Genomic DNA, 72,089 nt, shown 5'->3' with positions numbered 1-72,089 from the left:
ACGCTAATGCCTTAGCTGCTATAATGCCAGTGTCTGAAACCACTTCACCCATGTTATAATGCCCATACACTTACGAGATAATCGGTGCTATCCTTCGATTTCAACCACATCTGTGAGAGAAATCAAAGAATTGTATGCACATTTTAGCTACCTTGAGACGCGATGCGCAGGGATGCCGCTCGAATATCGCGTCTCAAGATATTATGTGCTGCACTTAATATTTCTTGCATCGCAGTGCGATTGCATGTGGTTTTTAAACTACATGAGATATCGCACTGCGATAGGCACCCGCCAGGAGCGGCACTCGGCTGTGACGTGCCCATCACGTGATTACCATGCGATATATCGCACGGTAATCACTTTGGCAGCAGAACTGTATGGTTAGCATAAGGGTTTGGACTTTAGACATGTTCCAAGTACAATTTGCACCGGTCAGAAATCCCAACAGGTAATTTTCCTCAATTGCCTGCAACCAAGCTTCCATGGCTTTTGTCACCTAAGAAACAGCAATAGTAGGTTTATTTATTGCACCTGTGAGACAAAAATATATTTTAAACTATTCTCTTAGAAATATGTTCTTTTGATGAAGATACTGATGTGACGGGCAAAAGTGGATGTCTTCAAAATGTGTGTGACATGTGAATCCGCAGGTGGAGTATTCTCCCATTTAATACAATCCTCTGAAAGGTTAGGATAACACCTTCTTGGATACAATAAGGTTTTTATCCGGCAAATTATAGAACATTTTGCTTTTTGAACACCTCTGTATTCTTAGCAACAGCAGTGGAATCATCTGAGACACAATACAAACAGTGGTCCTCATTCAGAGTTGTTCGCTCGCAAGCTGCTTTTAGCAGCATTGCACACGCTAAGCCGCCGCCTACTGGGAGTGAATCTTAGTATAGCAAAATTACGAACGAAAGATTAGCACAATTGCGAATAGACACTTCTTAGCAATTTCTGAGTAGCTCCAGACTTACTCGCCAACTGCGATCAGTTCAGTCAGTTTCGTTCCTGGTTTGACGTCACAAACACACCCAGCGTTCATCCAGACACTCCTCCGTTTCTCCAGCCACTCCCGCGTTTTTCCCAGAAACGGTAGGTTTTTCACACACACCCATAAAACGGCCCGTTTCCACCCAGAAACACCCACTTCCTGTCAATCACATTACGATCACCAGAACGAAGAAAAAAACCTTGTAATGCCGTGAGTAAAAAAACCAAAACTTCATAGCAAATTTACTTGGCACAGTGCGAACATTGCGCATGCGCAATTAGCGGAAAATCGCTGCGATGCGAAGAAAATTACAGAGCGAACAACTCGGAATGACCACCAGTGTTAGGGTAGAGACCGAGAGGAAAATAGAGAGGGCAGAGTAGGAAGATAATCACACTGTTTTCCCTATAAAAGCACTGTTCGCAATCCTAAACACACTAGGCATGATCCTACTGTAACTCGTTAGATTACAGAGGTTACATGTGCACAATTACTCTCCTGAAACTGCTATACAACACTGACTCACAATCCAGTGTTAGCCCCAGTCTCCGCGTTGCAGCGTCAGCACAGTCCCCAGCCACCGCTGCTTCTGGAAGGGATGTGGGTAGAAACACGCTCCCAGTACTGTCTGTAGCCCAGACTTCCTGTGCTGGGCAACGGAAGATAGCTCCGCCCCCACCCATTCTGTCACCTATATAGAAAAAAAAATAAGATTTTAAACTTACCGGTAAATCTTTTTCTCCTAGTCCATAGAGGATGCTGGGGACTCCGTAAGGACCATGGGGTATAGATGCCAGGGTATCAAACTTGTAGAATTTTGCAAAGGTGTTTGAACCCGACCAAGTAGCTGCTCGGCACAGCTTAACGCCGTGACGCCTCAGGCAGCCGCCCAAAAAGAGCCCACCTTCCTAGTGGAATGGGCCTTTACCGAATTTGGTAACGGCAATCCAGCCGTAGAATGAGCCTGCTGAATCGTGTTACAGATCCAGCGAGCAATAGTCTGCTTAGAAGCAGGAGCGCCAACCTTGTTGGCCGCATACAGGACAAACAGTGCCTCTGTTTTCCTAATCCGAGCCGTCCTGGCTACGTAAATTTTTAAGGCCCTGACTACATCCAGGGACTTGGAATCCTCCAAGTCTCCCGTAGCAGCCGGTACCACAATAGGTTGGTTCATATGAAACGATGAAACCACCTTAGGCAAAAATTGAGGACGCGTCCTCAACTCTGCTCTATCCACATGGAAAATCAGATAGGGGCTTTTGTGAGAAAAAGCCACCAATTCGGACACCAGCATTGCAGATGCCAAGGCCAACAACATGACCACCTTCCACGTGAGAAATTTTAATTCAACTGTTTGAAGAGGCTCAAACCAGTGAGATTTTAGGAACTGTAACACCACATTAAGGTCCCAAGGTGCCACTGGGGGCACAAAAGGAGGCTGGATGTGCAGCACTCCCTTTACAAAAGTCTGGACTTCTGGGAGAGAAGCCAATTCCTTCTGAAAGAATATAGATAGGCTCCATTAAGGTACAGATTTCGGCCCTAACTTCAGGCCCATATCCACTCCTGTCTGAAGAAAGTGGAGAAAGTGGCCCAAGTGGAAATCTTCCGTAAGAGCATTCTTGGCTTCACACCAAGATACATACTTCCTCCAGATACGGTGATAATGTTTCGCCATCACCTCCTTCCTAGCCTTTATCAGAGTAGGGATGACTTCCTCCGGAATACCTTTCCCAGCTAGGATTCGGCGATCAACCGACATGCCGTCAAACGTAACCGCGGTAAGTCTTTGAATACGCAGGGCCCCTGCTGCAACAGGTCTTCCCTGAGAGGAAGAGGCCATGGATCTTCTGTGAGCATCTCCTGAAGATCTGAATACCAGGCCCTTCGAGGCCAATCTGGAACAATGAGTATTGTCCGAACTCTTTTTCGTCTTATGATTCTCAATATTTTTGAGATGAGAGGAAGAGGAGGGAACACAGACCGATTGAAACAACCAGGGTGTCTACCGCTACTGCCTGAGGGTCCCTTGACCTGGCACAATACCTCCGAATCTTCTTGTTGAGGCGTGACGCCATCATGCATATTTGAGGAAATCCCCAGAGACTCGCGATCTCTGCAAAAACTTCTTGATGAAGTCCCCACTCTCCCGGATGCAGAGTGTGTCTGCTGAGGAAGTCTGCTTCCCAGTTGTCCATTCCCGGAATGAACACTGCTGACAGTGCGCTTACATGATTCTCCGCCCAGCGAAGAACTCTGGTGGCTTCCGCCATTGCCACTCTGCTCCTTGTGCCTACTGCAGTGATGTTGTCTGACTGGATCAGAACTGGTCGATTGCGAAGTAAGATCTCCACTTGACGTAGGGCGTTGTATACGGCCCTTAGTTCCAGGATGTTGATGTGAAGACAAGTCTCTTGACTTGACCAAAGTCCTTGGAAATTTCTTCCCTGTGCGACCGCTCCCCAACCTCGGAGGCTCGCGTCCGTTGTCACCAGGATCCAGTCCTGAATGCCAAACCTGCGGCCCTCTAGAAGGTGAGCACTGTTTAGCCACCACAGGAAAGATACTCTGGCCCTGGGGGACAGGGTGATCCGCTGATGCAATTGCAGATACAACCCGGACCATTTGTCCAATAGGTCCTATTGGAAGGTCCTTGCATGGAATCTGCCGTATGGAATGGCTTTGTATGTTGCCACCATCTTTCCTAGAACTTGAGTGCAATGATGTACTGACACTTGTTTTGGTTTAAACAAGTTCATGACTAGAGTCATGAGTTCCTGCGCTTTTCCCTTCGGAAGAAAACCCCTTTTCTGGTCTGTGTCCAGAATCATGCCCAAGAAGGGCAGACGAGTTGTAGGATTCAGCTGCGACTTTGGAATATTGAGAATCCAGCCGTGTCGCTGTAACACATTCAGTAAAAGTGATACGCTGCTCAGCTACTTCTCCCGTGATCTCGCTTTTATGAGATCGTCCAAGTACGGGATAATTGTGACACCCTGCTTGCGCAGGAGCACCATCATTTCCGCCATTACCTTGGTGAAAATTCTCAGGGCCGTGGAAAGCCCAAACGGCAACGTCTGAAATTGGTAATGACAATCCTGTACCGCAAATCTCAGGTACGCCTGATGAGGAGGATATATGAGGACATGCAGGTATACATCCTTTATGTCCAGAAATACCATAAAATCTCCCCCTTCTAGGCTGGCGATGACCGTCCTGAGTGATTCCATCTTGAACTTGAACCGTTTTAAGTAAAGGTTCAGGGATTTAAATTTAAAGTGGGTCTGACCGAACCGTCCGGTTTCGGAACCACAAACAGAGTTGAGTAGTACCCCTGCCCTCTTTGAAGCAGGGGAACCTCTACCACCACTTGTTGCAGACACAATTTGTGAATCGCATGTAACACTCTCTCTCTTTCCAGGGGTTGTTTCGGTAGGGCCGATTTGAAAAGCCGGCGAGGAGGCACTCTTCGAATTCCAGCTTGTAATCCTGGGAAACAATTTCTATTGCCCATGGATCCACCTGTGAGTGAACCCAGACGTGGCTGAACAGTCAAAGACGTGCCCCCACAGGAGCCGACTCCCTCAGGGGAGCCCCAGCGTCATGCGGTGGATTTAGCAGAGGCCAGGGAGGACTTCTGTTCCTGGGAACTAGCAGTGTTGTGAAGCTTTTTCCCTCTGCCCTTACCTCTGGCAAGAAAGGACGAGCCACGTGCTCTCTTGTTTTTATTGGAACGAAAGGACTGCATTTGATAATGAGGCGCTTTCTAAGATTGTAAGAGAATATATGGCAAAAAAAAATAAGATTTTACTTACCGGTAAATCTATTCCTCGTAGTCCGTAGTGGATGCTGGGGACTCCGTAAGGACCATGGGGAATAGACGGGCTCCGCAGGAGACAGGGCACTTTAAGAAAGAATTTGGATTCTGGTGTGTTCTGGCTCCTCCCACTATGTCCCTCCTCCAGACCTCAGTTAGAGAAACTGTGCCCGGAAGAGCTGACAGTACAAGGAAAGGATTTTGGAATCCAGGGCAAGACTCATACCAGTCACACCGTATAACTTGTGATAAACATACCCACTTAACAGTATGAACAACAAAGCATCAGATCAACCCTGATGCAACCATAACATAACCCTTATTTAAGCAATAACTATATACAAGTATTGCAGAAGAAGTCCGCACTTGGGACGGGCGCCCAGCATCCACTACGGACTACGAGAAATAGATTTACCGGTAAGTAAAATCTTATTTTCTCTAACGTCCTAGTGGATGCTGGGGACTCCGTAAGGACCATGGGGATTATACCAAAGCTCCCAAACGGGCGGGAGAGTGCGGATGACTCTGCAGCACCGAATGAGCAAACACAATGTCCTCCCCAGCCAGGGTATCAAACGTGTAGAACTTTGCAAAAGTGTTCGAACCTGACCAAGTAGCTGCTCGGCAAAGCTGTAATGCAGAGACCCCTCGGGCAGCCGCCCAAGAAGAGCCCACCTTCCTTGTGGAGTGGGCTTTTACGGATTTTGGAAGCGACAATCCAGCCGCAGAATGAGCCTGCTGAATCGTGTTACGAGCAATAGTTTGGTTTGAAGCAGAAGCACCCAGCTTGTTGGATGCATACAGGATAAACAGCGACTCAGTTTTCCTGACTCTAGCCGTTCTGGCTACATAAACCTTCAAAGCCCTGACCACATCTAGTAACTCTGAATCCTCCAAATCACGAGTAGCCACAGGCACCACAATAGGTTGGTTCATATGAAAGGATGACACCACCTTTGGCAGAAATTGTGGACGAGTCCGCAATTCTGCCCTGTCCATATGGAAAACCAAATAGGGGCTTTTATGTGACAAAGCCGCTAATTCTGATACACGCCTAGCTGACGCCAAGGCTAATAGCATGACCACCTTCCACGTGAGAAATTTTTAACTCCACGGTTTTGAGTGGCTCAAACCAGTGTGACTTCAGGAAACTCAACACCACGTTAAGGTGCCAATGGAGGCACAAAAGGGGGCTGAATATGCAGCACTCCCTTTACAAACGTCTGGACTTCAGGAAGAGAAGCCAGTTCTTTTTGAAAGAAAATGGATAGAGCCGAAATCTGGACCTTAATGGAACCCAATTTCAGGCCCAAGTGTAGGAAGTGAAGGAAACGGCCCAGCTGGAATTCCTTCGTAGGGGCATTCCTAGCCTCACACCAAGCAACATATTTTCACCATATACGGTGATAATGTTTAGCAGTCACGTCCTTCCTAGCCTTAATCAGCGTAGGAATAACCTCATCCGGAATGCCTTTTTCTGCTAAGATCCGGCGTTCAACCGCCATGCCGTCAAACGCAGCCGCGGTAAGTCTTGGAACAGACAGGGCCCCTGTTGCAGCAAGTCCCGTCTTAGAGGTAGAGGCCATGGGTCCTCTGTGAGCATTTCTTGCAGATCCGGATACCAAGTCCTTCTTGGCCAATCCGGAACAATGAGTATTGTTCTCACTCCTCTTTTTCTTACGATTCTCAGCACCTTTGGTATGAGAGGAAGAGGAGGAAACACATAGACCGACTGGAACACCCACGGTGTTACTAGAGCGTCCACAGCTATCGCCCGAGGGTCTCTTGACCTGGCGCAATACCTTTGTAGCTTTTTGTTGAGGCGGGATGCCATCATGTCCACCTGTGGCAGTTCCCATCGATTTGTAATCTGAGTGAAGACTTCCTGATGAAGTCCCCACTCTCCCGGGTGGAGGTCGTGCCTGCTGAGGAAGTCTGCTTCCCAGTTGTCCACTCCCGGAATGAACACTGCTGACAGTGCTTGCACGTGATTCTCCGCCCAACGAAGAATTCTGGTGGCTTCCGCCATCGCCACCCTGCTTCTTGTGCCGCCCTGGCGGTTTACATGAGCCACTGCGGTGATGTTGTCTGACTGAATCAGCACCGGTTGGTTGCGAAGCAGAGGCTCCGCTTGACTCAGGGCGTTGTATATGGCCCTTAGTTCCAGGATATTTATATGCAGACAAGTCTCCTGACTTGACCACAGCCCTTGGAAGTTTCTTCCCTGAGTGACTACCCCCCATCCTCGGAGGCTTGCATCAGTGGTCACCAGGACCCAGTCCTGTATGCCGAACCTGCGGCCCTCGAGAAGGTGAGCACTCTGCAGCCACCACAGAAGAGACACCCTGGCCCTGCGGGATAGGGTGAGCAGCCGATGCATTTGAAGATGCGATCCAGACCACTTGTCCAACAGATCCCATTGAAAGATCCTCGCATGGAACCTGCCGAAGGGAATGGCCTCGTACGATGCCACCATCTTTTCCAGGACTCTCGTGCAGTGATGCACCGACACCTGTTTTGGTTTTAAGAGGTCTCTGACCAGAGTCACGAGCTCCTGAGCCTTCTCCACCGGGAGAAACACCTTCTTCTGGTCCGTGTCCAGAATCATGCCCAGGAAGGGCAGACGCGTCGTAGGAATCAGCTGCGACTTTGGAATATTCAGAATCCAGCCGTGCTGTTGCAACACTTCCTGAGAGTGTGCTACGCTGACCAGCAACTGCTCCCTGGACCCCGCCTTTATGAGGAGATCGTCCAAGTATGGGATAATTGTGACTCCTTGCTTTCGTAGGAGCACCATCATTTCCGCCATTACCTTGGTAAATATTCTCGGAGCCGTGGACAGACCAAACGGAAACGTCTGGAATTGGTAATGACAGTCCTGTACCACAAATCTGAGGTACTCCTGATGAGGTGGATAAATGGGGACATGCAGGTAAGCATCCTTTATGTCCAGAGACACCATAAAATCCCCCTCTTCCAGGCTTGCAATGACTGCTCTGAGCGATTCCATCTTGAACTTGAACCTTTTCAGGTAAATGTTCAGGGATTTTAAATTCAATATGGGTCTGACCGAACCGTCCTGTTTCGGTACCACAAACATTGTGGAATAGTAACCCCTTCCCCACTGAAGGAGGGGAACCTTTACCACCACCTGCTGGAGATATAATTTGTGAATTGCCGCTAACACTACTTCCCTTTCCATGGGGGAAGCTGGCAGGGCCGATTTGAGGTAACGGTGAGGGGGCATCACTTCGAATTCCAGCTTGTATCCCTGAGACACAATCTGTATAGCCCAGGGATCCACCTGTGAGCGAACCCACTGGTGGCTGAAATGACGGAGACGCGCCCCCACCGCTCCTGGCTCCACACGTGGAGCCCCAGCGTCATGCGGTGGATTTAGTGGAAGCCGGGGAGGACTTTTGTTCCTGGGAACTAGCTGTATTGTGCAGCTTCTTTCCTCTACCCCTGCCTCTGGCAAGAAAGGACGCACCTCTAACTTTCTTGCTTCTTTGTGATCGAAAGGACTGCATTTGGTAATACGGTGCTTTCTTAGGTTGTGAGGGAATATATGACAAAAAAACTTGACTTCCCAGCTGTAGCTGTGGAAACTAGGTCCGAGACACCCCAAACAATTCCTCACCCTTATAAGGTAAAACCTCCATGTGCTTTTTTGAGTCTGCATCACCTGTCCATTGCCGAGTCCACAGGACCCTTCTGGCAGAAACGGACATTGCATTTATTCTAGAGCCCAGTAGGCAAATGTCTCTCTGGGCATCCCTCATATATAGGACAGCGTCTTTTATATGCCCCAGGGTCAGTAAAAATAGGATTTTGGTACTTACCAAGTAAATCCTTTTCTTTGAATCCATAGGGGGCACTGGAGTACTCTTGGGATATGGACAGTGCGTAGCAGGGAAGGCACATTTAAATATTTAAATGAGTAACCCTCCTTTTCCCTCCTCCATACTCCGAGGATCCTCAGTGTTTTTTACTGAGCCGAATAGGAGCGACAGAGAAGTGAACAATGGAGAATTACATACAACATTATAAAATAACAGACAACCATAAAGTTGACACATAACGTTACTGACAACTAAACAGTTGACATAATAACCGATAGAACTTGAAAGTTTAAACCAGTCGGTGAGAATGTGTTACCATAAGATCCCCTGAACTTACCACAAACCAGGTAAAACTGCTCTGGGTGGGCGTCCAGTGCCCCCTATGGATTCAAAGAAAAGGATTTACCTGGTAAGTACCAAAATCCTATTTTCTTTTTCATCCACTAGGGGTCACTGGAGTACTCTAGGGACGTACCAAAGCTTCCCCCGTGGGCGGGAGAGCTGTTTGGCACCTGCAACACTAGGCGGCCAAAGCTAGAAGCTGATGCCGCAAACATATCAAACTTGTAAAAGCGCACAAACGTGTGCACTGCTGACCATGTAGCCGCACGGCAAAACTGCGTTGTAGAAGCCCCACGACCAGCTGCCCATGAAGTTCCCACAGAACGTGTGGAATGAGTTGTTACTAATGTAGGCGGCTGTAACCTAGCATGAAGGTAAGCCTGACGTATGGTCAGTTTAATCCATCTGGATAAGGTCTGCTTAGAAGCTGGCCAACCCATCTTGGCAGCATCATAGTGAACAAACAACCTATCCGTCTTACGAACTGTAGACGTTCGGGATACATAAACGCGTAATGCGCGTACCACAACCAAAGTTCCAGAATTTCCTGTTAACACAGGAACTACTATTGGTTGATTGATGTGAAAAGATGACACTACCTTTGGCAAGAAAGCGGGATTCGTCCGAAGTTCCGCTCTATCATCATTAAACATGGTGGCTTGCATGACAATGCACCCAAATCTGAAACACGCCTTGCCGAAGCGAAGGCTAGAAGAAAAATAGTTTTCCAAGTGAGAAACTTAATATCCACTTGATGTAAGGGTTCAAAGTATGAAGACTGTACAAAATCTAAAACCAGATTCAAGTCCCATGGCACTGTAAATGGAATGAATGGAAGCTGTACTCTGAGGACACCTTGCAGAAAAGTGTGTACAGACGGCAATAGAGCCAAACGTCTTTGAAAGTAAATTGACAAAGCAGATACCTGCACCTTTAGTGTAGATAAACGCAGTCCTCCATCTAACCCCGTCTGCAGAAATAACAAAAGACTGAATAACTTGAAAGATGATGTCGGAAACTTCCGAGCTTCACACCAACCTATATAGGCACGCCAAATTCTGTAATAATGAGCTGCCGTAACTGGCTTCCTAGCTCGTAACATGGTTGGTATAACAGGTTTTTCTGGAATGCCCTCTCTTCTTAAGAGTGCGGTCTCAATAGCCACCCCGTCAAACGCAGCAGCGCTAACTCGGGGTAAAGGAACGGACCCTGTTGTAACAGGTCCGGACGTAGTAGGAGCGGACAAGGATGGTCTGCGAGTAGTCCGGAGAACCAAGCTCTCCGAGACCAATGAGGCGCTACTAGTATAACTGTGGCGGACTTTCTTGTGATCCGTTTTAGCAACAAAGGGAGGAGCGGAAACGGTGGAAATAGATACACGAGGCTGTACGGCCACGCGATTGTGAGAGCATCCGCCGCCACTGCCGTTGGATCTCGCGTTCTGGACACATACTGGGGCGTTTGGTGATTGTGGCGAGATGCCATCAGGTCCACTTGAGGGCAACCCCACCTGTGGACCAGCATGTGAAACACTTCTGGATTTAATGCCCCTTCCTCTGCATGAAAATCCCGACGGCTGAGATAATCCGCCTCCCAGTTGTCCACTCCCGGAATGAACACTGCCGACAATATCACTTGGTGATGCTCGGGCCAAATGAGGATTCGAGCTACTTCCCGCATTGCCATGCGGCTTCTCGTTCCTCCTTGTTTGTTGATGTACGCGACCACCATCGCGTTGTCTGACTGTACCTGGACAGTCTGAGACCGAAGCATGTGCACTGCTTGCCGTAGCGCACTGTAAATTGCCCGAAGTTCCAGGACATTTATAGACAGCAATCTTTCGTGATCCGCCCAGAGACCCTGGAGCTGATAATTTTGAACTACAGCTCCCCAACCTCTGAGGCTCGCATCCGTCATTAGAATTATCCAATTCCAGGCGCCGAATCGTTTTCCTGCGGTTAGATTGTGTATTTTGAGCCACCAGAGTAGAGATACTCTGGCCCGTGGCGACAACCTCACCCTGTGGTGAATCTGCAGATGCGAGCCCGACCACTGAGCGAGCACATCCAGTTGAAAAGGACGTGAGTGAAATCTTACGAACTGAAGCGCTTCGAAAGCCGTCACCATTGTGCCTAACAGACGAATGCACATATGTACCGAGACTGTGCGTGGCTTCAGCACTAATTGTACCAGATGACGAATACTCTGTACTTTCTGTTCTGGTAGGTAATTTCTTTGATCTACCGTATCGAGAATCATTTCTAGGAATTGAAGTCGTTGAGACGAATTCAGATGTGATTTCTTGAAGTTGACAATCCCACCGTGCTGAAGTAGTACATTGTACGTTAGTAATGTATTTTGAAGGAGTATTTGTTGAACTAGAGCTGTGATGAGAAGGTTATCTAAGCACAGAACCATCACCAGCCGGGATCTGAGAATAACTTATCACAGACATCACCCTTGTGACAACCCGAGGCGCTGATGAGAAACCAAACAGGAGAGCTTGAATGATGGACTGCCAACGTCTAAGTATGCCAGATGTAGTGGCAAAATGTTGAACGCGTAAGAACGCATCCTTGAGCTTCTAGGGAGAATATGATTTCAGTGGTTGTAAACCTGCAATCACTGACCGCATGAATTCCACTTGAGCCTCTTTCGGTATATAACAGTCGGCAGGCTGCGGTACTACAAAAAAAATTGTAATAACCTTGAATCTAGGAGACACTGAATTGATGTCTACAGAACTGCCTTTGAGTCTTCTGACACAGGCTGGCTAGTTTTGGATCTAGCCTTGACAAACCACAGCAAAGGTGGTAGACAATGGAACTCTGTGTGATTGAACACTAATTATATAACCGCATATCTGTGGATTTCAGTAATAATGTCGAATGAGACATCAGAAGAATTGCTTGCACAAAAGAAGAAACAAGACAATTAAAAACTTGCCATGCCATTGGCTTGTCAGCAGCCGTTGTGTCCGAACGACGGTTAAACCACCTTCTCGACCACGTGTAGTCGTGTCGTAGGACAACTGGAAAAGACTGAGGTTTAAAAGATTTGAACCCTGGTGCAGTTTTCCTTGTAAGAACTGGTGTGGAAATGGCTGTAAATAGATTCACACGCCGGAGCGTGAGAACTTAAACTTCCTAATTTAGGAGTAAATAACACATTTCTGTGTAAGGCCACGCAAAGCGTCTGTCAACCACAAAGATTGATGGTGAACTACGAGAACTAACATGGTTGACAGCTATAGCAGACATGCGTAAATTCTCAGGCAATATACCAATGTGAGTAACAAGCCATCGAAACTGTTCTGAGACCAGAACTGGCTATTAACTACGTTATTTATGAGACTATAATGTCGGTAACCCAAACCCCAACTACAGCATAGACATTGCCTTTAGCATAGCTTGAATGTCCACTCTTACTAGTCATTAAGTGTAGTTGCAGGTGGGACCTGAAAAGTTTTAACACCAAGAAATGCTGTCATAGACTCTGGTATAGTGAATGCTTAATAATAGAATTAGAACAATGAACACACACACCCGCACAGGCGCTCGCTGCGTTCTATCCTATAGGAACGCTTGCATTTGAAATAGGTTCCTTAGTGGCATTAAAAACTCAGAACCTTGCGTCTGGCATTGAATCCTTTTGTACCACACAGCCGATGTTAGCATACGCCCTCTGATGGGTACTGTTTATTTATTATTTATTATCAGTCATTTATATAGTGCACACATATTCCGCAGCGCTCTCACAGAGAATACATGACCCTCCAGATGAGCATGCCCAAATAGGATTAGCATACATGTCCGGATGCGGACTGGTATTCCCACTGTGCACGTGGATTCCCTTAGATATCTTAAGTAACGTGTACATAAACTAGAAAAGTATTGCTGCACACTTTCTTGTGACAGAAAACTCCTAACACCACCCCTGCTCCTCTAGTGGGGAAGTGTTGTAGGACCGCAGAAAAATGTCCTGGACAAAGAAACAGGAAATCAAGTTAAAATTGTGTCCAGCCATGTGCGTAGTGCCATGTGCTTTCACCATATGTTAAGCACAAGCAAAAAAATAAGAATGTACTCACCGGTAATTCTATTTCTCGTAGTCCGTAGTGGATGCTGGGGACTCCGTAAGGACCATGGGGAATAGACGGGCTCCGCAGGAGACTGGGCACTCTGGAAGAAATATTTGGTACTATCTGGTGTGCACTGGCTCCTCCCTCTATGCCCCTCCTCCAGACCTCAGTTAGGATACTGTGCCCGGAAGAGCTGACACAATAAGGAAGGATTTTGAATCCCGGGTAAGACTCATACCAGCCACACCAATCACACCGTATAACTCGTGATATTATACTCAGTTAACAGTATGAAATATAACTGAGCCTCTCAACAGATGGCTCAACAATAACCCTTTAGTTAGGCAATAACTATAAACAAGTATTGCAGACAATCCGCACTTGGGATGGGCGCCCAGCATCCACTACGGACTACGAGAAATAGAATTACCGGTGAGTAAATTCTTATTTTCTCTGACGTCCTAGTGGATGCTGGGGACTCCGTAAGGACCATGGGGATTATACCAAAGCTCCAAAACGGGCGGGAGAGTGCGGATGACTCTGCAGCACCGAATGAGAGAACTCAAGGTCCTCCTCAGCCAGGGTATCAAATTTGTAGAATTTAGCAAACGTGTTTGCCCCTGACCAAGTTGCAGCTCGGCAAAGTTGTAAAGCCGAGACCCCTCGGGCAGCCGCCCAAGATGAGCCCACCTTCCTCGTGGAATGGGCTTTCACTGATTTAGGATGCGGCAATGCAGCCGCAGAATGCGCCAGCTGAATTGTACTACAAATCCAGCGAGCAATAGTCTGCTTAGAAGCAGGAGCACCTATTTTGTTGGGTGCATACAGGATAAAAAGCGAGTCAGTTTTCCTGACTCCAGCCGTCCTGGAAACATAAATTTTCAAGGCCCTGACTACGTCCAGTAACTTGGAATCCTCCAAGTCCCTAGTAGCCGCAGGCACCACAATAGGTTGGTTCAAGTGAAAAGCTGATACCACCTTAGGGAGAAACTGGGGACGAGTCCTCAATTCTGCCCTATCCATATGGAAAATCAGATAAGGGCTTTTACATGACAAAGCCGCCAATTCTGACACACGCCTGGCCGAAGCCAAGGCCAATAACATGACCACTTTCCACGTGAGATATTTCAGATCCACAGTTTTAAGTGGTTCAAACCAATGTGATTTTAGGAAACTCAACACCACATTGAGATCCCAAGGTGCCACAGGAGGCACAAAAGGGGGCTGAATATGAAGCACTCCCTTTACAAAAGTCTGAACTTCAGGCAGTGAAGCCAGTTCTTTCTGGAAGAAAATCGACAGAGCCGAAATCTGGACCTTAATGGAACCCAATTTTAGGCCCATAGTCACTCCCGACTGTAGGAAGTGCAGAAAACGACCCAGCTGAAATTCCTCTGTAGGGGCCTTCCTGGCCTCACACCACGCACCATATTTTCGCCAAATGCGGTGATAATGGTTTGCGGTTACTTCTTTCCTGGCTTTTATCAGCGTAGGAATGACTTCCTCCGGAATGCCCTTTTCCTTTAGGATCCGGAATTCAACCGCCATGCCGTCAAACGCAGCCGCAGTAAGTCTTGGAACAGACAGGGCCCCTGCTGTAGCAGATCCTGTCTTAGCGGTAGAGGCCATGGGTCCTCTGATAACATTTCTTGAAGTTCTGGGTACCAAGCTCTTCTTGGCCAATCCGGAACCACGAGTATCGTTCTTACTCCTCGCCTTCTTATTATTCTCAGTACCTTTGGTATGAGAGGCAGAGGAGGGAACACATAAACCGACTGGTACACCCACGGTGTCACTAGAGCGCCCACAGCTATCGCCTGAGGGTCCCTTGACCTGGCGCAATATCTCTTTAGCTTTTTGTTGAGGCGGGACGCCATCATGTCCACCTGTGGCCTTTCCCAACGGTTTACCAACAGTAGGAAGACTTCTGGATGAAGTCCCCACTCTCCCGGGTGTAGGTCGTGTCTGCTGAGGAAGTCTGCTTCCCAGTTGTCCACTCCCGGAATGAACACTGCTGGCAGTGCTAGTACGTGATTTTCCGCCCATCGGAGAATCCTTGTGGCTTCTGCCATCGCCATCCTGCTTCTTGTGCCGCCCTGTCGGTTTACATGGGCGACTGCCGTGATGTTGTCTGATTGGATCAGAACCGGCTGGTTTTGAAGCAGGGGCCTTGCCTGACTTAGGGCATTGTAAATGGCCCTCAGTTCCAGAATATTTATGTGTAGGGACGACTCCTGACTTGACCAAAGTCCCTGGAAATTTCTTCCCTGTGTGACTGCGCCCCAGCCTCGAAGGCTGGCATCCGTGGTCACCAGGACCCAGTCCTGTATGCCGAATCTGCGGCCCTCTAGAAGATGAGCACTCTGCAGCCACCACAGTAGAGACACCCTGGTCCTTGGAGACAGGGTTATCAGTTGATGCATCTGAAGATGCGATCCTGACCACTTGTCCAAGAGGTCCCAGTGGAATGTCCTTGCATGGAACCTGCCGAATGGAATTGCTTCGTATGAAGCCACCATTTTTCCCAGGACTCGTGTGCAGTGATGCACCGATACCCGTTTTGGTTTTAGGAGGTCTCTGACTAGAGATGACAGCTCCTTGGCTTTCTCCTGCGGGAGAAACACTTTTTTCTGTTCTGTGTCCAGAATCATCCCCAGGAACAGTAAGCGTGTGGAAGGAACCAGTTGTGACTTTGGAATGTTTAGAATCCAGCCATGCTGTTGTAGCACTTCCCGAGATAGTGCTACTCCGACCAGTAACTGCTCCCTGGACCTCGCCTTTATTAGGAGATTGTCCAAGTACGGGATAATTAAAACTCCCTTTTTTCGAAGGAGTATCATCATTTCTGCCATTACCTTGGTAAACACCCTCGGTGCCGTGGACAGTCCAAACGGTAGTGTCTGGAATTGGTAATGGCAATCCTGTACCACAAATCTGAGGTACTCCTGGTGAGGAGGGTAAATGGGGACATGCAGGTAAGCATCCTTGATGTCCAGGGATACCATGTAATCCTCCTCGTCCAGGCTTGCAATAACCGCCCTGAGCGATTCCATCTTGAACTTGAATCTTTTTATGTATGTGTTCAAGGATTTCAAATTTAAAATGGGTCTCACCGGGGGGGCGTGGCTTGGTGTCAGACTCAGGAAGACGTGTGAAGCCTGAGCTCCTGCCTACGGTGCCTTTATAACCCTGATTAGGGGTAGTTTCTGGGCCCATATACCTGTGACTACAGCCTCGTCCCGTTCCTACTTTGGGCGCTGTGGCCGACGGGTGCCTACTGCACCCGTGCGGGTTGCGGCCTACCCGCCCAGCCGAAGCCGGGGACTCAATTTATTATCCACCCGGACCGGAAGTGACCGTCGGCGTATCGCTGGAGCGCTGCTTCCCCCAACCCTTCCTCACCTTTGCGGAGCTCCCCTCCTGACTGGCCGGCCTGACCGGAGTGCCCTGTCTCCTCCGTGCGGCTCAGAGCGAGGACCCGCTGCTCGGCGCCGGGTGACGGCAGGACGCAAGAGACAGCACTACCGCGCGCGGGAGCACGCCAGACCCTGCCGGCCTGTTCGGCCCCCGGACTACCTGGGTGGCTGGAAGGTCCCTACCCACTACCACCAATGATATAACCCGCACCAAGGGAGCAACAAGTAGCCCGATTTCAAGGGCCCTGACTTGGAGGCCGACGACGCCATTTTGGATAAGGGCTGCATGCCCACTCTATTTCTCCCACACAGAAGGAGGTGAGATTTGCTGGACACTGTTAGATTGCGGTCAGCCAGGGATTGGCTGTGTGCAGTATCACAGCTGACCCCCCTCTCCTGGCCTCTATTCTCATTGGCCTACATCTACTAAGGGACATACTGCTGGTTTCACTTTTCTGTATGATGTACCATTGCTGGGACTGGAACTCCCTCCTGTGACAACTCCCGGAATTGCACCCTCCCCTCAGACTATCTTATTCCATAACGGGGAGATAGCGGAGACACCCCCCGCCCTGCTACTGCCGTGTACAGTACACTTCTGCACACCTGAAAAGGAGCTGATCTTTACGACTGATATCTCCCGGACAGGGGCGTACATGGCTACTTGATCTGGTGCACTCACCCTGCCCGTACGGCACTGAGATGTGATTTTTCCGCTACAATGTCCTCCTAATACCTCCCCGCAACCATTTTAGCTAATACATATCTACACCGGGTCGCTATACTGCTAGATTGAAGACACCTGGGCCACCCTAATACTACATCCGTCCAATTTCCGTGACAACAGAAGCCATGGCTCCGAAGAAGAATAAAGCCTCCAAAACGGTCAATCAAGTCGCCTTTTTCAAACCCTCTTCTTTCCGTAACAAACCCCCAGAAGCTGAAACCCCTGGGGTGGGCCCCTCTCCTCAGTCCAAGCCGTCCTCTCTTTTGCCCTCTGAGCCTCCTTCCAGCGACGCATCCCCTTCAATGCGTCTCGAAGACGGTGAAGCCTTAACAATCGGCAGTATGAAGCTTTTGCTACATCAATTTAAGGATGACGTGACATCTGAGTTTAGAGCCATGCTGAAATCCTGCAAGAGCTCCATCGATGACCTGGGTGAGAGAACAAATCAATTGGAAACTAAGATGGGCGAGGTAGTCGGCTCACACAACTCGTTGATAGACTCCCATGATACCCTGGAGGGTGAAGTAAATTTCTTGCGCGATAAAGTAGCGGATTTGGAAGACCGCTCGCGCAGGAACAATCTGAAACTCAGAGGGGTCCCCGACTCGATCTCTAACAGTAGTCTCCATGATTATACTATGGAGATCTTCAAAAAACTGTTGCCTACTGCCAGCTCCTCAGATCTTTTGTTGGATCGAGTTCATCGAATCCCTAAGGCTCGAGGTGCCCCAGAGGGATCGTCTAAAGATGTTCTGATGAGGGTACACTTCTATCATATAAAAGAATCTTTGCTGAAGGCGGCTAGATCATCCTCTGAAACGGCAGAAGCCTTGGGAAAACTTCAACTATATGGGGACTTGTCGCAGTACACTCTCAATAAAAGACGCTCCTTCCAACCGGTTACTACTATTCTTCGAAAGGCTGGTATCCTTTATAGATGGGGCTTCCCCACTCGCCTGCTGATCTCCAGAGACGGTTCTACCATAGCCATCTCGTCGGCTGACGAGGGCCTGAAGCTCCTTCGTAAATGGAACCTGGGGGGAGACCCTGGGCCCAGTTCTCCTGACCATCGACTTCAGCAGGACTGGTCGACGGTTGAGAAGTAATGGTACACTGATCACACTCATTTGCCATGGGTGCCTTTACCTGGATTGAAGTCCCGGGTCTTGACAGTCAACTGCAGAGACGGTTACGAGAGAGGTTTAAGCCGGCTAATGCCACAGAAATGGTTATACTATGTTTGCCAATCATTGCATGATAGTAGACATTAATGTATGAGCAGTACAGAATTAATTTGCTGTCTTTCTCCTACTAATTCTCAGCTTGATAATCTCATTGTAACAGTACTTATATAACTGACTAGCGTTGTATGTCTTTGTGGCACTAAACCCTAAGGTTATGGGAATGATAGGCCGTGTGGGTGTATTTACACCGAGATATACAATCCTCGTCTGTTAGGTTGCGGGGAGGTTGGCCACCAACCTCTCTATTCCATTGGGTGGGGCGCTGGATGTTTTGGCGCCTTACTGCGGCCCCATATCTTTATGGGGTCCGTTTCCTTTCTTTTTCTCATAATTCTCTTTTGTCTACCCCAATCTGTTTCCCCTATGTGTCTTGTCTTCCCCAGGGTTGTGTTCCTAGACGGTGGACTCAGCGGTTGATGGCTCCTATACTGCTCTGTCATGGTCAGGTTAGTCTCACTTACTGTTAAGGGATTAAATTCCCCACAGAAACGGAAACTAGCGCTGTCCTCCTCCTATAAAATGAAGGCAAATGTAGTTGCGGTTCAAGAAACCCACTTCAAAAAATTAGATCCCCCTAAATTTCAAGATAACCGTTTCCCTACTTGCTATATGGCCAATGGCCCCACAAAAAAGGCTGGAGTGGCGATACTTTTTTCTTCGAACTGCACTTTCACCTTAGAGTCTCAAATAGCAGATCCTGAGGGTCAATATCTAATTTTGATAGGGTCACTGGAGAACATTATGGTCACTCTAGTATCATGCTATGCCCCTAATACTGGTCAGCTCACTTTCTGCAGGAAACTTTGTGCCCTGATACAGAAACATACTAAGGGGTCGGTTATGATTTTGGGGGATTTCAACCTAGTGGTCGACCCCCTATTAGACAGATCTGGTTGTACTGGAGATATTCGGTTGGGAGGTCGGAATGCTCGGGACGGGAGGCCTAGCCTCCGCCAGTTACTGGGGGAATTCGACCTATATGATGCATGGAGAACTAAGCATCCCACAGAGAGGGATTATTCCTTCTACTCACACGTACACTGCACATATTCTAGGATAGACCTTGCTCTGACAAACAAAGAGACTCTGACGGCTATCAGGGAAATCAAAATATTGCCAATGACTTGGTCTGACCATTCCCCGGAACTGGTAGTATGGGAGTTGGAGACAGGTGGGATCCCCCCAGGGCCTTGGAGACTGGGGAGGTTCCTGCTCAATAATCCTGATGCCCTTAGCACCATTCGACAATCTATACAAATATATCTTGACACAAATAAATCAGAAGATACTTCGACCTTTAACAACTGGTGCTCTTTTAAAGTGGTGATTCGAGGCATAGCCATCCAGACTGCTGCCAGACTTAAACGCACCCAACAGGCGGAACGCCTGTCTGCTGATAGGGAAGCTGCCAGACTGGAATCATTACATAAAGCGAACCCGCTCAATAAGACCACCCATAAGCTTTTATTAGCCGCCCGGGAAAAAGTGAACACTTTTTCACTTAGGGAGGTGCAGCGCAATATTACTAGATTAAATCAGAGGTTCTATGCACTAGGTAATAAAGCGGGACGCCTTTTGGCTCGGAAGCTACAGTCTAAACGAGCTAGAGCCAGGATACACTAAGTCTGTTCTGCGTCGGGATCTAGGGTATCTGACCCCTATGCTATAGCAAACACCTTTGCAGAGTATTACTCCCAGTTATATGACTTAAGGTCTGACCCGTCCACACCCCAACCCAGAGAGGTTGATATTCAGTCGTTCTTGAGAGAAATATCCCTCCCAACGGTAGACTCCGCGACTAGCCTGTTCCTTAGCGCCCCCTGGACATTAGAAGAACTAGACACAGCTGTCTCTGGTCTCCCGAAGGACAAAGCCCCGGGCCCTGATGGCTTTCCCTCCAATTTTTATAAAGTATATAAGAATGAATTGGCTCCCCTACTGCTGTCTGTTTTCAACGAGGCATCGGATGTGGGAAAGTTTCCCAAAGAAATGCTGGAGGCACAGATAGTTGCCATTCCGAAACCTGGCAAACCCCCCACAGCAGTACAAAATTACCGACCTATAGCCTTGTTGAACACAGACGTTAAGCTCTTTGCAAAATTAATTGCCAACCGTCTTTCCCCTCTGCTCCCTTCCCTCATAGCGGCTGACCAGGTGGGCTTTGTCCCGGGCAGACAGGCTCCGGACAACACCCGGAGGGTGTTTAATATTCTCGAACATTGTGACGCGCATAAAACACCCCTCCTTATACTCTCTTTAGATGCCGAAAAGGCGTTTGATAGACTCCATTGGGGATATCTGAGAACTGTTTTAGATAATTATCGGTTCGCCGGGAGGTTCTTAGACTCTGTTTTTGCTCTGTACTCTGCCCCCTCTGCAAGGGTGTTTGTTAACGGTTGTCTGTCAGGGACTTTTAATATCACCAATGGAACCAGACAGGGCTGTCCCCTGTCACCCCTTATATTTGCTTTAGCCATTGAGCCACTAGCTGAGATAATTAGGACTGAATCAAGGATTACTGGCCCAGAAATTGGGGGTTTAACCCACAAGATCAGTTTATTTGCTGACGACATCTTGCTCTGCTTAACCCGCCCTGAAGCCTCATTGGCTGCGCTCCATGACGTGCTGAACCGATACTCTAATATTTCATATTATAAGTTGAATACGACCAAGACGGAAGCCCTACCGCTTCACATACCACCACGTACGGTGACCCGACTTAAAGATCTATACCGTTATGCTTGGCAGGTCAGATCCATTAAGTACTTGGGTATTCACCTCTCCCTAGACAGAGACCTGTATGATTGTAATTATGTACCCCTTCTTAGCGCCTTCGGAAAATTAATAAAAGAATGGTCCCTTCATGAAATATCTTGGCTAGGAAGAATTTCCGCGACCAAGATGATACTACTCCCTAAACTTCTTTATTTGTTCCGAGCTATACCTCGTAACGTCCCCAGACCTCTCCTGGTGAAAGCTAATATGATTATTTCGCAGTATATATGGAAAGGGGCGAGGCCCCGCATAGCTAGACAGGTCCTGATGTTGCCTAAAATGGTCGGGGGGGTGGCATACCCTAACTTGGAAGCGTACCACTCCGCGTGTCTTCTCAGCCAGGCTCGAGATTGGTTCGACTTGCACAGCCCCAAACCGTGGGTCCTTATAGAAAGGTCCTTCTTGGGTTCGATCGACTTGAGAGATTTGTTTCTGCTCCCTGCCCAAAGTGTTCCTAAGCGACTAGGCCCGGAGGAATCGGTTAGATGTACCCTGAAGCTCTGGCATAATGTTGCTGCGTCTGATCCGAAAATTGTATTGCCTGCGGCTGATTTAGAAATCAAGACTATTGCTAATCTCATACCCAACCTAGGATTGGACAATTGGATCCGTGCTGGGGTTGTGCATTTAGGAGACCTATACTCAGAGGGAGGGTTGGTGCCCTTTTCTAAGTTATTAAGTAATTCGGGTATCCCGAGGCATGACTTCTTCAAATACTTGCAGATTCGACACTGGCTGCAGTCTTGTGGGAAGGAGGGGGTGGCACCTGTCCCCCTTCCGGCCTCCCTCCGGCTGTCTTCCCCGGACCATAGGGGTGGGATATCAAAATGGTACCAGTATATAACCCTCCTCACTAAAAGGGGTATGTTTCCTTCACAGCTGAAGTGGGAGAGGGATCTCTCCATTGATCTGCGGGAGGAGGAGTGGGACTCCATCTCTTCGAGGTGCTTTGGGATCTCGAGATGCCTGCAGCACTCCGAGATGTACTTCAAACTGTGCCAAAGGGCGTACTTTACTCCACAGCGACTTCATACCATTTGGCCTTCGGTTTCCCGGTTATGCTGGAGGAATTGCGGCCACGTGGGTAACATCCTACACGTTTTCTGGGAATGCCCTGTTTTGAGGGCGTTGTGGACTGAAGTGTTCTCTTTTCTCCGGGAAGTGTTGGGGTTTGAGGTCCCTATGACCCCTATGTTCGCCCTATTCCATTATTCCTCACCCGACCTTATGCGCTGTGATAGATATATTGCTGGCCATATTCTCAGATCTACAAAGGCTGCAATTGGACAGCTTTGGAAAACACCAAATGTACCCACGCTCCACGCCATTGTTAACAGCACACATAAACACTATCTATTTGAAACGTCGGGAGGTTACGATACGCCCTCATCATCCTCAGTACTGAATTATTGGTTGAAGTGGAAAATATTCCGGGAACGGACAGGGCTTCCTATGGTTGTTGCCAATCCTATAGACTTGTCGCAGCTACACTCCCCACAATCAGCGGATGCCTGAGTATTACTGCTACATTTAGTATATATCACTTTTAATTAAGATCGATAATTGATCAGATGCGTTTGGAACGTTCCCATCAGTGGAACCTATCCCGTGTCTCTGTTATCCCCTATGTGTCTCAATGTGTTGTCTCTCTTCTTGTTCTACTCTACCTTTTCTCTCTATCTGTTAGATTTTAGTTCTATATTTGTTTTCGGCCGGATTCGGCAGTACATGATTATGACATTGTAAACATGGCTGCACTGTTAATGCATCGTAATATTTCTGCTTGATATTTTGTTCAGTCAACTCATGCTTGTATTGAAGTGTATGTGTGCTGCCATGCCCGGCAGGGTATGTTACGGTTTATAAAATAAATAAAAACTATTGAATAAAAAAATAAAATGGGTCTCACCGAACCGTCCGGTTTCAGTACCACAAACAGTGTGGAATAGTAACCCCGTCCTTGTTGAAGTAGGGGTACCTTGACTATCACCTGCTGGGAATACAGCTTGTGAATTGCCTCTAGTACAGCCTCCCTGCCCGAGGGAGTTGTCGGTAAGGCCGATTTGAGGAAATGGCGGGGGGGAGGCGCCTCGAATTCCAGCTTGTACCCCTGAGATACTACTTGAAGGATCCAGGGATCCACCCGTGAGCGAAGCCACTGATCGCTGAAATTTTTGAGGCGGCCCCCCACCGTACCTGGCTCCGCCTGTGGAGCCCCACCGTCATGCGGCGGATTTGGAAGAAGCGGGGGAGGACTTTTGTTCCTGGGAACCTGCCGTGTTTTGCAGCTTTTTTCCCCTTCCTCTGCCTCTAGACAGAAAGGACCCGCCTTTTCCCCGCCTGTTTTTCTGGGGTCGAAAGGCCTGTACCTGATAATACGGCGCTTTCTTAGGCTGTGAGGGGACATGGGGCAAAAATGCTGACTTCCCAGCTGTTGCTGTGGAAACAAGGTCTGAGAGACCATCCCCGAATAACTCCTCACCCTTATATGGCAAAACTTCCATGTGCCTTTTAGAATCTGCATCCCCTGTCCACTGCCGAGTCCATAAGCCTCTCCTAGCAGAAATGGACAATGCACTTATGCTAGATGCCAGCCGGCAGATCTCCCTCTGTGCATCTCTCATGTATAAGACTGAGGGGTATATTTACTAAGCTCCCGATTTTGACCGAGATGCCGTTTTTTCTTCAAAGTGTCATCTCGGTTAATCTCGGTCATTTACTAAACACTAATCACGGCAGTGATGAGGGCATTCGTAATTTTTTGCTAGTTCAGGTAAAAAATTACGAATGAATACACCATCGGTCAAAACGCGGCTGTTTAAGTATGAATCTCGGTCATTTACTAAGAAGTGCAAAGCAAAAAAAGAACAAACACTGCCGTGAAAAATTACAACTCGTAAAAAAGTGCTAAAAAAAAACAGAACTTTTTTTTTTATTCGTGTTTGGATAGGCATGCACGGATCCATGAGATCCGTGCATGTATATCAGTGGGAAGGGGTGGGAAAGTGCTTATTTTTTTAAAAAAAATTGCGTGGGGTCCCCCCTCCTAAGCATAACCAGCCTCGGGCTCTTTGAGCCGATCCTGGTTGCAGAAATATGGTGAAAAAAATGACAGGGGTTCCCCCATATTTAAGCAACCAGCATCGGGCTCTGCGCCTGGTCCTGGTCCCAAAAATACGGGGGACAAAAAGAGTAGGGGTCCCCCGTATTTTTAAAACCAGCACCGGGCTCCACTAGCTGGACAGATAATGCCACAGCCGGGGGTCACTTTTATATAGTGCCCTGCGGCCGTGGCATCAAAAATCCAACTAGTCACCCCTGGCCGGGGTACCCTGGGGGAGTGGGGACCCCTTCAATCAAGGGGTCCCCCCCCCCAGCCACCCAAGGGCCAGGGGTGAAGCCCGAGGCTGTCCCCCCCCCATCCAATGGGCTGCGGATGGGAGGGCTGATAGCCTTTGTTGTAAAATAAAAGATATTGTTTTTAGTAGCAGTACTACAAGTCCCAGCAAGCCTCCCCCGCATGCTGGTACTTGGAGAACCACAAGTACCAGCATGCGGCGGAAAAACGGGCCCGCTGGTACCTGTAGTACTACCACTAAAAAAATACCCAAAAAAACACAAGACACACACACCGTGAAAGTATAATTTTATTACATACATACACACATACATACATACTTACCTTATGTTCCCACGCAGGTCGGTCCTCTTCTCCAGTAGAATCCAAGGGGTACCTGTTGAATAAATTCTACTCACCAGATCCAGTGGTCCAGGCTCCTCGGCAAATCCAGGGATAATCCACGTACTTGAATAAAACAAAAAAACGGTTGCCCGACCACGAACTGAAAGGTGACCCATGTTTGCACATGGGTCACCTTCCCACGAATGCCAGAAACCCACTTTGCCTTCTGGCTAAGTGGGTTTCTTCAGCCAAAGTGGGTTTCTGGCATTCGTGGGAAGGTGACCCATGTGCAAACATGGGTCACCTTTCAGTTCGTGGTCGGGCAACCGTTTTTTTGTTTTATTCAAGTACGTGGATTATCCCTGGATTTGCAGAGGAGCCTGGACCCCTGGATCTCGTGAGTAGAATTTATTCAACAGGTAGCCCTTGGATTCTACTGGAGAAGAGGACCGACCTGCGTGAGAACATAAGGTAAGTACGTATGTATGTGTGTATGTATGTAATAAAATTATACTTTCACGGTGTGTGTGTCTTGTGTTTTTTTGGGTATTTTTTTAGTGGTAGTACTACAGGTACCAGCGGGCCCGTTTTTCCGCCGCATGCTGGTACTTGTGGTTCTCCAAGTACCAGCATGCGGGGGAGGCTTGCTGGGACTTGTAGTACTGCTACTAAAAACAATATCTTTTATTTTACAACAAAGGCTATCAGCCCTCCCATCCGCAGCCCATTGGATGGGGGGGGACAGCCTCGGGCTTCACCCCTGGCCCTTGGGTGGCTGGGGGGGGGGGACCCCTTGATTGAAGGGGTCCCCACTCCCCCAGGGTACCCCGGCCAGGGGTGACTAGTTGGATTTTTGATGCCACGGCCGCAGGGCACTATATAAAAGTGACCCCCGGCTGTGGCATTATCTGTCCAGCTAGTGGAGCCCGGTGCTGGTTTTAAAAATACGGGGGACCCCTACTCTTTTTGTCCCCCGTATTTTTGGGACCAGGACCAGGCGCAGAGCCCGATGCTGGTTGCTTAAATATGGGGGAACCCCTGTCATTTTTTCCCCCATATTTCTGCAACCAGGATCGGCTCAAAGAGCCCGAGGCTGGTTATGCTTAGGAGGGGGGACCCCACGCATTTTTTTTGGGGATTTTACATTGTTTAATTAAAAAAAAAAAAAAAAAAAAGAACCCCAGCACGGATCACACAGATCCGGCCGAGATTGATTGTAAAAAAAAAAAGGCAGTGTTTTGCTAATCACTGCCGTAAAATTAGGTAAAAAAAAAACGAATGACATCGACATCGGAAGAAAAGAAAAACACGAATACGACAGCTTAGTAAATCCATCGTAATAAATTCAAAAAGTTGCAGTTTTACACTGTCGATGTCATTCGTGATTGAACTTTGACCTATTTTCGGGAATTACGAATGTTAGTAAATGTACCCCTGAGTCTTTTATATGCTCTACGGTTAGCAATATAGTGTCCCTGTCTAGGGTGTCAATATTTTCCGACAGGGAATCTGACCAAGCAGCAGCAGCACTGCACATCCACGCTGAAGCAATAGCTGGTCTCAGTATAACACCAGTGTGTGTATATATAGACTTTAGGATAGCCTCCTGCTTTCTATCAGCAGGTTCCTTTAGGGCGGCCGTATCCGGAGACGGTAGTGCCATCTTTTTAGACAAACGTGTGAGCGCTTTATCCACCCTAGGGGGAGTTTCCCAACGTGACCTATCCTCTGGCGAGAAAGGGAACGCCATTAGTAATTTTTTTTTAAATCACCAATTTTTTATCAGGGGAAGCCCACGCTTCTTCACACACTTCATTTAATTCTTCAGATGGGGGAAAAACTATTGGTAGTTTTTTCTCCCCAAACATAATACCCTTTTTTGGAGGTACCTGGGTTTATATCAGAAATGTGTAATACCTCTTTCATTGCCTCAATCATGCAACGAATGGCCCTAGTGGACATTAAATTTGACTCATCGTCATCGACACTGGTATCAGTATCCGTGTCGACATCTGTGTCTGCCATCTGAGGTAGTGGGCGTTTCAGAGCCCCTGATGGCCTTTGAATTGTCTGGGCAGGCACGAGCTGAGAAGCCGGCTGTCCCGCATTTGGCATGTCGTCAAATTTTTTATGTAAGGAGTCGACACTTGCACGTAATTCCTTCCATAAGTCCATCCACGCAGGTGTCTGCCCCGCAGGGGGTGACATCACATTTATAGGCATCTGCTCCGCCTCCACATAAGCCTCCTCATCAAACATGTCGACACAGCCGTACCAACACACCGCACACACACAGGGAATGCTCTTAAAGGAGACAGGACCCCACAAAAGCCCTTTGGGGAGACAGAGAGAGAGTATGCCAGCACACACCAGAGCGCTATATAATGCAGGGACTAACTGAATTATGGCTGCTATAATATTTACTGCGCCTAAATTTAGTGCCCCCCCCTCTTTTTTACCCTTTCTGTAGTGTAGACTGCAGGGGAGAGCCAGGGAGCTTCCTTCCAGCGGAGCTGTGAGGGAAAAATGGCGCCAGTGTGCTGAGGGAGATAGCTCCACCCCTTTTTCACAGACTTTTCTCCCGCTTTTTTAAGGATTCTGGCAGGGGTAATTACCACATATATAGCCTCTGGGGTTATATATTGTGATTGTTTTGCCAGCCAAGGTGTTTTTATTGCTGCTCAGGGCGCCCCCCCAGCGCCCTGCACCCTCAGTGACCGGAGTGTGAAGTGTGTATGAGGAGCAATGGCGCACAGCTGCAGTGCTGTGCGCTACCTTGGTGAAGACTGAAGTCTTCTGCCGCCGATTTTCCGGACCATCTTCTTGCTTCTGGCTCTCTAAGGGGGACGGCGGCGCGGCTCCTGGAACGACCACCAAGGACGGGTCCTGCGGTCGATCCCTCTGGAGCGAATGGTGTCCAGTAGCCTAAGAAGCCCAAGCTAGCTGCAAGCAGGTAGGTTCGCTTCTTCTCCCCTTAGTCCCTCGTTGCAGTGAGCCTGTTGCCAGCAGGTCTCACTGTAAAATAAAAAACCTAACATTCTCTCTTTCTAGGAGCTCAGGAGAGCCCCTAGTGTGCATCCAGCACGGCCGGGCACAGAAATCTAACTGAGGTCTGGAGGAGGGGCATAGAGGGAGGAGCCAGTGCACACCAGATAGTACCAAATCTTTCTTATAGAGTGCCCAGTCTCCTGCGGAGCCCGTCTATTCCCCATGGTCCTTACGGAGTCCCCAGCATCCACTAGGACATCAGAGAAATAAACAATAGAAATCAATTTCCAACTTACAGTAATGTTAGTCACAACAGATCAGGCATACATTACATATTACCGCCTATATATGCAAGATATACATATGTAATATACTTCCTACGTATATATGACATACTACAGCATCAACATGCTATCTATACATCTGTAATAAATCACCATGCATATATTAGATATAACAACATATGCATATTATTTATAACATGCCTGCAATCGGGATCTGGCATACCTATTCTATGCATATGCCTTGTGCTGCGGGTATAATCTCACCCCACCCCCCATGTCCCACGATCTCCCCCTGTGCAGCCTTGTGCTGCGGGTATAATCTCACACACACACACACACACACACCCCCCACCCATGTCCCACGATCTCCCCCTGTGCAGCCGTAGTGCTTTCCCCTCTCCCACTGACCTAGCTAGCGGAGGGGAGCCGGAGAGCAGCGGGGGACGGATGCAGAAGCCCAGCGGCGGCAGCCTGTCTGTCCACGGCTGGGCTGAATGGCGGGCAGCAGGAGCGCACTGATCAGTGCGCTCCCGCTGAGAACGACGTGCAGCCTGAGCGTGTCGGGCGGGTAGTGAGGCAGGCATCGGGCGGCCAGCAGGGTTTATGTAGCGGCGGCCAGCAGGTAGGAAGGAGCGGGCGGCCAGCGGCGGAAGACCACGCTCCCAGCACCTGCTGTGTGTCTGGGAGCGTGCAGTACTGGGGGAGTGCACTAACCTTGCGGAAGCTAACCGCATGCAGCCTCCTCCTTCGTCTTGCGGCAGCAGCGCTGAAAGTGCCCGTTAGAAAAAATTATGACTCCTCTGAAATCTCCTCCACCCAGCGTGTACATGTGGAGGAGATGGCCGCTCAATCCCGGACCATCACTTCTCTGTAAGTGGGGAAGGGACCGCATGCTGCCTGGCTGACACGGCCGTGCTTCTCCTGCAAGCGCCCACGTGTCAGCAGCGGCTGGAGGCAGTACAATTCCGGACCCACACTTCTTAGTTAGTGGGGAAGGTATTGTCTGTAAAATCAAAAAGTAAAATCAAAATTGAGCTTTCAGCTCATGATGTGCTTCTCTGAGGCACATAAAAAACACTGAGGATCCTGGGAGTATGGAGGAAGGAAGAGGAGGGTTGCTCATTTAAATATTTAAATGTGCCTTCCCTGCTACGCACTGTCCATATCCCAAGAGTACTCCAGTGACCCCTAGTGGATGAAAAAGAAATAGTATCCTTGTCCAAGGTATCCAGTTCCTCAGACAGAGTATCAGTCCATGCTGCTACAGCACTACACATCCAGGCCGACGCAATTGCCGGCCTCAGTAGAGTACCTGAATGTGTATACATAGACTTCAGGATACCTTCCTGCTTCCTATCCGCAGGATCCTCTAGGGAGGCCGTATCCTGTGATGGCAGGGCCACCTTCTTAGATAAGTGTCAAAGCTTTGTCTACCCTAGGGGAGGATTCCCAGCGTAACCTGTCCGTTGGCAGGAAAGGATACGCCATAAGTAACCTTTTGGAAATCAGCACAATCCTATCAGGAGAATCCCACGCTTTTTCACATAACTCATTTAACTCATGTGAAGGGGGAAAAGTCACCTCTTGCTTTTTCTCCCCAAACATAAACCCTCTTGTCAGGGACAGGGTTTACCTCTGATATGTGCAATACATCCTTCATTGCTATAATCATGTAGCGGATGGCTATAGCCATTTTAGGCTGCAATTTTGCATCATCACCATCGACACTGGAATCAGAATCAGTGTCGATATCTGTCAATTTGGGATAGTGGGTGCTTCTGAGACCCTGACTGCCTCTGCGCTGTAGAAGCAGGCATGGGTTGAGACGACTGTCCCAAGGCTTCAGCTTTATCCAACCTTTTATGCAAGGAGTTTACATTATCATTTAACACCTTCCACATATCCATCCAATCAGGTGTCGGCGGAGACACCTCATTCATCTGCACCTGCTCTGCTTCCACAGCCTTCCTCGTCAAACATGTCGACACAATCGTACAGACACCACACACACAGGGGATGCTCTATTTGAGGACAGAACCCCCACAAGGCCTTTTGGAGAGACAGAGAGAGAGTATGCCAGCACACACCCCAGCGCTATATAACCCAGGAATTACACAGTAATTTAGTGTTTACCCAGTAGCTGCTGTATATGTGATTATTGCGCTAAATTTATGTGCCCCACTCTCTTTTTACTCTTTCTACCGCGAGTCTGCAGGGGAGAGCCTGGGGAGCTTCCTCTCAGCTGAGCCGTGGAGAGAAAATGGCGCTGGTGAGTGCTGAGGAAGAAGCCCCGACCCCTCAGCGGCGGGCTTCTGTCCCGAGATTGTGTAAAAATAATGGCGGGGGCTCATGCATATATACAGTGCCCAGCTGTATATATGCCCTATTTTGCCAGGAGGTACTCAATTGCTGCCCAGGGCGCCCCCCCCTGCACCCTACAGTGACCGAAGTGTGTGGGTGTAATGTGGGAGCAATGGCACACAGCTGCAGTGCTGTGCGCTACCTCATATGAAGACAGGAGTTTTCTGCCACCAATTTTGATGTCTTCTTGCTTTACCCGCCGGCTTCTGTCTTCTGGCTCTGCGAGGGGGACGGCGGCGCGGCTCCGGGAACGGACGACCAAGGTTAAGTTCGATCCATCTGGAGCTAATGGTGTCCAGTAGCCTAAGAAGCGCAACCTAGCCGCAGTTAGTAGGTTTGCTTCTCTCTCCTCAGTCCCACGTAGCAGAGAGTCTGTTGCCAGCAGAAGCTCTCTGAAAATAAAAAATCTAACTAAAATACTTTAATAGCAAGCTCAGGAGAGCTCACTAAAATGCACCCAGCTCCGTCCAGGCACTGATTCTAACTGAGGTCTGGAGGAGGGGCATAGAGGGAGGAGCCAGTGCACACCAGTAGTCCTAATTCTTTCTTAGAGTGCCTAGTCTCCTGCGGAGCCCGTCTATTCCCCATGGTCCTTTCGGAGTCCCCAGCATCCACTAGGACGTTAGAGAAAACATAGCGCTGGTGAGTGCTGAGGGAGAAGCCCCGCCCCCTCGGCAGCGGGCTTCAGACCCGCTTAAAGTGTAAAATTGGCGGGGGCTCATGCATATATAGTATCCAGCTGTATATATGCTCTCTTTTGCCAAATAAGAGGTTTATATTGCTGCCCAGGGCGCCCCCCCCTGCACCCTTTCAGTGACTGCCGTTTGTGAGGTGTATGGGAGCAATGGCGCACAGCTGCAGGGCTGTGCGTTACCTCAATGAAGATCAATGAAGTCTTCTGCCGCCTCTGAAGATCTTTTCCTCTCATACTCACCCGGCTTCTATCTTCCGGCTCTGTGAGGACGGCGGCGCGGCTCCGGGACGAACTCCAGGGTGAGACCTGTGTTCTGACTCCCTCTGGAGCTAATGGTGTCCAGTAGCCTAAGAAACAGAGCCCTGAAACTCAGTCCCTCGATGCAGGGAGTCTGTTGCCAGCAGGCTCCCTGAAAATAAAAAACCTAACAAAAATGCTTTCTTACAGGAAACTCAGGAGAGCTCCTGAAATGTACCCAGCTCCTCTGGGCACAGTATCAAACTGAGGTCTGGAGGAGGGGCATAGAGGGAGGAGCAATGGCACACCCAGAGTCAGTCTCTTAAAGTGCTCATGTCTCCTGCGGAGCCCGTCTATCCCCATGGTCCTTAAGGAGTCCCCAGCATCCTCTAGGACGTAAGAGAAATGTTATGTCACTTTTAGTTAAAAGGAATGCACTTGCAGCTACGGCACCTTGCTGCGCTGGGGATCCCATTGAACATCCTTGGCATCCCGCTAGTTGGGCGCTAGGCATTATACTCACATGATGCACTAATCTGGCCAGTGGCTAAGGGACCATGACTCACGCTGCATGCAGCAGGTCTGATGCACCCTAGAGACTGTAGTCTGAGCCAGGGGATCCTGTGCAGACTCCCCTCACCACGTGGCAGCTCATAGACGCAAAACAGGTAGGGGCAACTTCTGACTAATGTCCATATGCTGACTGAAGATCGTTCTAATTTATTTTAGCCCTTTGGATAACTAGAAGGTATGTCTAGCTCCCTCAGGCACTAAACTAAGGTTGGCTTGGAGGAGGGGTATAGAGGGGGAGGAGCAGTCACTTCTAAATTCTTAAACTGCCTAGCTCCCATTAACTACACTACTCTACCCACTGTAAAGAGGAACTCCAGTGTCCCCTAGTGGATGAAGGAGACATTTTGGTTTCCTCACTCCACCCCCACCGTGGAGTTCTATACTGTTGATGCAACAGTAGTGTGCGTAGCAAATTGTAGGCAGTTTGTAATAATATTTACAATACACTGCTAATAATTACAATGTGCACAGAGCAATTCTAAATTTTTCAGGATACTGGAAAACAATTTAGTCTATTCACTATTGACGCAGCACTGTTTATTAAATCATATGGGAAACCTGGTTCCAAAAAGTAGAGAAGTTATACATTAAAAAGGCATGTGTTCAAACATCACTCAACATTAGATTAACAGGACAGAAGCAAATTCACCAGTAAAACGTATGCTACCATTTTCATTTATTTTTAAACATTCTGTCCTTAGTGTACATAAAATGTGGGCACCCTCTCATTGTATGTTGGAATGACACAGGCTCTATTTACAGGAAAAATGCAGATCTTGGTTTAACTATTCATTAATGACAAGGGGGGCAGGATTAGGTAACTCTAGAAAACACTAAACAGTTTGTGACATTACATGGACAACACAAATGGTCAATTGACTCTTGAAATTTACTTTGTTTCCAAAAAAGGATGCCTGATCTGTAATTGTTAAATCTTCTCTAATTCCATGCATGAACAGATGTCCTGAACATATGAAAGTTAGAATAGGAAAAAGTTTGACATCTATATAGAAATCAATGTTTTTTTTTTGTTTTTGTTTTTTTTTTTTAACTTGTAGGGGAGTAAACAGGGGGAAAAAAAAAAAAAAATAGGTCAATAAAGAATAAAAAGTAAAATACAACAAAATGTTTTTTTAATTAGCAATTTGACTTTGCAAATATGAAACTGCCACAGAAAGAAATTAGGGAGCGACAACATATTACTACAGTATAACCACCAACATTTCTCATGGTCCATGGGGCCAAAAGGGAGTTTTCCAGGATTTGTTTTGCATTGACAAGGGGTTGGGCAGGGAATAAATGTTTTTAATGTATACTTTAAAAAGAGAAAATGCAGTTGTGGAGTGACAAAACAATTTGGCCATAAAATACAAACACTTGATCAGAAAAAAGCCTCCTGGAAGGGTGAAAAAAAAACAAACAAAACAAAATAAAAAAAATAAAATATAAAACAAGGAGATAGGTGGGGGAGGAGAGAAGACAGGTATGTCCTTCTGAGCTTCTGCATCCCTCTCTGAAGCTCAATTTCTCTTTCCACTCCGTATTCAGTACTCAACTACATCTACCAGAAGTCACGACGATGGTAACCATCCGGATCACAATATTTTGTAACCACCACTCTGTTAGCAAACTTGCGTCCTGTGAGTCCTTGCATGGCTTTCTGACAGTCAAAGACTGAAGTGAATTCCACAAATATCTAAAAGAAAAAGAAAGTTTGATAGTTTTCAATAAATCTTAAAAAAAAAAAAAAAAAAACAACACCCACACGACTAATGCTCAAACCCCAGTTAGAGCAAATTAAGTCGAATGATAGTGTGAACAGTATTAGTGAACAGTATTACCAGGCACAGCGTACATAGCTTCTCTCCCTAAATCAGAAAGGAAGAATGGACTTACCTTTATATACCAACAGCCCAAAGCCCATCTATGAAACACCCAGAATAGGTCCTTGTTAAACAAGCACAAAGCTACTACATAAAACTATTGGACGCCAAATCACAAGCATCTGGTGCAGATGGAAACTCATAATAGAACAGGTCATAGGTTTGTACAAATGTAAAGAGTGTTATATTCAATATATAGACACTACAATATTGTAAATACTGCATTATGAGCATTTAGAGAGGATACTGATACTTTCTTCAAGCCAGTGTCATTTCTTGGGATTATGTTTGATTACATTTACATAGAACAGTACTACGCAATATACCTAAATAAAAAAAAAATTAAAAAAAGTTATCCAATGAGTATAATATTATAGAGGCACACCTAAATCACCAAGATACTAGCAAACCTACCTTGCCACATCCAGGGACTTCCACGCCATCAACTGGGCGCGGTATTTCAATAGATTTAACAATGCCATATTTGCTGCACTCGTCTCTTACATCTTCCACAATCTCCTCATATTCATCATCATCCAGCAGCTCTTCGGGCAAAACCATATTCATGAGACACAATACCTCTGTTGGATGACCTCCCATCTGCACTTGGGAACTCATGAGCCCAGGAACCTGCAGTGTCACTGGAGTCTGGTTTATTGTGCTCTGCCAAAGAGAAAGATAATGACTCCAGCTATTGTGAAACATATGAAACTTCGGTTCAGTCTCATGGATTAAGCCCAGAGACTTTTCCTTTATTTATATGGCACCACATGGGATCTGCAGCGCCCAATTACAGAGTAAACAAATAAGCAAAACATGAAGCCAGCGACTTACAGTTCAATACAAAATAGGACAAGTACAGGGTATATAAACATAGGTGCGTCAGTAAACCGCACTGAAATAAGTATCAGGGTGGCAGAAAACCGGAGGATTTGGTGCTAGACGTGTATATAAAAAACCCACACCCCCAGACACACTACTAAGTAAAATAGTGACCATTTAAAGAGAGACATTGGTATGTTTGTAGAATGGAAACTTACCAGTGTTGCATTCTTTGCACCAACACTTGCTCTTTGTACAAGAAGCTTTTTGTCTCCCAGTTGCATGCCATTAAGTCCAGCAATGGCCTAGAAAGGGGGGAAAACAAATGGTTTGATTTAAAAAGGACAATGTGACGTTAGACAGCAGCACACACCCCCACAATTGTGCATTTACTTCGTATGGGTGCATTTTTAGTGCAATTTAGGGGCTACCTTATGCGCCATATTTAAGTGCACAGCATGGCAGAAATAAGGAAGCCTAACTTTGATGCTAGCAAAGAGGCTTCCTAAAAAGCTGTGAAGGTCACTAGAAAACCAGAAGGTACATTATGGTTCATATGAAAATTCATCCAAAGACATGAGATCAGTCTTAAGTGCAAGTGCTCCAGCATTTTTTTAAAGATATAGTGGATATTAAAAAACGCAAAGCACATTGTGATCCAAAATACTCAACATCGATAAATTATGGGTAAGAACATTGCGCATATTGCATATTTAATATGACAAATGTATTAGAAATACTGAAACTCCCATCCATCTTGGATGGATAAACAGTTAGATGGGTTCAGTACATTAATGCCAGCATGGTTCTCCTGGCCTCTATGGGGAGGGGATGATTTGAGCATTAAAGCGGCTGGCACACATTCTAGCCACTAGCCTTCAGCCGTAGTGTCTCACCCTACATTGTAGTAGCCAAACTAATTAACAAAAGGCAGCATGTGCCATAGGTACAATTCTGCACCCTGCCCATTTTTGAAATGTCATAAAGCACCCTGCACTTTTTCAGTGCACCCTGCAGGATCATAAATCTCCCCTTTGTATACAGAATGCAACAGTCAGAGTGCATGTTACAATGTTGTCATCTACTCCTTGTCCACCTCTGAAATTGGAAACAAATTTCTATCCTTAATGAAATGGATGGCAGAGGAGGGACTGTAAGTGGCATCACTGCTGTGGCTGCCGGCATAACACAGCGCTCTGATAAAGAGGGAAAGAACAGGGTAAGCAGTGAGCATGTACTGCTTACACTATGTCCCTAGTAGAACAGACTTAATTTGTACCTATACTGTGTATTTTAACCCTCTGCTTAACTTTTCTGTATTATAACGCATAAGGATTATAAATACTTCAGCACTGGAGGAGACATTTATTATCTACTTATGTATATGCTGTAGCCGTTCTTTCAAGAAAACTAGACCTACAGTATTTTTCTAAGTACAGATGTTGGGTGATACATGGGTGTCCTATATGTATGTAGGGATAAAGGATACATTAAGTGGAAAATGTGTATAATAAACTACTCTATAAACATATGCGCTATGCTTTGTGTGCAAAGCATCACCTCAAAAATGTGCCCTCCTCAATGATCAGCACCCTGCCCTAAAAAAGTCCTAGAGTGATCACTAATTGACCGACTTATAAAGCTCATAAACTGACTAATTTTCATTTAGATCAGAAACCGCTACATTATTTCTGGTGTAAACAGGATTCATCTAGAAGGAAATAACTTGCTTGTAACATGCACCTCCCCGCAACATCACCAGTTACAAGCAGATTAGTAAGCAACAGGGCACATTCGCAGGATCCAAATGTTTTACTTCAAGGCAGAACTCATACCTGATCTGTGACATTGATGTCCACATATTCACAGAAGGCATATCCTTTAGATAGGCCAGTAGCACTGTCTTTTACCAAATTAAAAGCTTTCAAAGGTCCAAAAGACGTAAGCAACTCTTTGACCTGTTAACAGAAATGGCCAACGATATTAAAAAGGAATAGTACAAATCAAAATACAATGTAAATCTGCAGTAATAACACAAGATGGCATATATCAGGTTTATAAGAACCTGCTAGTTCCAGTAGGAACCAGTGGACTGCCATTATGTTCCAAGCCAGTTACAGTTTCTACTAATTGGGCAAAATTTCTATAATATATGCTACAAGGCTAGCTAAAAAGTCTGACAAAGCTTACAACATTCATGTAGCATAAGAATAAGCAACTAGATGACCTAGAGTGGGAGTGGGTGCTATTATGTAGCATTAGGAACTACCAGTATCAGAGAAGCCTTGACGAGCCCTGGTGGCTTAACCATATGTTTGCAAATATATGCATCGGAGAGCTTTGAGTTTTCTATTATGTAGTGTTAAGCTCTTAGTGACCATACTTTTTGGTGTGCTGGGAAGGGGGGGGGGGGGGGGGGGGGGGGGGGGAGAGCATATTTCTCTTTTAAGTCTGCAGTACATTAACTAGTACTCACACAATCTGTACATAATATAAAGTTTTATGCAACAAATATAACCACTTCCAAAATATAAACTTAAGGCAATACTGAAATGCCTGAATAATGATATATTACACACGCACCAACCGATGTGGTGATGCCATTATAAACAAGATATGCAGACACTGTAATGTATAAATCTTTGAGAACAAAATAAATGTAAAAAAACAAAAAAACAACAAAAACAAAGACAGCTTCAAAAGCAATCATTACATTTTATTCACATTAAGTTTGGGGGTGAAGCCTATTCCCTGCAACACTTTTGTGGGTTCAATTAAGTGGGGCCGCAAGCAAGAATCTGCACGTCTGGCACTAAATGGGGCCCTAAGTGGTGAGCGTTTCGGTGCAGTTGTCCGCTTCCATCCGCCGCGGCAACAGCTCCTTCCACTATTAGCAGGAAATAGGATTGACCCCTTAGTGTTTTATCCATAATAGCCAGAGATTATGAGTGACTCCACAGGGACCTTAAGAATAGTGTATTACAAATGCACAGTACTGCAAAGTCAGATTTTGCTTCTAGCTTAAGGGGTATATGCAATACCGGGCGAATTGCTGTAATTTTTCGCCCGTTTTTTAATTCGACCGTCGAATTCCGGCAGGTGGGTGCCGGAATTCTACATATTCAATAAAAAACGGATTAGACAGTCCCGCTGTCAAAAAACGTCCGATTTGACTGATTTTGATTAGATTTTTTATTTATTTTTTAAAAACGAAAAACATTTGCGTGGGGTCCCCCCTCCTAGGCATAACCAGCCTCGGGCTCTTTGAGCCGGTCCTGGTTGCCAAAATACGGGGGGGGAAAAAATGACAGGGGATCCCCCGTATTTTAACAGCCAGCACCGGGCTCTGCGCCTGGTCCTGGTGCAAAAAATACGGGGGACAAAAAGAGTAGCTGGACAGATAATGCCACAGCCGGGGGTCACTTTTATACAGCGCCCTGCGGCCGTGGCATTAAATATCAAACTAGTCACACCTGGCCGGGGTACCCTGGAGGAGTGGGGACCCCTTCTATCAAGGGGTCCCCCCCAGCCACCCAAGGGCCAGGGGTGAAGCCCAAGGCTGTCCCCCCATCCAAGGGTTGCGGATAGGGGGCTGATAGCCTTGAGTAAAATGTAAGAATATTGGTTTTTTTGCAGAAGAACTACAAGTCCCAGCAAGCCTTCCCCGCAAGCCGGTACTTGGAGAACCACAAGTACCAGCATGCGGGGGGGGGGGGGGGGGGGGAGGGGCTGGTACCTGTAGTTCTACTGCAAAAAAAAATACCCAAATAAAAACAGGACACAGACACCGTGAAAACACAACTTTATTTCACACATGCCGACACATACTTACCTATGTTGACACGTCGACTCTGGCCACGTCTCCGTCTGTCGACGTCCTGGGTACCTGAAAATAAAATTATACTCGCCTAAATCCAGTGTCCTGTGATATTTGTAATCCACGTACTTGGCAAAACAAAAAAACGCATACCTGCTCCACACGGACTGAAAGGGGTCCCATGTTTACACATGGGACCCCTTTCCCCGAATGCAGAGACCCCCCGTGACTCCTATCACAGAGAGTCTCTTCAGCCAATCAGGTAGCGCCACGTCGTGGCACTCTACTGATTGGCCGTATGTGCGTCTGAGCTGTCAGACAGCGCATCGCACAGCCCCCTCCATTAGTTTCAATGGTGGGAACTTTGCGGTCAGCGGTGAGGTCACCAGCGGTCAGGTAACCCCACCGCTGACCGCAAAGTTCCCACCATTGAAACTAATGGAGGTGCTGTGCGATGCGCTGTCTGACAGCTCAGACGCGCATAGGGAATCAGGAGAGTGCCAGGACGTGGCGCTACCCGATTACCCGAAGGGACTCTCTGTGACAGGAGTCACAGGGGGTCTCATCATTCAGGGAAAGGGGTCCCATGTGTAAACATGGGACCCCTTTCAGTCCGTGTGGAGCGGGTATGCGTTTTGTTTTGCCAAGTACGTGGATTACAATAAAAGAACCGGACACTGGATCAGGCGAGTATATAATTTTATTTTCAGGTACCCCGGACGTCGACAGACGGAGACGTGGCCAGAGTCGGCGTGTCAACATAAGTATGTATGTGTCGGCATGTATGTAATAAAGTTTTACTTTCAAGGTGTGTGTGTGTGTCCTGTTTTTATTTGGGTATTTTTTTTGCAGTAGAACTACGGGTACCAGCGGGCCCGTTCTCCCCCCGCATGCTGGTACTTGTGGTTCTCCAAGTAACAGCTTGCGGGGGAGGCTTGCTGGGACTTGTAGTTCTTCTGCAAAAACACAATATTCTTTCATTTTTACACAAGGCTATCAGCCCCCCATCCGCAGCCCTTGGATATGGGGGGGGGGGGGGGGCGCGCAGCCTCGGGCTTCACCCCCTGGCCCTTGGGTGGCTGGGGGGGGACCCCATAATTGAAGGGGTCCCAACTCCCCCAGGGTACCCCGGCCAGGGGTGACTAGTTGGATATTTAATGCCACGGCCGCAGGGCGCTGTATAAAAGTGACCCCCGGCTGTGGCATTATCTGTCCAGCTAGTGGAGCCCGGTGCTGGTACAAATAATACGGGGGACCCCTGCGCTTTTTGTCCCCCGTATTTTTTGCACCAGGACCAGGCGCAAAGCCCGGTGCTGGTTGTTAAAATACGGGGGATCCCCTGTCATTTTTTTTCCCCGTATTTTGGCAACCAGGACCGGCTCAAAGAACCCAAGGCTGGTTATGCTTAGGAGGGGGGACCCCACACATTTTTTTCCTGAATTTTACCCCATTCCATAAAAAAAAAAAAAATTTTAAAAATATATAAATACTTGTGCCTCCTAAAAACCTAATCCCTTCTAATATAAATAGATATGCTATTACCAATAAAAAAACAAACATGTTTTTACATTTTTTTATTAGATTCCGCCAGGAAAGTGTGGCGGATTGAAAATGACGAATTTACTGTCTAAAAGTACTGTTGTCGAATTTACAATCTTCAATTGAATATACTTTTGTCGAATTGCCGCATTTGTACCAATGCAGAAATGTCGAATTTAAAAGTCGAATTTGGAAAGTTCGTTTTGACGAAAAGTACTGAATTGCATTGTCAAATTTTTTAGGGGGGCGAAAATGTCCCGTTTTTCGACATTTTCGGGAATTCGACCGCAATTGCATATACCCCTAAGTCAGTTGCATTTTAAGTGATTGGTTGCTATTATTTAGTGCAGGTGTAGGCAACCAATGGCACTTCAGCTGATGTGGATCTGTATGTGAACACGCTTCTAACGTACCCCAATAGCATAACTGTGGCAGGACATGCTGGGATGTATAGTTCCACAGGAACTGGAGTGCCGCAAATTGCTTGCTCCTGATTTAGTGCCCGTTATCACCCAAATGTAAGTTTTGGTGATAAGCTCGTGGAACTGGTCCACTGACCATTTTATAAAATGATCTTGATGCCTTATTAACAAACAGGATAACTTCCAATCACTTCAGAACATGTCTACAATAGTGACTTTTATAGGAGTGGCAAGAAGCTTTGGAGCCTTGTATTTGCCAATAGGTTACTTATTGATGTATAAAATGGGTTCTGTTTCAGATATTGGGAAAGTGGTAAATATTTCTCTTTAGAGGATTGGAACTGAAAATGGTCTATTTAGTAAACCTATAGATAAATGTTGCATTCTCTTTCCCAATGCATAAGATTTGCCATGAATGAGAGATACGGTACTGCTTGCTGGGCAAAGGTTAAATGAAATACCTGCATTTTCCATTACAATAAAGGTAGGGCCAATATTGTTACAGAAGAATACTTTGCATGGCTAAGTTCAAAGCATTGGAGCGCAAAGTAACATTTTGCGGCATAATTCAATATAAGATATTTATATAGCTATGTAAAATAAACCTTCACAGGTAATTAATTGCTGCGTATAGCAACTAGATCGTTACAAATGTAATAGGCATCAGAGCAAAAGCTACTGGCCACATCAAAATATGGCATCTGAAATATATCTATGTTGTTCAACGTGACCAGACTGATGTTTGGTTAATACACAAACTATTAGTTCACAGCCCACCCAAAATCATTTTAGAGATGAAGTGCTGTTTTCTGCACATGAAACCCAACCCCCTTTGAAGAACCGTAGTAACAGTAGAAACAGAACAAGCCACCTTTGTACATTGCTACTGCTACTAAGCAAGTTCTTCAGGAAAAATATTCTCCTGTGGAGTGTGTGTGTCCTTTCAACTTTAGGACTTCTCTATTGGCATAGACAAGGGAGAAGTCAGATGAGATGGAACACTTCAGGAAAGTGGTCTGTTCAAAGTTTGGGACCACAGTGATCTTGAGAGGACGCCAAATTGAAAACATTCCCCAGGTATGAAAAATAACAAATAAGTAAGCCTGAAATTACCAACCCATAGGCTTAATGACGCCATGGTTACCTGGTCATCATTCAGATAGTTGGGTAAACCTCCAATGAATAGCTTGTGTGCAGAGTCTGGGACAACAGTGGATACCACCCCTGTTAAGAAAGGAATGATATTTGGAGAGAAAAAAACCCACTTAATATGACGCATGATCCACTCTTTTACACAAAGGACATTTCCAGCTATGCCTTTTTCTGTTCTGGAGTCCTGGCTGGAACCGCAAGCTCTGCAATAATAAATGTGCATAGTGCTCTGGTAGAAAATAAAGGGTGTTATTGATCAAGGTGTAATGTAAGCGATTTGTCTCCGAAAGCTACGTAAATGCTTTAAAAAAAAAAAAAAAAAAGTTGTTTTTTTGAAAAGTTCGACGAGAGGCATTGAGAACGCACATTGCAGCCTTGTGCACTATTTAACTGGACCGAAGACAAAACGGCGAGACATAAAGCTTACCTGGAACATACACAGACGGGTTTTCAGACATGCCAGGCAATGGTTGGTAATCATGAGGACGCCGGATCTTTAATGACTGGCCTTGGAAAATTATTCCATCAAAAGCCATGGCTTGTGTTGTTTCATCAACAGACCGGAACTGCATGGGAGCACAAAAAAAAAGTGTTAGTGGGGGAGGGGGGGGGACACTTAAATTTTTCTTCATTTATGAAGCCCCAAAGTAGTGATGTATAAAATATTTAGTAATTCAGCTCGGTCCTTGCCAGTTGGGATTCATTTATGATAGTGGGTCTGTGTCCTATAATCCATCTCTGTTAAAGCACCAAAGGGACCATTTTTAAACTTTTAACAAACTTTTAAACAATTTCATATCACCAGTCAGACACCTATTACTTGACCACTGTCATAACCAAGTCCTAAATCAATTTCTACTAACCTCCAAGAATGCAAAATTTTTGTCTTGGTTGATCTGTACAGCAAGGACTGGGTTTCCTGGGGCCTGTGTTAACCCACCAAGACGCATCTGAGCATTAAAGAAGTCCATCATTGCTTCCTGTGGGAAAAACAGAAAAAGGTAGGTTGTCTGATGTACCTGCCAGCAGTAAAAGAGCAGTTGTAAGATCTAGAATGTCCTACTTGCCTTGCACGATGGTAGCAAACTTATTTTGCTACGAAGGGATTTCAGCCCCACAATTTTCACTTTAAAAAGAAATGGAAACAACTCTTTGATTGTGTTTTTTCAAAGTTTGTTTGTTTTTTGAAAGAAAAGTTTTATTACGTAAATACCAATTTCTGCAAACAAGCTAACTGCAGCATAATTTGGTCAAACTTTGAAACAAAAGGCAATACATATAGATCGCAGGGCCATTTGTTACATTTTCCCTTTGGGGTCTAAAACTGTTACCATTTCTAGAAGTAAAAAGAGTAAACACTGAGCCCCAAACGTTAATAGATACGCAACGGGTGAAGAAATTGGTGGGGAGGGACGGAAATGTAAAAAACATCCCACAACAATAAAATCAGCAAGAGGACCAAACGAAGCAGTCATTCTTAACAGATTGTAAACGCAGAGAGTTTCCGCCGAGAGGGTTCGTGCCAGTCTTCTCCAGAAGCTGAATAGTCATTATTATGCACTTTGTGTTAAATAGTCACTGATCAGATCAAAACATTAATTCGGTCTCTCAACATAAATGTAAAAACTAAGTACAGGTTGAGTATCCCATATCCAAATATTCCAAAATACGGAATATTCCGAAATACGGACTTTTTTGAGGGAGAGTGAGATAGTGAAACCTTTGTTTTCTGATGGCTCAATGTACACAAACTTTGTTTAATACACAAAGTTATTAAAAATATTGTATTAAATGTCCTTCAGGCTGTGTGTATAGGGTGTATATGAAACATAAATGAATTGTGTGAATGTAGACACACTTTGTTTATTGCAAAAGTTATAAAAAATATTGTAATAAATTACCTTCAGGCTGTGTATAGAAGGTGTATATGAAACAAATGCATTCTGTGCATAGACTTGGGTCCTATCCTCATGATATCTCATTATGGTACGCAATTATTCCAAAATACGGAAAAATCCGATATCCAAAATACCTCTGGTCCCAAGCATTTTGGATAAGGGATACTCAACCTGTAATTAGGAAACATTGCTTTTTTTTCTTACAATTTTTAGACATTTTGGTATAGAGGGCAACAGAGCATGGTTTGAGTGGGAGAAAAATAAAGGATTCTAAATTTAAATCGGCATAGATAGTACATGTCTACTGTGGGCGTCCATAGGAAGGGGGTGGTGTAGATAACACCCACTATACACCTCTCGAAAGCAGAAAAGGATTAACTGCCCTGTATTAAAGCCTATTAGCGATGTGAGCCACAAAAAAAAAAAAAAAGTTAGGATCTTGTTAAAGAAAGGAAACCCAGAATGTGTTAGACAAATCCTTGATACCTCCGTTATCCCAAAAGGAATATTTCCAACGTAGAGACGCCGGGCTTGTCTGGTCATCTGACTGCCCACAACAGGCACAGGTGTGGGTGTAACAGCTAGCCCATCAGGTGTCATGGTTGGAAGTAGAGCTGTAGCAGGAATCTGGCCAGCAGCTGTTAAAACAGAACAAACATGCAGTTCATAAATGGCAAAAAACATCCCAAAAAAACAAAACAAAGGCCTTTGACTAGTTTGTTAAAAAAGTACTTTGACAAATGCCCTGTGCTTTACTTTTAAAGCAGCATATGAATCCCTTTCACACATTCCACCTGCAGTTCCATTAATACACATGAAGGCTGTAGGTAACGTTATTGCTACAAATCTCTACTTCTGGAAGTCTACGTCATACTTGCCTACCTAACCCTCTCCATGAGGGAGAAAATGCTCTGTCCCTGGACTTTCCTGGTAATGTATGATTGCCATCACCTGTGGTGAAACACCTTTCTTACCAATTAACTAGCTCACCACAGGTGATGGCAATCATACATTACCAGGAAAGTCCAGGAACAGAGCATTTTCTCCCTCGTGGGGAGGGTCAGGTAGGCAAGTATGGTCTACATGTCAATGTTAAATATTCACAAAACACAAAATGATTGCTATACCATTATGAAAGATTCAGTTGGTTTCATGATCAGTGCTTTGCAAACTAAGTTAATTGTTGTAATTATGACTCATAACTGTCCATAACCACACTGAGATTAACTTGGAAGAGCACTCTGTACTATATTTATCCATCTATAGCATGGTTCTTCACCTAAGGCCCCTTCCAGTTGTGAAACGACATTCCAGCATGCCCTGCTACAGTTTTGCTATTAAGGCATGCCAAAACTGAGGCAGGGCATGCTGGGATCTGTAGTTTCACAGCAGCTGGAAGGTCACAGGTTGAAAACCCATGATCTATATATTGTACCAATTCAGACATATGTATGAGGCCATTGTAATTTGTTCGCATGCAGACAGACCCAAGAAAAAAAAATTAAAAAAAAAAAAAATGACAATACATCAATGATTAAGTACACATGAAAGAAAAAAAAAAAACCTGAAGACAAATCATTTGTAATGAACAGAAAGGTGTAAAACACATTATCTTGTTGAATCTCAAAGTCAAGATACAATTATGCTATTGTACAGTTTTAAACTGAAGTTAATGAAAGGCACAGCTCAAATTGCAATCTGACTGAAGAACATTGGTACTGAAATACATAAAGTAAAATGTGATTTTTGAGTTGGCATAATTGATGGTAGTTTGTGAAGATGCTTTGTGGTCCCCAAATTCAGTCCTCAAAGCACCCAAAGACTGCAGGTTTTTAAGAGATACGTTTTAACGATCTGTGCTGAGCCATGTATCGACTGAGGTACTAATTAAGTCACTTGTGGACAAGAATGGATATACTTAAAACCTGGCCTGTTAAGGTGCACTGAGGACCGAGTTCAGGAACCTCTGTTCTAGGTAAAGACTGAACTTTAGTCAAAAATGTGTCAGAAAGGAATGGATAATTCATCAATTTACCTTGCATGGCTTTATACTGAATGGGAGTGATATGTTCAAAGCCAGGAGGTGGCACATCCCAGTATTTACGGACCTTCTTTTTCTTTTCATGCCTTGGTGACCGACTGAAATGAGAGAGGGTGCGGCATAATAATTAAACCCAAGACTCTTAATGCACAATGACAATAAAATAAACCATATAAAACACAAAATAGCTACACAACTTAAAAAAAACATTACTAAATAGCACCAATAAAAAAAAAAAAAAAAACCTAAAAAATTAAAAAGAGGTGCCAACATACTTCCACAACAGCAAGTTTGTGACATTATAGGAAAAAAAACAAATAAAAAAACCTGCTAGCCATGCAATTAAACTTTTTAAATAAAATTGCCATGCTATTTCGGGGCTTAGCAATATCCAGCTGTAAGACACTTGCTGCTAGAAACAACCTACTAAAGCAGCAGAGACCACACGCATTTGTGCTGTAATGTAGTATGGGTGAAAGTCATCCATTAGGAAGAGATATGCATGGTTTTCCAAATTTGTCCCATATTTGCAAATCCTGGGATCATTATATTGGGAAGCTTTGTTTCCCCCATTAACCCACCTGCGTCTCCGCCGATCCCTGGATCCACTACGCTGTTCTCTAGCTCGTCTGTCTCTACTGCGACTCCGCCGTTTTCGGTCACGGCTTCTAGAGCGACTATGACTGCGTTTTCGATGGCGGTTCTCCTTATCTCGCTCTTGGATGGGTGAAAGAAAAAAAAGTTGTTACAAATTAATGCAATGCAAGAATTAAACTTAGCATTTTTATAGGTTTTAGTTAAGATGGCTCTCAAAAATGTTAAGTACATTATCCCAAGCTGTTTTGACAACCACAGAATCTTATCCTAAAATGTTACCATCAATCCCTGATGTGGATGAAGGAAACGGTCATATTTGTAAGGGACTATTTCAAAACTAATGTGGGTCTATACATTCGAGAGGCAATTGCCTTGATGCCAATCCACTGATCAGATTTAGCAGACTGCCCAACATATTGGATTTTGCCGATCACCCAGGTATCGACAGAAACGAGAATTACCCAGATGGTGATTCACGTATTGGCCACGTAAGGTGTTGATCGAATAAAACCCGTCCCACAAGTGCGTGCAAGTGTGGCTGTATGCAGCACTCACAGCCGTTCTGGACTTTTTACACACCACTGCAACTCTTTGCCTTTTAGCTTAAATTAAATGGACCCTGCTATATGGCAAATTTAGAATAAAGTGGTGCCCTCCATAGGTGTTTTTGGAAGACCACTGGCTGGCTGTACAGGGGGTGAAAGCACAACATGCTCTCTGCTTTCTAAAAAAACTCATCGCATAAGCTACTTTAGTATGGAGCAAAGATGCTTTATAGTGTTGCTCTGATAATGGGAAAAGCAGAGCCAATAGTGTGAATACATATACCTATTTATCTGAGCGGCATGATAAGGCCTTAGCACAATGCAAAACCAGCAATCAGGTAAAAGCAGTATCCACTTTACAAGGTGTTGGGGGGGGGGGAGGGGGGTTTAGGGTTGCCACATATGGCAACAAAAGAAACCCATCTAAAGTCCTCGTTAGGGTGCACATTTTTCACTACTTCAAACTGAATCGCTATGTGGCAAACACAGGGGAAAACAATTGAACCGCCCCCTAAGTGGCAGACCGATACTGAACAGTGGGTTTTGGGGGTGTATTCAATTGTATTATGAGTGCCCAGAGCAGTTCAATTGTTACCCCTCATTGGGAACATGTGCGTGCCCAGAAGTACAGAGTCTAGCAGAACAAAGTTGCTAAAGCGGTCTGCTTTGGGCGCAAAATATTCTTGTTTGGGCACCTAAAGTGCCAACTTATGGTGTATGTCAGATCACCACCTCAGGAGGCTGCAAGTAGAAGTGTAGCCTCCCACAGCTTTCACTCCCAGATGGAGCAACAATTGAATTGTGCTGTTGGGCACAATCCGAGGGGGAAAAAAAAAAAAAATAAGATTTTAAACCTACCGGTAAATCTTTCTCGTAGCCCATAGAGGATGCTGGGACGCCGTAAGGACCATGGGGATAGACAGGCTCCGTAGGAGACATGGGCACTTTAAGAAAGACTTTAGGTCTGGGTGTGCACTGGCTCCTCCCTCTATGCCCCTCCTCCAGACCTCAGTTAGAGAAACTGTGCCCAGAGGAGACGGACAGTACGAGGAAAGGATTTTTGTTAATCTAAGGGCAAGATTCATACTAGCCCACACCAATCACCTAGCCCACACCAATCACACCGTATAACCTGTGATATACTATCTAGTTAACAGTATGAAACATATCATCGGTCCAAAACAGACGAAACTATAACATAACCCTTATGAAAGCAATAACTATATACAAGTCTTGCAGAAGTAGTCCGCACTTGGGACGGGCGCCCAGCATCCTTTACGAGAAAAAGATTTACCGGAAGGTTTAAAATCTTATTTTCTCTAACGTACTAGAGGATGCTGGGACTCCGTAAGGACCATGGGGATTATACCATAGCTCCCAAACGGGCGGGAAAGTGCGGATGACTCTGCAGCACCGATTGAGCAAACAGGAGGTCCTCCTCAGCCAGGGTATCAAACTTATAGAACTTTGCAAAGGTGTTTGACCCCGACCAAGTAGCAGCTCGGCACAGCTGTAGTGCAGAGACCCCTCGGGCAGCCGCCCAAGACGAGCCCACCTTCCTAGTGGAATGGGCCTTAACCGATTTTGGCAACGGCTATCCTGCTGTAGAATGCGCCTGCTGAATCGTGTTACAGATCCAGCGAGCAATAGTCTGCTTTGAAGCAGGGCCGCCAACCTTGTTGGCTGCATACAGGACAAACAGTACTTCTGTTTTTCTGATCCTAGCCGTTCTGGCCACGTATATCTTCAAAGCCCTGACCACATCAAGGGACTCAGAATCCTCCAAGTCAATTGTAGCCACAGGGACGACAATAGGTTGGTTCATATGAAAGGATGAGACCACCTTAGGTAGGAATTGAGGACGGGTCCACAATTACGCTCTATCCATATGGAAAACCAGATAGGGGCTTTTATGTGATAAAGCCGCTAATTCCGAAACTCGCCTAGCCGAAGCCAAGGCTAACATGACCACCTTCCAAGTGAGATATTTCAACTCCACTGTTTTAAGTGGTTCAAACCAATGTGACTTAAGGAAACTTACCACGTTAAGGTCCCAAGGCGCCACCGGAGGTACAAAAGGAGGCTGAATATGCAGTACTCCCTTCACAAAAGTCTGTACTTCAGGCAGAGAGGCCAATTCCTTTTGAAAGAAAATGGATAAGGCCGAAATCTGAACCTTAATGGAGCCTAATTTTAGGCCCAAATTCACTCCAGTTTGTAGGAAGTAAAAAAAAACGGCCTAGATGGAATTCTTCCGTAGGAGCATTCCTGGCCTCACACCAAGAAACATATTTTCTCCATATTCTGTGATAATGTTTAGATGTCACGTCCTTCCTAGCCTTCATCAGCGTAGGAATAACCTCATCCGGAATACCTTTTTCCGCTAGGATCCGGCGTTCAACCGCCATGCCGTAAAACGCAGCCGCGGTAAGTCTTGGAACAGACAGGGACCCTGTTGCAACAGGTCCTGTCTTAGAGGAAGAGGCCACGGATCTTCTGTGAGCATTTCCTGCAGATCCGGATACCAGGTCCTTCGTGGCCAATCTGGAACAATGAGTATTGATCTCACTCCTCTTTTTCTTATTATTCTCAACACCTTGGGCATGAGAGGAAGAGGAGGAAACGCATATACCGACTGGAACGCATATACCGACGGTGTCACAAGGGCGTCCACAGCTACCGCCTGAGGGTCTCTTGACCTGGCGCAACACCTTTGTAGCTTTTTGTTGAGATGGGATGCCATCATGTCTATTTGGGGCAGTCCCCACCTACTTGCAATCTGTGCGAAGACTTCCTGATGAAGTCCCCACCCTCCCGGATGCAGGTCGTGTCTACCGAGGTAGTCTGCTTCCCAGTTGTCCACTCCTGGAATGAACACTGCTGACAGTGCGCTTACATGATTCTCCGCCCAGCGAAGAATTCTGGTGGCTTCTGCCATCGCCACTCTGCTCCTTGTGCCGCCTTGGTGGTTTACATGAGCTACTGCGGTGACGTTGTCTGACTGGATCAGAACTGGTCGGTCGCGAAGTAAGGTCTCCGCTTGACGTAGGGCGTTGTATATGGCCCTTAGTTCCAGGATGTTGATGTGAAGACAAGTCTCTTGACTTGACCAAAGGCCTTGGAAATTTCTTCCCTGTGTGACTGCTCCCCAACCTCGGAAGCTCGCTTCCGTGTTCACCAGGATCCAATCCTGAATGCCGAACCTGCGGCCCTCTAGAAGGTGAGCACTCTGCAGCCACCACAGGAGAGATACCCTGGCCCTGGGGGACAGGGTGATCCACTGATGCATGTGCAGATGTGACCCGGACCATTTGTCCAATAGGTCCCATTGGAAAGTCCTTGCATGGAACCTGCTGAAGATTCCCTTCGTATGTCGCCACCATTTTTCCCAGGACTTGAGTGCAATGATGTACTGACACTTGTTTCGGCTTCAACAGGTTCTTGACTAGAGTCATGAGTTCCTGCGCTTTTTCTATCTGAAGAAAAACCCTTTTCTGGTCTGTGTCCAGAACCATGCCCAAGAAGGTCAGACGAGTCGTAGGATTCAGCTGCGACTTTGGAATATTGAGAATCCAGCCGTGTCGCTGTAACACCTTCAGTGAAAGGAATACGCTGTTCAGTAACTTCCCCCGTGATCTCGCTTTTATGAGGAGATCGTCCAAGTACGGGATAATTGTGACACCCTGCTTGCGCAGGAGCACCATCAATTCCGCCATTACCTTGGTGAAAATTCTCGGGGCCGTGGAAAGCCCAAACAGCAACGTCTGAAATTGGTAATGACAATCCTATACCGCAAATCTCAGGTACGCCTGATGAGGATATATGGGAACATGCAGGTATGCATCCTTTATGTCCAGAGATACCATAAAAAAAAAACCTTCCAGGTTGGCGTTGACCGCTCTGAGCGATTCCATCTTGAACTTGAACCGTTTTAAGTAAAGGTTCAGGGATTTTAAATTCAAAATGGGTCTGACCGAACCGTCCAGTTTCGGGACCACAAACAGGGTTGAGTAGTACCCCTTCCTTCTCTGAAGTAGGGGAACCTCGGCCACCACTTGTTTAAGACAATTTGTGAATCGCATGTAACACTATCTCCCTTTCCAGGGGAGAAGTTGGTAGCGCAGATTTGAAAAACCGGTGAGGATGCACCTCTTCGAATTCCAGCTTGTATCCCTGGGAAACAATTTCTATTGCCCAGGGATCCACCTGTGAGTGAACCCAGATGTGGCTGAAAAGTCGAAGACGTGCCCCCACTGGAGCGGACTCCCTCAGGGGAGCCCCAGCATCATGCGGTGGATTTTGCAGAGGCCGGGGAGGACTTCTGTTCCTGGGAACTATCTGTGTTGTGCAGTTTTTTTCCTCTGCCCTTACCCCTGGCAAGAAAGGACGATCCACGTACTCTTTTGCTTTTATTTGAACGAAAGGACTGCATTTGATAATGAGGCGCTTTCCTAGATTGTGAGGGAATATAAGGCAAAAAATCGATTAACCTGCCGTAGCTGTTGAGACGAGGTCCGAGAGGCCCTCTCCAAACAATTCCTCACCCTTGTAAGGCAAAAACTCCATATGCCTCTTTGAGTCGGCATCACCCGTCCACTGTCGGGTCCATAAGACTCGCCTAGCAGAAATAGACATAGCGTTTATTCTGGAACCCAGTAAACTAATGTCTCTTTGAGCATCCCTCATATATAAGACAGCATCTTTTATATGCCCTAGGGTCATTAAAATGGTATCCTTATCAAGGGTATCAATATCCGCTGATAAGGAATCTGTCCATGCTGCTACAGCACTACAAACCCAGGCCGACGCAATTGCCGGTCTGAGTAACGTACCAGAATGTGTGTAAATGGACTTCAAGGTAAACCTCCTGCTTGCGGTCATCAGGATCCTTGAGGGTAGCCGCATCTTGGGATGGGAGCGCTATCTTTTTTGATAAGCGTGTCAAAGCTTCGTCTATCCTAAGGAAGGATTCCCACCGTATTCTGTCCTGTGACGGGAAAGGATATGCTATTAGAATCCTTTTGGGAATCTGCAGTTTTGTCTGGAGTTTCCCACGCTTTTTCGCATAATTCGTTCAGCTCATGTGAAGAGGGAAGGGTGACCTCCGGTTTCTTTCCCTTATACATGTGCACCCTCGTGTCAGGGACAGGGGGATCCTCAGTTAGTGTTCACTCTAGGCTGTTTTAGCAGGGCGCCGCGCCCTGCCCGTTTTTTAACAGGCAAAACCCGCCCTGCCCCTTTTGCGGCGCCCAGCTAGAACAGCCGCCCGCTCCTTGCCCTCCCGGCGTGTATAGATGTCGTGCGCATGCGCGCGGCATCCATTCACGCATTGGGAGAGGGCTGGGGGAAGCCCATCACCGACGGAGTTGCTGGGCACGCCCCCAACAGTGACGTCGCCGGCCACAGACGCTCTCTATAGTAGCGTCTGTGGGCCGCACCGCCCCCTAAAATGACAAAGGCGTGGCCACGCCCCCTAATTTGCGTGGCAGCGCCCCCATTTCGGACGTGCCCCCGGAGTCAGGTGCCCTGCCCCTTTTCACTCCTAGAGTGAACACTATCAGTGATATGCAAAACATCTTTAATTGCGATAATCATATATCGAATACATTTAGCCACCCTTGGCTGCAATCTTGCATCATCGTAGTCGACACTGGAGTCTGAATCCGTGTCGGTATCTGTGTCTACTATTTGGGATAGTGGGCGCTTCTGAGATCAAGAAGGTCCCGGTGACATTGGGACAGACATGGGTTGACTCCCTGACTGTACCCTAGCTCTAGCTTTGTCTAATCTTGTGCAATAAATTAACATTAGCAATTAAAACATTCCACATATCCATCCAGTCAGGTGTCGGCGCTGCCGACGGAGACCTAATATTCATACACTCCCCCTCCTCCTCAGGTGAGCCTTCAACCTCAGACATGTCGACACACGCGTACCGACACCACACACAGGGAAGCTCTTTTCTGAAGACAGGTTCCCCACCAGGCCCTTTGGAGAGACAGTGTATGCCAGCACACACCCCAGCGCTATATGACCCAGGAAAAAAAAAAAATCACAGAATGTTTACCCAGTAGAGCTTTTGTATCATGTATATGCGCCAATTATTCCCCCCTCTACTTTAAAACCCTTTTTCACCGTGTGTCAAGCAGGGGAGAGTCCGGGGAGCTTCCTCTCAGCGGTGCTGTGGAGAAAAATGGCACTGGTGAGTGCTGAGGGAGAAGCCGCGAGGTTCTGTCCCGCTCAAATTTCTTAACATGGCGGGGGCTCTTTTTATACATGTACAGTGCCCAGCTGTACATGTATATATGTGTATTTGCCACAGGTTTTTATTGCTGCCCAGGGCGCCCCCTGCGCCCTTACAGTGACCGATGTGTGTGAGGTGAATGGGAGCAATGGCGCACAGCTTCACTGCTGTGCGTTACCTCTATGAAGATCAAGGTGTCTTCTGCCGCCTCTGAAGTCTTTTCCTCACATACTCACCCGGCTTCTCTCTTCCGGCTCTGCAAGGAGGACGGCGGCGCGGCTCTGGGACAGACAGCGAGGGTGAGACCTGCGTACCGATCCCTCTGGAGCTAATGGTGTCCAGAAGCCTAAGAAACAGAGCCCTGAAACTCAGAGAAGTGGGTCTGTTTCTCTCTACTCAGTCCCTCGATGCAGGGAGCCTGTTGCCAGCATGCTCCCTGAAAATAAAAAACCTAACTAAAATACTTTCTTTTACAAGAAACTCAGGAGAGCTCCCTAAAGCACCCAGTCTCCACTGGGCACAGTATCAAACTGAGGTCTGGAGGAGGGGCATAGAGGGAGGAGCCAGTACACACCCAGAGTCAAAGTCTTTCTTAAAAGTGCCCATGTCTCCTGCGGCGCACGTCTATCCCCATGGTCCTTACGGAGTCCCAGCATCCTTTACGACGTAGTGTACTACACGTACAATGGCAGTGATTTCATTGCCAATATTTTGAGATCAACCAACACTTCTATGTTTATTTAGACATCAGCTTGTACAGGTTGAGTCTTCCATATCCAAATGCTTAGGACAAGAGTTATTTCTGATCTGTTTTACCATAATCAGATATTTTGGGGATAGGTCCAAATCTAAACACACAAAGCATTTAGGTTTCATATACACACAGCCCGAATGTAATTTCTACAATATTTTTAATAACTTTGTGCATGAAACAATGTTAGTGACCAGCACAGACCGTGTAATCGGTATTACTGCCTCACAGCACTTCCATTCCCACCGTGGCCCTAACTCTGGAGTTATTCTCCTGGTGCTTGTGCGGGTTTCTTCTGGGTACTCTGGTTTACCTCCCGAAATCCAAAAATATACAGATAGGATAATTGGCTCCCAACAAAAAAAAAAAAAAAATTAACCATAGAGTGAGTGTATACATGGTAGGGAATATAGGGGCAGATGTATTAACCTGGAGAAGGCATAAGGAAGTGATAAACCAGTGATATGTGCAATGTGATAAAGGCATCAGCCAATCAGATCCTAACTGTTAATTACATATTGGAGCCGATTGGCTGGTGCCTTTATCACCTTCCACATATCACTGGTTTATCACTTCCTTATGCCTTCTCCAGGTTAATACATCTGCCCCATAGATTGTACGCTCCACTGGGGCAGGGACTGTTGTGAATGGCCAAACATTCTCTGTAATGCGCTGCGGAATATGTGTGTGCTATAAAAATAACTGGTAATACATATTCAAAATTCATTAGTTTCATATACACACATCCTGAAGATAATTGTATACAATATTTTCATTTTGTGCAATAAACAGTGTACACATTGTACCATCGGAACACAATCTGGTCACTATTTAAATTGTTTAAAAAAAAAATTCTGGAGATCAAAGTTAATTTAACAAACATTTGGCAATCGACAGTGACAGTCTTGTTTCAAGAATTCAATATATATCATATGGTTTTACCATGGATGTAAAATTAGTTTGTTTTTTTACCAAACTTTTACTGGTGATTGGCATACTGAGCAATATGTACCATAGTCCTTTCACCTTTCATTCGCTGCACGACAAATAAAAGGTCTGTATCTATGGCTATTGCTTGCTGACCTAATTTAATCATGACTCATGTACCCTTCTACCAAAGTTCCAAGCAAAACCAACCCCGTTTATACACAGAACGTCAAATCACCAGTTTAAGACGTTTTACCCGATAATTTGCCGATAAACACTGGTCCTTTTTCTGTGTGAAGGTGTCAAACCAGGTTAAGATTCCTGGGACTTCGACCAAGGAATTTCAGGGTTGGAGACACAGGAATTTCAACCCAGGTTAACACCTTCACACAGAAAGAGGACCAGTGTTAATCTGCAAATTACCAGGTAGAACTGCTTCACCCAGTAGTTTACTTCCCTGTGTGAAAGGGAAGTCAGGCAGGGACCTGCAAAAACTACCCTGAACTCAAATGCTGTGTAAAAGCTGAGATTTTCAGACATTTCTGTCTGAAAAGGGTATTAATGATCTCGTTTACCATGATGTATCAACAGTAGCACAAATAGATTGGTGCATATACTGTAGCTGGTAATGAAAATATCACGGTCGCAGTACAGTAATCGCTAACAGATGCAGCATCATTGCCTTCAGTACAAATAACATTTGGTTTGGTGCAGTCAGAAAAGCGATTGGGTACCGACAAAGCTGCAAAACTTGTGTTTCTTTTTAAGGAGTTCAATAAACCCAATGTGTAGGCTTATTCAGATTTACAAATCAGGCAATTGCCAAATATTGTAACTTCTCATTGCTGTTTCTTTCCTTTTGCAGTTTGTGAGGTGTGTAGTTTACTATGCCATGCTATGATTCATGAGGACACTCAAATCATTTTAAATGAAATATACTAAAGTTACATTATTTTAAGAGAACTACATATTGTTTTTACTTGGTTAGTTTACTTGATCATTTTATAAAAACCCAACTTAAATTAAAAAAAAAAAAAAATTAAAAATCTCAATAAAAATAATAAGATTTTACTTTCCAGTAAATCTATTTCTCGTAGTCCGTAGTGGATGCTGGGGACTCCGTAAGGACCATGGGGAAAAGACGGGCTCCGCAGGAGACATGGGCACTTTAAGAAAGAATTTAGATTCTGGTGTGCTCTGGCTCCTCCCTCTATGTCCCTCCTCCAGACCTCAGTTAGAGAAACTGTGCCCGGAAGAGCTGACAGTACAAGGAAAGGATTTTGGAAATCCAGGGCAAGACTCATACCAGCCACACCAATCACACCGTATAACTTGTGATAAACTTACCCAGTCAACAGTATGAACAACAACAGAGCATCAGTTCAACCCTGATGCAACAATAACATAGCCCTTATTTCAGCAATAACTATATACAAGTATTGCAGAAGAAGTCCGCACTTGGGACAGGCGCCCAGCATCCACTACGGACTACGAGAAATAGATTTACCGGTAAGTAAAATCTTATTTTCTCCAACGTCCTAGTGGATGCTGGGTCATCTAAGGACCATGGGGATTATACCAAAGCTCCCAAACGGGCGGGAGAGTGCGGATGACTGCAGCACCGAATGAGCAAACACAAGGCCCTCTTCAGCCAGGGTATCAAACTTGTAGGACTTTGCAAGTGTTTGAACCTGACCAAGTAGCCGCTCGGCACAGCTGTAATGCCGAGACACCTCGGGCAGCCGCCCAAGAAGAGCCCACCTTCCTAGTGGAATGGGCCTTAACTGATTTTGGCAGCGGCAATCCAGCCGCAGAATGAGCCTGCTGAATCGTGTTACAGATCCAGCGAGCAATAGTTTGCTTTGAAGCAGGAGCACCAAGCTTGTTGGAAGCATACAGGATAAACAAAGATTCTGTTTGCCTGACCCTAGCCGTTCTGGCTACATAAACCTTCAAAGCCCTGACCACATCAAGTAACTCAGAGTCCTCCAAGTCAGTGGTAGCCATAGGCACCACAATAGGTTGGTTTATATTAAAGGATGAAACCACTTTTGGCAGAAATTGTGGACGGGTCCGCAATTCTGCTCTATCCGCATGGAAAATCAGATAGGGGCTTTTATGTGACAAAGCCGCTAATTCTGACACACACCTAGCCGAAGCCAATGCTAGTAGCATGACCACCTTCCACGTGAGATATTTCAATTCCACAGTTTTGAGTGGTTCAAACCAGTGGTATTTCAGGAAACTCAACACCACGTTAAGTTCCAAAGGTGCCACCGGGGGCACAAAAGGGGGCTGAATACGCAGCACTCCCTTCACAAACGTCTGAACTTCAGGTAGAGAAGCCAGCTCCTTTTGAAAGAAAATGGATAGGGCCGAAATCTGGACCTTAATGGAACCCAATTTTAGGCCCAAAGTCACTCCTGACTGTAGGAAGTGAAGGAAACGGCCCAGCTGGAATTCCTCCGTAGGGGCATTCCTGGCCTCACACCAAGCAACATATTTTCGCCATATACGGTGATAACGTTGAGCTGTCACGTCCTTCCTAGCCTTTATCAGCGTAGGAATGACCTCATCCGGAATGCCTTTTTCCGCTAGGATCCGGCGTTCAACCGCCATGCTGTCAAACGCAGCCGCGGTAAGTCTTGGAACAGACAGGGCCCTTGTTGCAACAAGTCCTGTCTTAGAGGAAGAGGCCACGGGTCCTCTGTGAGCATTTCTTAAAGATCTGGATACCAAGTCCTTCTTGGCCAATCCGGAACAATGAGTATTGTTCTCACTCCTCTTCTTCTTATGATTCTCAACACCTTGGGTATGAGAGGAAGAGGAGGAAAAACATAGACCGATTTGAACACCCACGGTGTCACCAGGGCGTCTACAGCTATCGCCTGAGGGTCTCCTGACCTGGCGCAATACCTCTGTAGTTTCCTGTTGAGGCGGGATGCCATCATGTCCACCTGTGGCAGTTCCCACCGACTTGAAACCTGTGCAAAGACTTCTTGATGAAGTCCCTACTCCCCCGGGTGGAGGTCGTGCCTGCTGAGGAAGTCTGCTTCCCAGTTGTCTACCCCCGGGATGAACACTGCTGACAGTGCACTTACATGATTCTACGCCCAGCAAAGAATTTTGGTGGCTTCCGCCATCGCCACCCTGCTCCTTGTGCCGCCTTGTCGGTTTACATGAGCCACAGCAGTTATGTTGTCTGACTGAATCAGAACTGGTTGACCGCGAAGCAGGGTCTCTGCTTGACGTAGAGCGTTGTAAATGGCCCTTAGTTCCAGGATGTTGATGTGAAGGCAAGTCTCCTGATTCGACCACAGACCTTGGAAATTTCTTCCCTGTGTGACTGCTCCCCACCCTCGGAGGCTTGCATCCGTGGTCACCAGGACCCAGTCCCGAATGCCAAATCTGCGGCCCTCGAGAAGGTGAGCACTCTGCAGCCACCACAGGAGAGACACCCTGGCCCTGGGGGATAGGGTGATTAACCGATGCATCTGAAGATGTGATCCGGACCATTTGTCCAGTAAGTCCCATTGAAAGGTCCTTGCATGGAACCTGCCGAAGGGAATTGCCTCGTATGATGCCACCATCTTTCCCAGGACTCGAGTGCAGTGATGCACTGACACCTGTTTTGGTTTTAATAGGTCCCTGACCAGTGTCATGAGTTCCTGAACCTTCTCTATCGGGAGATAAACCCTTATCTGGCCTGTGTCCAGAATCATGCCCACGAAAGGCAGACGAGTCATAGGAACCAACTGCGACTTTGGAATATTCAGAATCCAGCCATGTTGCCGTAACACTTCCAGAGAACGTGCTACGCTGATCAGCAACTGCTCTCTTGACCTCGCTTTTATGAGGAGATCGTCCAAGTATGGGATAATTGTGACCCCTTGCTTCCACAGGAGTACCATCATTTCCGCCATTACCTTGGTAAATATTCTCGGAGCCGTGGAGAGACCAAACGGCAACGTCTGAAATTGGTAATAATCCTGTACCACAAATCTGAGGTACGCCTGATGAGGTGGATAAATGGGGAGACGAAGGTATGCATCCTTTATGTCCGGAGACACCATATAATCCCCCCCTTCCAGGCTTGCAATGACCGCTCTCAGCGATTCCATCTTGAACTGGAACCTTTTTAGGTACATGTTCAGAGATTTTAAATTCAATATGGGTCTGACCGAACCGTCCGGTTTCGGTACCACAAACATGGTCGAATAATAACCCTTTCCTTGTTGAAGGAGGGGAACCTTGACCACCACCTGTTGAAGATACAATTTGTGAATTGCAGTTAACACCATTTCCCTCTCTAAGGGGAAAGCTGGCAGGGCCGACATGAGGTATCGGTGCGGGGGCATCTCTTCGAATTCCAGCTTGTATCCCTGAGACACAATATCTATTGCCCAGGGATCCAACTGTGAGTGAACCCACTTGTGGCTGAAATTTCGGAGACGCCCCCCACCGGGCCTAGCTCCGCCTGTGGAGCCCCAGCGTCATGCGGTGGATTTAGTGGAAGCCGGGGAGGACTTCTGTTCCTGGGAACTAGCTGTGTTGTGCAACTTCTTTCCTCTGCCTCTGGCAAGAAAGGACGCACCTCAGACTTTCTTGTTTTTCTGTGATCGAAAGGACTGCATTTGGTAATACAGTGCTCTCTTAGGTTGTGAGGAAACACATGGCAAAAAATTTGTCTTCCCAGCCTAGCTGTGGAGACCAGGTCCGAGAGACCCTCCCCAAACAATTCCTCAACCTTGTAAGGTAAAACATCCATGTGCCTTTTTGAGTCGGCATCACCTGTCCATTGCCGAGGCCACAGGACCCTTCTGGCAGAAATCGACATAGCATTTATTCTAGGTCCTAGCAGGCTAATGTCTCTCTGAGCATCTCTCATATAAAGGACAGTGTCTTTAATATGCCCCAAGGTCATAAATATAGTATCCTTGTCTAAGGTATCAAGTTCCTCAGATAAGGTACAGCACTACACACCCAAGCCGACGCGATTGCCGGCCTCAGTAAGGTACCTGAATGTGTATAAATGGACTTCAGGGTAACCTCCTGTTTGCGATCCGCAGCATCTTTGAGGGTAGCCGTATCCTGTGACGGCAGGGCTACCTTCTTGGATAAACGTGTCAAAGCTTTGTCCACCCTAGGGGAGGATTCCCAGCGTAACCTGTCCGTTGGCGGGAAAGGATACGCCATAAGAATCTTTTTGGAAATCTGCAGTTTTTTATCTGGAGATTCCCAAGCCTTTTCACGTAACTCATTGAGCTCGTGTGAGGGGGGAAAAGTTACCTGCGGCTTCTTTTCCCCATACATATGAACCCTCCTGTCAGGGACTGGGTTTTCCTCTGTGATGTGCAACACATCCTTAATAGCTATAATCATAACTGATGAATTTAGCCAATTTTGGCTGTAACTTTGCATCATCGTAATCGACACTGGAGTCAGAATCCATGTCGGTATCCGTGTCAATAATTTGGGATAGTGGGCGCTTCTGAGACCCTGTCGGCCTCTGCGACATAGGATCAGGCATGGGTTGGGACCCTGACTGTCCTGAGGTTTCAGCTTTGTCTAACCTTTTATGCAAGGAATTATCATCATTTAAAACCTTCCACATATCCATCCAATCAGGTGTCGGTGCCGACGGCAGAGACACCACATTCATTTGCTCCCGCTCTGCTTCCACATAGCCTTCCTCATCAGACATGTCGACACAAGCGTACCGACACCACACACACAGGGAATGCCCTTTTTGAAGACCGTTCCCCCCACAAGGCCCTTTGGTGAGACAGAGAGAGTATGCCAGCACACACCCCAGCGCTATATAACCCAGGAATAACACAGTAGCTTAATGTTAACCCAGTAGCTACTGTATATTGTGTTTTTTGCGCCTAATTATGTGCCCCCCCTCTCCTTTTACCCTTTTCTACCGTGATCTGCAGGGGAGAGCCTGGGAAGCTTCTTCTCAGCGGAGCGGTGGAGAAAAAATGGCGCTGGTGAGTGCTGAGGGAGAAGCCCCGCCCCCTCGACGGCAGGCTTCTGTCCCGCTAAAATACATATCTTTTTGGCGGGGGCTCATGCATATATACAGTGCCCAACTGTATATATATGAGTACTTTTGCCAACAGAGGTCCATATGCTGCCCAGGGCAGGGCAGGGCACCCCCCTCCCCCCCTGCACCCTTACAGTGACCGGAGTATGTGAGGTGTGTTTGGAGCAATGGCGCACAGCTGCAGTGCTGTGAGTTACCTCATGTGAAGAACGGAGTCTTCTGCCGCCGATTTCGAAGTCTTCTTGCTTCTCATACTCACCCGGCTTCTGTCTTCCGGCTCTGCGAGGGGGACGGCGGCGCGGCTCTGGGATCGGACGACGAGGGTGAGCTCCTGTGTACGATCTCTCTGGAGCTAATGGTGTCCAGTAGCCTAAGAAGCAGGACCTAGCTTCAGAGAGTAGGGGTGCTTCTCTCCCCTCTGTCCCACGATGCAGGGAGTCTGTTGCCAGCAGAGCTCCCTGAAAGTAAAAAAACCTAACAAAATACTTTCTTATAGCAAGCTCAGGAGAGCTCACTAAACAGCACCCAGCTCGTCCGGGCACAGATTCAAACTGAGGTCTGGAGGAGGGACAGAGGGAGGAGCCAGAGCACACCAGAATCCAAATTCTTTCTTAAAGTGCCCATGTCTCCAGCGGAGCCAGTCTATTCCCCATGGTCCTTACGGAGTCCCCAGCATCCACTAGGACGTTAGAGAAAAGATTTTTATTTTTACGATATTTCACACCTTGCACCACAGTACATTTATTTATTACCAGTTATATATAGCGCACACATATTCCGCAGCACTTTACAGAGAATATTTGGCCAATCACATCGGTCCCTGCCCCAGTGGAGCTTACAATCTATATTTCCTATCACATATACACAGACACATTCACTTTAGAGTTTTTTGTTTGGAGCCAATTAACCTACCAGCATATTTTAGGACTTTGTGGGAGGAGGATTTTGTGTAGGATGCTCCTGCGGACCTGTCTATACCCCATGGTACTAAATGGACCCCAGCATCCTCTAGGACGTTAGAGAAATACAAACTCCACACAGTTAGGGCCATGGTAGGACTCAAACCCATGACCTCAGTGCTGTGAGGCAGTAATGCTACCCGTTACACCATTCGTACTGCCCTACATAAGCTAAACAATACCAGCCTGACTAAACAACCATGTTCGTATTTTCCAGCATTTTGGAGCAAATTGCCAATTGATCCCATATAGCAAAAAAGTTTTCATTCCAATCTGCCAACTAGTTGGATGTAGGTTGATCTGGTGTACAGCCAGCTTTAGTGAGAACTCAATTGAGCAGGAAACAAAAAAAAAAAAAAAAAAACCTGCCCAGGGTTTTCCTTTTCAATTAGAGGCTAGAAGATGTTCATCTTTTAGCCTCTAATTGAAAATGAACACTTTATAGGAATCAGAGTGACTTAGTCAGTAATTACTTACCTTCCAAAGCAGAGTCTTCTACATCCAGCATCGGGACACGGTCTCCTGCAGCAGCATGTGTAAGTATGTGCCACTGGGAGGCAGCAGCAGCAAGTAATACATCTCAAAGCAGCCACCTCCCCTCCCAGCAGCCCCCTTCAGCAGTGGGTAGATGGAGGAGGCCACCAGGAGTTTTTACTTTTGCCTTTGGGTTTTTAGCGCCGAAAAACCTGTCTTGTTTTTTTTTTTTTTTTTTAAGTGAATACCGCGGGTATCGGAGCTTGCATACCCACAGCAATTCAAAATTGAGCACTAGGACCACAAGGTCTTTGTTGCATGCAGTGAAGAAACTTCACCCCCCCCCCTGTCGCCGGGTCGCCCGTATCCACCGTCGGGCAGCTCGGTGGCGGATCTTTATATGTGTAGGGCCCATTACACCTTCAAATGATTGTCTGTAAAGGATTCCTGCATCTTCCACGAAGGGACATTCAAATAAAAGCGATGTGCCACCAGGCATTACAGTAATGCCTGGCTGCGCACATATTACCCATTTACATAAAAGTTTCGACATCACGAGTTTCACTGTACACTTGCATGATATGTGAGGGAAAATTTGAGGTTACCAGCAGACGCAATGGGGATGGGGGGGTTGAATCAAATTGTTTATCGGCAGAGCAAATCAATTGTTGCTCTGACTGGGCACCCATAAGCAACGGTTTTAGCCACGCAGCGCGGCTAACCCCAACTAAAGACCTGCCCGCAATGTGAAAAATCCTATTTGGCCACCTACACTGATACTTTTAGCACATTCCTGCTCGCAACTCTAAAAAAGTTGGCATCAGCGGTGATTGCGCACCAAACAGCAGAACTGAATCACCCCCAATGTGCTGTGCCAAAATGGAAGTGCCCTTCGTGAGGAATTGAATTCATCTGATAATTTGTTTCCTATGCACATTTTCCAATTACACATTTGATCATTGATTAGGAGGCAGTTTATTTTGATTGCCAAATGCTACAAATTGGTGGCCAGATACATATTGTTCCTAGGGGGGCATTTCAATTGTTTTTTTGTGCCCAATCTCATGTAACGTAAAGGGAGATTGCTAGATGATTTCCCTGCACACATCGCTCCCAAATAGATTGGGTTTAGCCATGTAAAGTGGCTAATGGGCATGAAGTTAAAAATGCCCAAACAATGGACTTTCCACACACTGCAGCTCACCACCTCAGGAGGCTGCAAGCGGAAACATGTCCCCCGTGACTATTCGCACCTAGACGGAGAAACAGTTGAATTGCTCCGCTGGGCGCCATCTAGTGGCAGCCACGGGGGAAAACAATTGAATTCCCCAAACCTTATCTCCTAGTTAACTCACAGGGTCAGGGCATTACTGAATTGTGACTTAAGGGGCATACACACGAGAAGATAAAAATGGATATTATCGTGCATATCGTCAAGTGTGTATGCATGATAAAGATGCGCGCTCCCATGGGTCGTTATCGTTTATCTTTATCAGCTGAAGATAAAGTTCAATTTAGGCTATATCTTTCATGACTTCATGTTCAGGGATGGGAGGGGCGACGTCGCTGAACGATATTATTCACTATGTGGTTCAGTGTGTATACTCTTTGATTCTGCAGCTGGGGACATTGCAAGGGAAATCTTTATCGTGATTGAGGCAAAATGTTCTTGTGTGTATGCCCCTTAAATGACAGATTTTTGGTACTGCCTGAAAATATTCTTATTTAGAAAATAAATAAATTATATAGAGCCCAACATACCAAGCTATGGAGAGTGATAAAATACCAGTCAATCAGCTCCTTTCATTTTTCAAGCACGGTAGTTCGGACCAGATTGTCTGGTCCTCTCTCCAATGCTTAAAGGGGGTATACACGGAGAGATCTGCTGACTAGACTGCTTAGAAACTAAGCACAGATCTCTTGTGTGTATGACCCCCAGCGATAGCGATGCGCAGCGCTATCGCCGATGCTAGATTGAACATGCATGCAGGTTCAACCTAGCAGTTTGCGCAATTCAGCACTGTGTGAAGTGTGAGACACCCCCCCCTTCACTCAGCACACATCTCTAGGTGTGTACCCCCCTTAATATAGGTACACACGGAGAGATCTGTCCCAGAGATGTGTGCTGAGCGATCTAGCACAGATCGCACAGCGCAACGCGTGCCAAGCGAGGGAAAAATTAAACCAAAAAAAAGGGTAGGTGGGTAGTATGTTCATAAATACACACCTTACCCCCCCACCCCAGGTCCTGTGCATATCCCAACTAATCTTCCCAATGCAGCTTCTGCTGCAACACCTGTGCAAGTCAGTCTTAAAAACAGACTGCAAAACATGACCATAGGAAACGCAAGCACTAGCTGTTCCCCAGAGGCATAGTGTAGGGACACTTTCATTCATACCACATTCATCTTTCCTGTGCCTTGCAGATAGGAGGCAACGCACATCCACACTACCATAGAGAACATGGATACCGACTTGTTCATACACACTACATCATGCATGCTGCAAATGTGTGATGTCTATTTGTTTGATACCTAAAAATAATAATCACGGAAGTCCATCTAAGGAAATTACTTCACAGCAGTTATTTTGTACATAAGCTTGGGGGACGTCAAAGCTTAAAACAGGCATGTGCGTGCTAGTGAGAAAATAAATTATATATATATATATATATATATATATATATATATATATATATATATATATATATAAAATAATCTGTATCTATTTCTATATATCTCCCGGGCAAAGTTACAGACCCGTGCATGCACTGTGAGGGGAGCCGGCCTATATACGGTAGATATAGGGGAAGCCGAAACGCCAGCAGCTGCACGGGGGCCAGTACACAGATGCCTATGGCCGCCTGTAATGGAGGAGACCAGGCCCTGCTGCGAGTCCGCCATAGAGCGGCGCCTGACGCGTGGAGGAGGCCCAGGCCGCGATTAGGCCGGAGCTCCGCCCCAGCAGCAGGCCTGAGCCGCCGCGCACATTGTCTCGCCGCTAGCAGCGGGCACCACTCACCTTGCTTGTTCTCGTTCAGCTGCCGCTCGAACTCGTCGAACTCGGACATGGCGGAGAGCTGTGCGGCCGGTGTGAGAGCGCAGCGCCCTCACTGCCTCCTCTGCTGCTGGTTCTCCTGGAGAGGAAGACGAGGCAGCCGCTCCACACTTACCTAGGAGCCTCGGCAGTTTCCGGAAAAAGAGGGTAGGGCTAAGCGAGGCTTCGACTGTGTCCGGAAGAGGGAGGCGGGGCTTTCTCGTCACTTCGGTTATTTCCGGAACACAAGGGCGGAGTCGAGTCACTAGTATCTTATTGTCTCTGAAGCGGTGGGCGTGGTCTAGTGTACTGGCCGCTGTGGTTACTCCCGCCTCAGCATGTGAGTGACGTCCGTCCGTCCAATCGCCGACAGAGTACGCATATCGCGAGACTATATCTTGAACCGAGCGAGTGTCGCTATTCTGTGTGGATGGAGAGTGGGGGTGGGGGAGGGAGAACAAAGGGCGCCATAGAGCAGTCTGAGCGGACACGCACGTTGGTAACGTGACGAGTAATGTTCTAATGATAATAATGTGTCTGTATCACAGCATGCCTGCACCTGTGTTGTCACCAAAATAAAAATAATGTTATCCCATCCGCCTTTATAGTAGGAGGCGGAGACAGGGCTTCCTCTTGGCTGGTAATATACAAAATAACATGGTGCCTAGTAAGCTCTGAGGATAGTGGTGATATACAATGTCATGTGGGGGGATGCGGTCAATTTACCTACAATCAAAATCTTATATGGTGTCCATGTCAACCTATGTCGACATACTAAAAAAAAAACCTGTCGACATTAAATGTCAGTAATGAGTACACATTTGCTGATGTCACATCAGATGGGACATAGTGCAAGATCCCCCTCCCCCCCCCACCCCTGCAAATGATATCGTTCATAAACACTGAACAATATAGTTTGCTTCTCGTCAGTGACGGCATGCACCCAGGGCCGGCGCTACCATTAAACAGCTGCCTAGGAGCGCCGGCCGCTGGAGGGCGGCACTTAGTCAGCAGCGCAACATGAGCAATGAGTGGCCGCCACTGTCCCCCTTCCCCGCAACCCACAGCACCAGTTTTGTTTTCTCTAACGTCCTAGAGGATGCTGGGGCCTCCGTAAGGACCATGGGGATAGACGGGCTCCGCAGGAGACATGGGCACTTTAAGAAATAATTTAGTTCCTGGTGTGCTCTGGCTCCTCCCTCTATGCCCCTCCTTCAGACCTCAGTTTGATACTGTGCCCAGACGAGCTGGGTGCTTTTCAGTGAGCTCTCCTGAGTTTACTGATAGAAAGTATTTCTCTAACGTCCTAAGTGGATGCTGGGGACTCCGTAAGGACCATGGGGAATAGCGGCTCCGCAGGAGTCTGGGCACAAAAGTAAAGCTTTAGAACTACCTGGTGTGCACTGGCTCCTCCCCCTATGACCCTCCTCCAAGCCTCAGTTAAGATTTTGTGCCCGAACGAGAAGGGTGCACACTAGGTGGCTCTCCTGAGCTGCTTAGTGAAAAGTTTAGTTTTAGGTTTTTTATTTTCAGTGCGACCTGCTGGCAACAGGCTCACTGCATCGAGGGACTAAGGGGAGAAGAAGCGAACTCACCTGCGTGCAGAGTGGATTGGGCTTCTTAGGCTACTGGACATTAGCTCCAGAGGGACGATCACAGGCCCAGCCATGGATGGGTCCCAGAGCCGCGCCGCCGGCCCCCTTACAGAGCCAGAAGACAGAAGAGGTCCGGAAAATCGGCGGCAGAAGACGTCCTGTCTTCAACAAGGTAGCGCACAGCACTGCAGCTGTGCGCCATTGCTCTCAGCACACTTCACACTCCGGTCACTGAGGGTGCAGGGCGCTGGGGGGGGGGGGGGGGCCTGAGACGCAATAAAAACACCTTGGATGGCAAAAAATGCATCATATATAGCTCCTGGGCTATATGGATGCATTTAACCCCTGCCAGAATACATAGAAAAACGGGAGATAAGGCCGCCGATAAGGGGGCAGAGCCTATCTCCTCAGCACACTGGCGCCATTTTCCCTCACAGCTCCGTTGGAGGGAAGCTCCCTGGCTCTCCCCTGCAGTCACTACACTACAGAAAGGGTTAAAAAAGAGAGGGGGGCACTAATTAGGCGCAGTATAAACAATACAGCAGCTATAAGGGGAAAAACACTTATATAAGGTTATCCCTGTATATATATAGCGCTCTGGTGTGTGCTGGCAAACTCTCCCTCTGTCTCCCCAAAGGGCTAGTGGGGTCCTGTCCTCTATCAGAGCATTCCCTGTGTGTGTGCTGTGTGTCGGTACGTTTGTGTCGACATGTATGAGGAGAAAAATGATGTGGAGACGGAGCAGATTGCCTGTAATAGTGATGTCACCCCCTAGGGGGTCGACACCTGAGTGGATGAACTGTTGGAAGGAATTACGTGACAGTGTCAGCTCTGTATGAAAGACAGTGGTTGACATGAGACAGCCGGCTACTCAGCTTGTGCCTGTCCAGACGTCTCATAGGCCGTCAGGGGCTCTAAAGCGCCCGTTACCTCAGATGGCAGATATAGACGCCGACACGGATACTGACTCCAGTGTCGACGGTGAAGAGACAAATGTGACTTCCAGTAGGGCCACACGTTACATGATAGAGGCAATGAAAAATGTTTTACACATTTCTGATAATACGAGTACCACCAAAAAGGGGTATTATGTTCGGTGAGGAAAAACTACCTGTAGTTTTCCTGAATCTGAGAAATTAAATGAGGTGTGTGATGATGCGTGGGTTTCCCCCGATAACAACTGATAATTTCTAAAATGTTATTGGCATTATATCCTTTCCCGCCAGAGGTTAGGGTGCGTTGGGAAACACCCCCTAGGGTGGATAAAGCGCTCACACGCTTGTAAGGGCTCTACCCTCTCCTGAGATGGCCGCCCTTAAGGATCCTGCTGATAGAAAGCAGGAGGGTATCCTAAAATGTATTTACACACATACTGGTGTTATACTGCGACCAGCAATCGCCTCAGCCTGGATGTGCAGTGCTGGGTTGGCGTGGTCGGATTCCCTGACTGAAAATATTGATACCCTAGATAGGGACAGTATATTTTTGCCTATAGAGCATTTAAGAGATGCATTTCTATATATGCGTGATGCACAGCGGAATATTTGCCGACTGGCATCAAGTCTTAAGGTGCATACACACGGAGCGATATAACTGAGCGATTTTGACTATATAGTCAAAATCGCTCAGAAAGTTAGTGCAAATCGCTCCGTGTGTACACAGCCAGCGATAGCGATGCGCGTCCCCGCTAGGTCGCTATCGCTGGGAAAAATAGTCAGTGCAGGCAAGTCAATTTTGACTATGTCGCTGCAAAAGTTAGGCAAAATCGCTAACACTTTAAGAGGCCAGCGATTTTGCCCAGCGATAGCGATGTGCAGGCGGCGGTGGTGCGGGCGGCGGCGGGTTGTGGCGGCGGTGCGGGCGGCGGTGGGTTGCGGTGGCGGTGTGGGCGACGGCGGGTTGCGGTGTGGGCGGTGCGGGCGGCGGCGGGTTGCGGCAGCGGTGCGGGCGGGGGAAATTTACCTTTCTATTGCAGAGTTTGGCAGCGGAGCGGTACCAGTTTCAAAAATGGCGCCTCAGCGTCATTTTTGAAATTCAAGATGGCCGCCGCGAGCCAATCACGGCTCGCCGCGTCATCGCCCCGCCCCCTCCCGCTGACTTATATAAGTCAGCGCGAGGCAGCGGCTGTCAGTCCGACGGCGGAGGAGGAGCGGAGAAGAGCTCCTGAAGACGCCGTGGAAGTCCTGGATGGGCGGCGGCTATGCAAAAGAGCTTAGCAGCCGCCGCCCACCAGGTGAAGATGCCGGAGCAAGACCACAGAAGCCCTGGGGAGGTGGCGCCCCCCCAGGTGAAGACGCCGGAAGCCCTGGGAAGGCGGCGGCCATGGAAAAGAGCTTAAAGGCTGCCGCCCCCAGGTGAAGACCCAGTTTAATAAAGGATTTTTAAAAGAATGTGTTGTGTTTTTTTTTTTATATTTTCTTTACAGGTGGACTACAGGTGCCAGCGGGCCCTTTATGTCCGGGCATGCTGGCACTTGTGGTTCTCCAAGTGCCAACATGCTGGGGCAGGCTTGCTGGGACCTGTAGGCCTCCTGTAAAGAACAATATTACTATTGAAAGGCTATCAGCCTCCCATCCACCGGGCCACGGATGGGGGGGACAGCCTCGGGCTTCACCCCTGGCCCTTGGGTGGCTGGAGGGGGGGGACTCCTTGATTTAAGGGGTCCTCACTCCTCCAGTGTACCCCGGCCAGGGGTGACTAGTTGGGGGGGTAATGGCACGGCCGCAGGGACCAATATAAACGTGTCCCCCGGCTGTGGCATTATCTCCCTGGCTAGTGGAGCCCGGTGCTGGTTTGGAAAATACGGGGGACCCCTATGTCTTTTGTCCCCCGTATTTTTTAAACCAGGACCGGACGCAGAGCCCGGTGCTGGTTGTCTAAATATGGGGGAACCCTACTCATTTTTTCCTCTGTATTTTAACAACCAGGACTGGCTCAAAGAGCCCGAGGCTGGTTTTACATAGGAGGGGGGACCCCACGCAAATTTTTTTTTTAACTTTCAGCTATTTAAATACCAGCCACCCTGTAAAATCGTCCTATATATGACACTCATCCCCTTATTTAAATGAGATAGTCAAAATCTCCCATAGCCAAAATCTCTTGCATAGTTAGACAAAATCTCTGGTAAAGTTAGTCAAAATCTCCTACTGCCAGTTCAAGGGAAAAGTTAGTCAAAATCTCTCATAGCCAAAATCTCTCCGTGTGTATGCACCTTAAGTGCGTTGTCCATTTCTACCAGTAGAGGGTTATGGACACGACAGTGGTCAGGTGATGCGGATTTCAAACGGCATTTGGAAGCAACATGAGAAGACGCCGTATTATCAGGCGCAGTCTTTTCGTGGACAAGCGGGCAAAAGGTTGCTCATTCTGCCCCGTGACAGAGGGAGAGGAAAAAGGCTGCAGAAATCAGCCAGTTCCCAGGAACAGAAACCCTTTCCCGCCTCTGCCAAGCCCTCAGTATGACGCTGGGGCTTTACAAGCAGAATCTGGCACGGTGGGGGGCCCGTCTCAATCAATTTCAGCGCGCAGTGGGCTCACTCGCAAGTAGACCCCTGGATCCTTCAGTGATATCTCAGGGGTACAAATTGGAATTCGAGACGTCTCCCCCTCGCCGTTTCCTAAAGTCGGCTTTACCGATGTCTCCTTCTGACAGGGAGACAGTTTTGGAAGCCATTCACAAGCTGTATTCCCAGCAGGTGATAATCAAGGTACCCCTCCTGCAACAGGGAACGGGGTATTATTCCACACTGTTGTGGTACCGAAGCCGGACGGCTCGGTGAGACCGATTCTAAATCTAAAATCTTTGAACACTTACATACAGAGGTTCAAATTCAAGATTGAGTCACTCAGAGCAGTGATTGCGAACCTGGAAGAAGGGGACTACATGATGTCTCGGGACATCGAGGATGCTTACCTTCATGTCCAAATTTACCCTTCTCACCAAGGGTACCTCAGGTTTATGGTACAGAACTGTCACTATCAGTTCAGACGCTGCCGTATGGATGGTCCACGGCACCCCGGGTCTTTACCAAGGTAATGGCCGAAATTATGATATTCCTTCGAAGGAAGGGAATTTTAGTTATCCCTTACTTGGACGATTCCCTGATAAGGGTAAGATCCAGGGAACAGTTGGAGGTCGGTGTAGCACTATCTCAGGTAGTGTTGCGGCAGCACGATTGGATTCTCAATATTCCAAAATCGCAGCTGGTTCCGACGACTCGTCTTCTGTTCCTAGGGATGATCCTGGACACAGTCCAGAAAAAGGTGTTTCTCCCGGAGGAGAAAGCCAGGGAGTTATCCGAGCTAGTCAGGAACCTCCTAAAACCGAGCCAAGTCTCAGTGCATCAATGCACAAGGGTTCTGGGTAAAATGGTGGCTTCCTACGAAGCAATCCCATTCGGCAGATTCCACGCAAGAACTTTCCAGTGGGACCTGCTGGACAAATGGTCCGGGTCGCATCTTCAGATGCATCAGCGGATAACCCTGTCACCAAGAACAAGGGTGTCCCTCCTGTGTTGGTTGCAGAGTGCTCATCTTCTAGAGGGCCGCAGATTAGGCATTCAGGACTGGGTCCTGGTGACCACGGATGCCAGCCTGCGAGGCTGGGGAGCAGTCACACAGGGAAGGAATTTCCAGGGCTTATGGTCAAGCCTGGAGACATCACTTCACATAAATATCCTGAAGCTAAGGGCCATTTACAATGCTCTAAACTTAGCAAGACCTCTGCTTCAAGGTCAGCCGGTGTTGATCCAGTCGGACAACATCACGGCAGTCACCCACGTAAACAGACAGGGTGGCACAAGAAGCAGGAGGGCAATGGCAGAAGCTGCAAGGATTCTTCGCTGGGCGGAAAATCATGTGATAGCACTGTCAGCAATTCCGGAAGTGGACAACTGGGAAGCAGACTTCCTCAGCAGACACGACCTCCACCCGGGAGAGTGGGGACTTCACCCAGAAGTCTTCCAGATGATTATAAACCGTTGGGAAAAACTCGACAGGTATTGCGCCAGGTCAAGGGACCCTCAGGCAATAGCTGTAGACGCTCTGGTAACACCGTGGGTGTACCAGTCAGTGTATGTGTTCCCTCATCTGCCTCTCATACCCAAGGTACTGAGATTGATAAGATGGAGAGGAGTAAGCACTATATTCGTGGCTCCGGATTGGCCAAGAAGGACTTGGTAACCGGAACTTCAAGAGATGCTCACGGAGGATCCTTGGCCTCTACCTCTAAGAAGGGACCTGCTCCAGCAAGGACCCTGTCTGTTCCAAGACTTACCGC

At 47.0% G+C, this 72,089-nt stretch overlaps 1 protein-coding gene across 2 annotated transcripts; it reads right to left on the bottom strand.

Moving 5' to 3' along the window:
* Positions 1-32,719: 32,719 nt before the first annotated feature.
* On the bottom strand, positions 32,720-65,484 carry U2AF2 (U2 small nuclear RNA auxiliary factor 2). 2 transcript variants are annotated; one of them, XM_063942720.1, is made up of 11 exons: positions 65,202-65,484; positions 46,216-46,351; positions 45,629-45,732; positions 44,080-44,231; positions 42,559-42,675; positions 42,123-42,261; positions 41,688-41,767; positions 36,601-36,723; positions 34,984-35,070; positions 34,358-34,606; positions 32,720-33,756 (listed from the first exon to the last, which is right to left on the bottom strand). In XM_063942720.1, exons 1-11 carry the CDS (start codon positions 65,248-65,250, stop codon positions 33,622-33,624), a joined length of 1,371 nt encoding a protein of 456 aa, XP_063798790.1. In that variant the 5' UTR covers positions 65,251-65,484; the 3' UTR covers positions 32,720-33,621. The 2 variants fall into 2 exon arrangements, with proteins under 2 accessions (XP_063798790.1, XP_063798789.1); XM_063942719.1 differs by having other exon boundaries at positions 41,661-41,767; positions 65,202-65,483.
* Between the last annotated feature and the right edge of the window lie 6,605 nt (positions 65,485-72,089).

The sequence above is a fragment of the Pseudophryne corroboree genome, chromosome 10 (assembly GCF_028390025.1).
Source record: "Pseudophryne corroboree isolate aPseCor3 chromosome 10, aPseCor3.hap2, whole genome shotgun sequence".
NCBI lineage: Eukaryota > Metazoa > Chordata > Amphibia > Anura > Myobatrachidae > Pseudophryne > Pseudophryne corroboree.
This window is presented reverse-complemented; position numbering and strand designations above follow the sequence as displayed.

Coding starts and splice junctions, on each gene's coding strand:
- U2AF2 (XM_063942719.1), bottom strand. CDS start 65,250: ATGTCCGAGTTCGACGAGTTCGAGCGGCAGCTGAACGAGAACAAGCAA. Junction 44,232..45,628: donor TCAGTATAAAGCCATGCAAG/GTAAATTGATGA, acceptor CTGTTTTAACAG/CTGCTGGCCAGATTCCTGCT. Junction 36,724..41,660: donor TGGCGTCATTAAGCCTATGG/GTTGGTAATTTC, acceptor TTCTGTTAACAG/GTCAAAGAGTTGCTTACGTC.